Here is a 72,089-nt window from a genome sequence, read left to right as displayed (position 1 = left end):
AATAAAGTTCATTGCTTTATGGTGTTTTTTTTTTTTCAGGGTTAACATGCTCTTTCTAAGGAACACTTCCAAATTTCAAGGTTTTCAAGGATTTCTTAAAAATATATTTTGGTTTCTGGTCTGCTCATTCTCACAGTCGTGTCTGGTTCTTTGTGAGTGTCTGGAATATAGCCCGTCAAGCTCCTCTGTCCATGGGGGTTCTTCAGGCAAGAATACTGGAGTGGGTTGTTAGGCCAGTCTTCCAGTGGCTCTCTCATAGCAGATGGATTGTTTGCTATCTAAACCACCAGGGAAACCTAAAGAACCCTGGAGGGAGTGGCCTGTTGCTTCTCCAGAGCGTCCTCCCAAACCAGAAATCAAACTGGGGTCTCCTGCATTGCATCAGATTCTTAGGCAGCTTACCTCCCAGGGAAGCCCTGGTTTCTGCTAAAAAGTGTCAATTGTCATTCCTTAGTATGTGGACTCACTGATCACATGTCATGATTAAATAGGAGACAACTTTCAGTACGAAGTTTGAAGAAAATTATGCCATAATGATAAAAATACCCAATAAATTATATATACTAAAATTAGGAGAAAAATAAAAATAAACTCAAGGACCATAGCCTGGGAAATGGTCTTCCGTACAGTTTAAAGAGGAGTGTTCTGAAGCTGTAGGGGCAGAGCCAGGACACAGAGAAAATTCTTTAAAGTTGAAAGTACATGAATGAAACATATCTCGTGGGAAAAGGATCCTGTTAACCACAAAATACAGGTCTGACAAGAGTGATGTTAGTGTTTTCCTAGGCGAGAATCTGGAATCATTACACTTCTTAATTATCTTCACTAACTAGGAACACATAACTCCAAAGCACAGAAATGCACAATCTCATTTTCATATCCTGACTTCCCCAGAGGGTACACTGATGAAAGACAACTGCAACAGATTTTTACTTTCCCATTCCAGTGAATACCCAGTGACTCTCCTCCATGGTTAAAGCAGATGTACAATATGTGTTTCCCAGGTCAAAAATAGGCTGTCTAGCATAAAGTTCAAGCAAAACTATATCTAGCCAGAATGTTCACTAATACTTAGTAGGTGAAAAGGCCTTCCCTCAGTATGAAAATCAATTCTGAACATTTTATTTCTGAAGAGAAACTCTTTTCTGTTTCTTTGTTTACAGTCACTTTATTTATTTATATTGTACTTTACAATAGTGCATTGGTTTTGTCAGACACCAACATGAACCCTCCACGGGTGTAGACGTGTTCCCAATCCTAAACCCCCTCCCTCCGCCCTCCCCTTACCATCCCTCTGGGTCAACCCCGTGCAACAGTCCCAAGCATCCTCTCCTACACTGAAGCTAGACTGGCGATTCTTTTCTTATATGACATTATACATGTTTCAATGCCATTCTCGCAAATCATCCCACCCTCTCCCTTTCCCACAGAGTCCAAAAGACTGTTCTATTCATCTGTGTCTCTTTTGCTGTCTCGCATACAGGTTTATCGTTACCATCTTTCTAAATTCCCTATGTTTACAGTCACTTTAAACTGTATTCCATCACTCCAACATTGGATACACAGACTGGGGCCTCTACCTCTGCCACCAACAGTCCCTAGCTTCAGTTCCGTTCAGTTCAGTTCCGTTCAGTCACTCAGTTGTGTCTGACTCTTTGTGACCCCATGAAATGCAGCACGCCAGGCCTCCCTGTCTGTCACCAACTCCCGAAGTTCACTCAGACTCACGTCCATCGAGTCAGCGATGCCATCCAGCCATCTCATCCTCTGTCGTCTCCTTCTCCTCCTGCCCCCCATCCCTCCCAGCATCAGAGTTCTTTTCCAATGAGTCAACTCTTCACATGAGGTGGCCAAACTACTGGAGTTTCCGCTTTAGCATCATTCCTTCCAAAGAAGTCCCAGGGCTGATCTCCTTCAGAATGGACTGGTTGGATCTCCTCGCAGGCCAAGGCACTCTCAAGAGTCTTCTCCAGCACCATAGTTCAAAAGCATCAATTCTTCGGTGCTCAGCTTTCTACACAGTCCAACTCGCATCCATACATGACCGCAGGAAACACCATAGCCTTGACTAGACGGACCTTAGTCGGTAAAGTAATGTTTCTGCTTTTGAACGTGCTATCTAGGTTAGTCATAACTTTTCTTTCAAGGAGTAAGTGTCTTTTAATTTCATGGCTGCAGTCACCATCTGCAGGGATTTTGGAGCCCCAAAAGTAAACTCTGACACTGTTTCCACTGTTTCCCCATCTATTTCCCATGAAGTGATGGGACCAGAAGCCATGATCTTCATTTTCTGAAAGGTGAGCTTTAAGCCAACTTTTTCACTCTCCTCTTTCACTTGCATCAAGAGGCTTTTTAGTTCCTCTTCACTTTCTGCCATAAGGGTGGTGTCATCTGCGTATCGGAGGTTCTTGAAATTTCTCCCGGTAATCTTGATTCCAGCTTGTGTTTCGTCCAGTCTAGCATTTCTCATGATGTACTATGCATAGACGTTAAATAAGCAGGGTGACATTATACAGCCTGATGTACTCCTTTTCCTATTTGGAACCAGTCTGTTTTTCCATGTCCAGTTCTAAATGTTGCTTTCTCAACTGCACATAGATTTCTCAAGAGGCAGGTCAGGCATGGTCACCAATAACAATGAAAACGCAAGTTGTTTCAGAGTTCTCTCATCATACATTAAAGCAGCTGAATATGTATGTTTAACGATGAAATTTGTACCAATATTATTTACCATATTTTTATAGATGTCTTAAACATATGACAATACTCAACTAAAGTGAAAGTGGAGTCGTTCAGTCGTGCCCGACCGACCCTTTGCGACCCCATGGACTGTAGCCTTACAGGCTCCTCCATCTATAGGATTCTCAGGCAGGAATACTGGAATGGGTTGCCATTTCCTTCTTCAGGGGATCTTCCTAACCCAGGATTAGAACCCAGGGCTCCATTTCAAGCAGACATTTTACCCTCTGAGCCACCACGGAAGCCCAATACTCTACTGATGTTGTAATGCATTCTAAAGCACATGAGAAAAATGAAATCAAAAAAGATTAGAAAAATGTTGAAACATCACTAAATGTTTTTACAATGCTTCTGTTCCAGTTTTGCTATCATTTATCGGAGGCTATAATAATAGAACTACATTTTTATTTTTTGTATTTATGATGTTTTTGTCATCATCTTTTATGTATTTGGAGTTATGAATGATGTCAATGTTAAAATGAACATCTTAAAGACATCAGTTAAATCTAGGCTTAAAAACAAGCAAAAAAAAAAAAAAGCACCAGTTTTATTTGAAAAAGTACCAGTTGCAAATCTGAAAGTATAAAATGGTTATATACAAAGAAAGAATCTAGTAATGAAATGTGTATTGGGTAGATGTCTATTTCGTGATGAGTTTGTAGTTTATAGGTCGTTTGTAAAGCTGACAACATATTTCGTAGAAGTGCTGTCATCTCTCTAACGTTTTGTTTAGTTTTACCGAAGATTCCTTGTGGCTAAATTAATACTGTGGAGATACAACTGACACTTACTTTCTTTGGTAAGAATGTAAAATGCACCAGTTGCATAGTATGTTATTTGAGACCTGAAGGTTGTCAGCACTGAGCTGGGGTTGAAGGCAAGGAATCTAACCAAAGGGAATACTTAAATACCAAGCCCCACAGAGGTAAGCCTGTCCTTAGAAGGAAAAGAGAATAGCTTTCTGGAGCTGTGACTAAGCACGTTTAAGGTAATTACTGATCATTATGATCCCGTTGCCATTTCCTTTATTGTTTTGGGTTTGGGTTTAAACACCCTTTTTGTGTTTCCTGTGTGCAGAATATCCTTTAGCATTTGTTGGAGAGCTGGTTTAGCGGTGCTGAGTTCTCTCAGCTTTTGCTTGTCTGTAAAGCTTTTGATTTCTCCTTCGTGTTTGAATGAGATCCTTGCTGGGTACAGTAATCTGGGTTGTAGGTTATTCTCTTTCTTCACTTTAAGTATATCTTGCCATTCCTTCCTGGCCTGAAGAGTTTCTTTGGAAAGATCAGCTGTTACCGTTATGGGAATCCCCTCATGTGTTATTTCCTGTTATTCCCATGCTGCTTTTAATATTTGTTCTCGTGTTTGCTCTTTGTTAATTTGATTAAGATGTGTCTTGGGGTGTTTTGCCTGGGGTTTATCCTGTTTGGGAGTCTCTGGTTTTCTTGGGACTGGGTGATTATTTCCATGCCCACTGTAGGGAGGTTTTCAACTATTGTCGCCTGGAGGATTTTCTCATGGTCTTTCTTTTGGTCTTCTTCTTCTGGGACTCCTATAATTCAAATGTTGGAGCGTTTCATACTGTCCTGGAGGTCTCTGAGATTGTCCTCATTTCTTTTAACTCATTTTTCTTGTTTCCTCTCTGATTCATTTATTTCTACCATTCTATTTCACTAATCCTATCTTCTGCCTCTGTTATTCTACTATTTGTTGCCTCCAGAGTGTTTCTGATCTCATTTATTGAGTCATTCATTATCTGTCCGTGTGGCTGGATCACATGGTCCAGATGTCCTGGTGGGCTTTCCAGTGCAAGTTCAGCAGCTGCAGCTTCCACTGCCTGCAGGGCCACAGGAGACACGCTGAGCTGTGCAGAGGCTGACTGGCACCAGGACCACGCGAGGGCTCTGCACTCCATATGCCACCGCTCCCCTGGCTTCAGGAACCCCCTTGGTCCCCACCTTAAGGGACACTGGTGGGGAGCACATGCCTTTCGTCCCTTCTGTCCCTCAACCAGTCCTGTACATCCGGAGGCCTGTCCAAGTGAACCCCTCATCCTCCTGCTCTGGCTGCAAGACTGGAAAAAAATCAGTTGTTCCAGTATATGCATTTTAGAGCTTCTTCTCTATAGTGGTGAAATGTGTTCCACACAGAGTTAGACAGGACTGAAGCAATCCTGTGCAAATAGTTGCACGATTTTTTTTTTTTTAACCTGTAGCAGCTTTTTTCCAATGAGAGTTAACTGTGAAAGTGGAGCAGCTGCTTGGCTTTGAGGGACACAGGTGGTGTCAAACGGGCAGGGTGCAGGGACACAGACTGACTACACCACAGGAGTTAGGGCCCTATCAGAGCCTTCTTTTTTTTGAGCCCTTGTATCCGGTGATAAGAAGGCGTCTTTGGCCAGTCTTCTCCCTAGTTCCACCTATTCGGCCACTCAGAAGGTGAGCGCGGGGAGGTCCCACAGCACTATTTTTCATACCACTATAAAATATATATTTATATACATATGTCTGCATGTGTGTTCAGTTGCTTCAGTCATGCTTGACTTTCTGTAACCCTATGGACTGTCGCCCACGATTCTTCTCTGTCCATACGATTCTTCAGGCAGGAATACTGCAGTGGGTTGCCATGCCCTCCTCCAGGGGGTCTTCCTGACCCAGAGATGGAACCTGCATCTCTTAGGTCTTCTGCATTGGCAGGAGGGACCTTTACCGCTAGGGACATCATTTACACACAAGCAAAGAAACTATGATATGCTACTGATGAAATGTGATCTGGTATCACAAATGGCCAAATGTAAACTTTAGAATGGCCTTTAATGTCTATGAAACGTGTTAATGGCATGGAAGCTATCAACAAATGTATTATATGGAGAGAAACTGTGTTACAAACCTTTAATTTCAAGGAGCATCGCTGCCCCTGTCAGCATCCAGCTACATACTGGCTGACTTTCTCTCTTGCCTGATAGTTTTAATCCATTCAGATTTGGAAGTCATCAAATGCTTGGAGAAATTGCTTCTCAGCCTTTTGGCTAAGATCAAGTGTAAGTACCTGGGGAGCCAGGAATGAGTGGGCCGAGCTTGAGGTACAGGTAAATGATTGTTTCATAACAGTTACTGTTTATTTCTGCAGCAGGCATGTAGCACTGACAGACACTCCATGTTGTTCTAGAAACCAAAATACAGCAGCCCAATAGCTCTGGAGGGGAAAAATGGCATGTGAGTTGTGGGAGGCTGTGATTTCTGACATCATGGTCAGGAAAGCCTGGCAGAGAAACTGTGGACCGAGGCAGCTCAGGAGTTGGGTGCTGGTAATTGAGACAGCATCCAAGGCAGGGGGAGCAGTAGAAGTCTTGAGAAGTCCCGTCCCTCCCTCCTTGGTACCCTTGGGAGATTGGGTCTGGGAACCCTGCACCTGGAGACACCAAAATTAATGGGTGATCAAGTCCATTACATAAAATGGTACAGTCTTTGCATGTAACATAAGGGGATACTCCCACATGTTTTAAATCATCTCCACATCCGTATAATACCTAATACAATGTTGATGCTGTGGAAGTAGTTTCAAGTACAGTGTAAATGCTCTCCCTCTCTGAGAGAGAGAGAGAGAGAGAGAGAGAGTTGCCAGCATGAGGCAGGTTCAAGTCCTGCTATTAGAAATGGCTGGGATTTAAAGAAAATATTTTGGATCCATGTATAGACTATGGTGCCTTCTGGACTCGGAGAGTGGAGGGAGTGAGAGGCACCCCCAAGGGACAGCTGGGGGCTCTTTTGGACATTTTCTGTCGGTCAGCATTTCTGAGTGAGATTGTAGATCTGTAAGCAAAATGGTGCCTACCAGCTCTCCTGCAGAGTTTAACAGGAGCACGGGGGCCACCATGGGGACTCAAGGCAAAAGTGGTGGCTGGAGAAGGAAGTTTAAAACGGTCATGTCATTTCACTGAGTTTGAGATGTTTCCTTATGTCTAAGGGTGCTAATAGTTATCTCAATGTTTCAGCCAGTGATTCAACCAGGTACTAATTTTGTCTTTTGAAAGAAATATAATCATCACCACTTATCGGCAGAGAGTAAGTTTCAAGACCCCCAGGGGACATCGGTAACCTCACACAGTATCAAACTCTATGTACACAATGGTTCTTCTATACAAACACACCTGTGATGCAGTCTACTGTATAGAGGCACAGTAAGAGATAGCCACTGCCTAAAAATAACAGGAAAGTGAAAGTGAAGTCGCTCAGTCGTGTGCAACTCTTTGCGACCCCATGGAGTGCCGCTTATTACGCTCCTCTGTCCATGGGAGTTCCCAGGCAAGAATTCTGGGCTGGATTGCCATTTCCTTCTTCACAGGATCTTCCTGACCCAGGCATTGAACCTGGCTCTCCCGAATTGTAGGCAGACACTTTACCATCTGAGCCACCAGGGAAGGTGTAATAATAACATGGAACAATTATAACAACATACTTTTATAAAAGTGTTGCGAGTGTAGTCGCTATGTAAAATATACTACTGTACTAATTGAGCGATTTTTTTTCACCCTAACTAAGCACTTACTACGCTCTGTGTCCATACCTTTTGCAGTTGGAGGTTTGACAGCAAAACTAACCCAGATTTATTTTCTCTTCTTCACATTCACCACAGATATTAGCAACCTCAGCATACATTGTTTCTTTCTCTTTTATATCAAATTGAGAACTTGGATCTTTTCACTGAAAGGTAGCACTTAATGGATTTTTCTCTGGCATATGTCAATGGACAGCATCCCTCCACTTACGGTTTGGGGCCATTATTGAGTAAAGTAAGGATAACTTGGTCACAAGCCCTGTGGCATCTCAACAGTCATTGTGGTAACCGAGTGACAGACGCGTGGGATGTTCAGGACTAAGGAACGATTCACATTCTGGGCAGGAGGAAGCAGGATGGTGTGAGATTCCAATCACTCTCCTCAGAATTACCTGCAGCTTAAAATGCATAAGTTGTATATTTCTGGAGTTTTCCATTTAATATTCTCGGTGACCAACTGAGGGTGACCTGAAACCACAGAGACTGACACCTGAGATCAGAGGGGATGACCTTGCCTGGTGATTGCTTTTAGGGGGAGAAAAACACTAGAAGGGGCCACTTGAAGCCACAAGTGGTTGCAAAATGGCCCATCTCTTCCCGTGTGAGGAAGCACAAGCACCACCACAACCCGAGAAAAAGACCGCCGTGTCCAAATCCAGAGGTGAGGACAATGACGATGCTGAGGTCATCTTTGTTGGAGTGGAGCACGTCAAGGAGGATGCTGAAACCTTCTTTGTCAGAGTGATTTCAACTTCAAAGCCAGTCATTTCTAACGTTTTGAACAGAGTGACCAGGGACTCATCTTCAAGAAGAATGAAGGACCACGTGAATCCGGATCCCTCCTGCAGGTGGCAACCTGCAAATCTTAGGACCCCAGCATCAGAGCCAGCTGCCGTATCACCAGTTTCTCAGTGTGTATGGGGAGGAAGAGGCAGTTCTATTATTTCGGAGCCTTCATCTAAACCTGATTAGAAAACGAGCTCGCCGGAAACTGTCCTTCACAATTCAGAATCGTTCTCTCTGCGGCCTCCCTATCTCTCTCGAGCCGTTCTCTCATTAGGAGGCAAGGATGAAAGCCCTCTTAATTCAAAGCGGTGTCCCACTTCAGATGTGAATTTTAACAGTGGGAATCCCAAAAGACCCAAACTCAGCGATGGAATCCCAGGGGGACCTGCCTCCACCATGGCCCCTACAGGTATCCCTCCTGGAAAAACACGGTTATGACCTTGGAAGATTCCCCGACCTCACCGAGCCGTGTGCATGGTGGGGCATCATTTTCACGGACTCGCACCAATGGCCAGGCATGCTTCCGTCTTATGGATCCAGAAGGAACATGCAGTTTGTCAGGCCTGGAGAAAATGGACTTTCTGACTCTTGCACGTCAGAGCAAGACTGTTGATCCCATGAAAGTAAATCTGGGATCAAATTCACTGATGAGAGTAAATGTTATCTGATGGCTTTTACTTTGGAGCATACAAGAGACGGCACCAGAACAGAAGACTCACACAGCCTTCAAATGCCTCAGCTGCTTGAGTCTTCTAAAATATGTCAAGTTTATGACCCACCTGAGGAACTATCTGGAGCTTGAGAGGCAGAAGGGTGACAGCTGGGAAACCCACACTACCTGCCAGCACTGCCACCACCAGTTTCCCACCTCGTTCCAGCTGCAGTGTCGCATGGAAAGTGTCCCTGCTTCCTGGGAGCCCTCCACGGTCTGTAATATCTGTGAATTGTCCTTCAAAACAGATCAGGTTCTCTTACAGTACCTGAAGGACAGTCACAAACCTGGCAAAATGCCCTATGTCTGCCGTGTTTGCACTTACAGATTGTCAGCCTTTGCCAATGTAGAGGCGTATTTTAGAACATGGCATGGAAACATGAACAATTTGTTTGTCTGTTTTGCCTCAAAATGTTCAAATAGGTGACATCCTTTGTAAATCACGCTCGGAGGAACTGCAACAGGAGGGTCTTTCCATGTTGCAAGTGCTGGCTACAAAGTTTGAACGTGAAGGAAAAGACCGAGCACCAAACCAAGAATCATCAGTCATTCAAACAGCCAGAGCACTTGCCAGGGTTGCCTCCTGAAACAGAGGTCATGATCCAAAGTTCAGTTCAGCTGGGACTGAGAGAGACAGCATCCATCATTGTGAGGAACACGGACTCCCAAGTGCCACCCAGAAAACACACAAAAAAGATTGACTACGAGCACAAACTATTCCAGACATGCTGCAGCATGGGATCTGGCTAAAAAATTATGTTCTACCCACCTCCAGAAATTCAGAAAAGCCCCATTGAGGTTCAGCCAGCTGTACATAAAGACCCTGCCTGGCTTTTGTTGTTCAGTTGCTCAGTCGTGTCTGACTCCCTGTGACCCCATGAACTTCTGTATGCCACGCTTCCATGTCCATCATCATCCCCTGAAGCTTGCTCAAACTCATTCCGTTGGGTTGCTGACGCCACCCAATCATCTCATCCTCTGTCATGCCTTCTGCTGCTGCCTTCAATATTTCCCAGGATCAAGGGTTTTGTTTTGTTTTGTTTTCCCAATGAGCTGACTCTTCCCTTCAGGAGGCCAAAGTATTGGAGCTTCAGCATCAGTTTTTCCACTGAAGATTCAGGGTTGATTTCCCTTAGGATTGACTGGTTGGATCTCCTTGCAGTCCAAGGGACTCTCAAGAGTCTTCTCCATTCTCCAGCACCACAGTTTGAAAGGATCCATTCTTCAGCACTCAGCCTTCTTTATGGTGCAGCTCCTCCATCTGTACCTGACTCCTGGAAAAACCATAGCTTTGACTTTATGGACGTTTGTTGGGAAAGTACTGTCTCTTTCTTTTAAAACACTGCCTAACTTTGTCACAACTTTTCTTCCAAGCAGTGAGCATCTTTTAATTTCGTGGCTGCAGTCACCATCTGCAGTGATTTTGGAGCTCAAGAAAATAAATTCTGTCACTGTTTCCATTGTTTCTTCATCTATTTTCCATGAAGTGATGAGACCTTTGCCTGTGTGAACCACAACAAACTGGAAAATTCTTAAAGAGATGGGAATACCAGACCATCTGACCTGCCTCCTGAGAAATCTGTATGCAGGTCAAGAAGCAACACTTAGAACTGGACATGGAACAAGCGACTGGTTCCAAATAGGGAAAGGAGTACGTCAGGATTATATACTGTTGCCCTGCTTATTTAACTTAAACGCAGAGTACATCATGAAAAACACTGGGCCGGATGAAGCACAATCTGGAATCAAGATTGCTGGAGAAACAGCGACAACCTCAGATATGCAGATGATGTCACCCTAAGGGCAGAAAGTGAAGAGCCTCTTGATGGTGGCAAAAGAGGAGAGTGAAAGGCTGGCTTAAAACTCAAATTTCAAAAGACGAAGATCACAGCGTCTGGTCCCATCACTTTATGGCAAAGAAATGGTGAACAACTGAAAATAACAGCACGTTTGATTTTCTTGGACTCCAAAATCACTGAGGATCGTGAATGTAGCCACAAAATCAAAGGAAGCTAGCTCCTTGGAAGAAAGCTATGGCAAACATAGACAGCATTAAAAAAGAAAAAAAAAAAAAAAAAGCTAAGGCATGACTCTGCTGACCAAAATTCTTATAGTCAAAGCTATGGTGGTTCAGACAGTAAGGAATTCACTTGCAATGTGGGAGACCTGGGTTCATTCATGGGAAGGACATCCCTGTAGTCCGGTGGAAATACTCGGTGCTCCCAGATTAGGGCGTCCAAGTTCATTCCTTGGTCCGGGCATTAGATCCCACATACTGCAACTAAAAATACCACATGTGACAATTAAAATTCCTGCTCCCACATGCTACAATGAAGATTGAAGGGTCTTTGTGCTGGAACTAAAAACAAGCACAGCCAAGTAAATGAACAAATATTTGAAAGAAAGAAAGAAAGAGGTATGAGAATTCCCTGTTGCTTCAGTGGTTCGGACTTGATGCTTTCACTGTCAATGGCCAGGGTTCAACACCTGGTTGTGGAACTAAGATCCCACAGCTTCTGTGGCATGACCAAACAAAACCCCAGAAAGATAACTGAGGAGTACAGAACTCCCAAAGTTTGAAAATGAAGCAATGGCACTGCACACAGGCTGAGGATAGAGTAAGGATTGCCAGGAACCCAAAGTGCAAAAGCGGCACCTTTGTAATTCACAAGCCTCTTTAATGTTGTGGTTTAGGCTTCTCCTTCTCCTGCTTCTGAACCTAAATAACTTATTGCTCCTAAGAGGAATTGTTATGGGAAAAACATTATTTGAACTGAATGATAGTGAAAATAGCAAATTTTTGAGACAGAGCTAAAGCAGTTTCATGTGTTAATATGCATCACATTTGAAAAGAAGAAAGGTTGGAAAAACAATGACCTAAGTCAGTGCTATTCACAGACCTTTCTGCAGCAATAGAAAACATTTTCATAATTGTTACATGTATTCCCTCATATGGGCGATCAGCTTTTCACATATATAAATGCTTATGTTTCTTTTCTTTTCTGTGAGGTGTTCTGTTTATATCCTTTATCTGTATACTCAGATGGAGTGTTCATCCGGCAGGGTTTGTTTTCTTTCTTTTTTTTTTTTTTTTTTGCCTTGCGGTGAGGATTAAGGGATCTTAGATCTTCAACCAGGGGTTGACTCTCTGCCCCCTGCAGTGGAAGCACAAATCTCTAATAACCCGATCACTAAGGAATTCTCAGTAAAATATATTTTCTATGTCTGTGTCTAATATGCCACTTTGCAAATGTTAAAATGTAGCCAGTGTGACTGAGGTATTAAATCTTTTTGTGTGTTCAGCGGCTTCAGTCTGTCCAACTCTTTGCGACCCCATCAGTGTAGCACACCAGGCTCCTCTGAACCCACATCTTTTACATCTCCTGTATTGGCAGGCAGGTACTTTACCACTAGCACCAACTGGGAAACCTATTAAATCTTTACTTTAATTAATTTAACATTAAAAGATATGGCTAGAAGGACCAGATCTTCCTTACAAGGGAGTTTCAATTAACTTGTATACTCAGTAATTTGTGTATCTCTTCGATATTTTCCTCAAGATGAGATTCCATGCCCCTCCCTAAATGTAGGCTGTGTTTAGCGGCTTGTTTCCAAGAACAGAATATGTCAGCAGGAAGGAGACAACTTTCTAGCAGACGAACTAGTGGTAGGTCATATTGATAGTATGAATCCTTGATGGGAGATGATGAGAAAGATATTTTGCCTTGGAGGTATAGTTCTACAATTATATAAACCCCAGGGCAATCAGGAGAAACATCCCAAACCCATATAGAGAGTCATTCTGCAAAATACCTGTCCCTGAAGGACTCCTGAAAACTGTCAAAAGTCTTGAAAAACAAGGAAAGTTTAATAAACTGCTATAGACCAGAGTAAGCTAAGGGAGGTATCTGTAGCTTCTTGCTCTATATTCTCACGCAGTTCAGTATTCTATATGGGACTATGAAACTAGGAAAGAACATTTGTGGAAAAACTGGTAAAATTTGAGAAAACCCTGGAACTTAGTTAAAGGTACCCTACTGAAAGATGCTGGAATAATTGTGAAGCATAAAGGAAGTCATTTCACATACACACATTTCAGACATTGCAAGTGTTTTCTCTACACAACACCCACTTCATTTTGACTTCACGGAGATGGAAATCTGAAGTACGGCATACTTAACGGAAATCTTCGAATACAAAGGATCAATAATATTTAGACTGTGTCATCTGACTATAATGCAATAATGAGAAATTGACCAAGAAACGTCTTTGAAAATGCCATTCACTTGGAAAATAGAAATAACTATCTTAACACATATCTCTATGGAATTTTCATGCAAGCATCCTGGAGCAGATTGCCATTATTTTCTCCAGGGAATCCTCCTGACCCGGGATCGAACCCAGGCCTTTTGTGTCTCCTGCATTGGCTGGAAAGCGATTTACCAGTTGAGTGACCAGGGAAGCCCATGTAATATTTAGGCTTGTCTTTAGAAGAGAATATTAGATTATACTCGGACGTGAATGATAATGAACAGTCTATTCACAAAAATTACGGGACACAGTTACAGTTGTACGGAGAAACAATGGAAAGAGTAACAGACTTTATTTTCTTGGGGTCCAAAATGATTGTGGATGGTGAATGCAGCCATGAGCTTAAAAGATATGTGGCCCTTGGAAGAAAAGCTATGACAAGCCTAGACAGCTTAGTAAAAAGCAGAGACATTTCTTTGCTGACAAAGTCCATCTAGTCACAGCTATGGTTTTCCCCACAGTCATGTATGGATGTGACAGCTGGACCGTAAAGAAGGTGGAGTGCCGAAGAACTGATGCTTTTGAACTGTGGTGTTGAAGACACTCGAGAGTCCCTTGGACAGCAAGATTCAACCAGTCAATCCTAAGGGAAATCAACTCTGAATATTCACTGGAAGGACTGATGCTGAATCTGATGATCCAATAGTTTGGCCACCTGATGGGAAAAGCCAACTCATTGGAAACCACCTTGATGCTGGGAACGACTGAGGGCAAGAGAAGAAGTGGGCGGCGATGGATGAGATGTTCGGATGGTATCACCAACTCAATGGACATGAGTTTGAGCAAACTCCAGGAGACAGTGAAGGACAGGAAAGCCTGGTGTGCTGCATGCAGTCCATGGCGTTGCAAAGAGTCCAACATGACTGAGGGACTGAACAACAACAACAAATTAAGGTAAATTTATAGCATTAGATACAAGAGAAATGAGAGTTACAAACAGTTATCTCAAAAAGTTGTAAAGATGAGCAACAGAACAAACTTATAGCGATGTGAAGGAATGAAATTAGTAAAGAATGAAAAATGAATATATTAGAGAAGAAAATAATGTAACAAAACCAAAACTTTATCCTCCCATAGGAGATCTCAACGGTCTACTAGGAGACTTCCAGCAGCACAGGGCATTTAAAAAAGACTCTGTGAAGGGCCAAAAAAGAAATATTTTAGGCTTTGCGAATATGATCATTGGCGATTAAGTTTTCAGCCATAGACAACAACGAAAGAAACTGGCAAGTCCCTGTTCCAAATTTAAGGACTCCGAAAACTGAATTTCACACAATTTCCACGTCAGAAAATAAAAGTCTTTTCGGTTTTCCTCAGCCATTAAAAGCGTAAAGCTCTAAAATTAAAAAGAAGACGAAGAAGAAGAAAAAGTAAAGCTCATTCTCAGCTCACAATAGACTGCAAAAACAGGGGCAGGCTGCCCTGCCTTGATTGAAATGGAATTCCAAGAGGAGGGGAGCCAAGATGCACTGTAAGGTCAAGTTGCTTAAGCAAAGAACTGGCTTAAGGGAGGTCACCCCTGAGGGCTGTGAGTGCCAGATCACCATCACTGGACTCCCCTGGTAGACTCGGAGGCCGTTCTCAGCCCTGTGCCCTGGCGACTGTGCCATCTGTTTTTTCTTTCTTGGCGTTTGGTGAGCTGAGCAATCTTGACCCAATACTCTTGAGATTCAGATTCAGCCTGACCACGCCCACAGGGGGTGCTTTTACGGTGTGGGGGAGGGGGTGGGGCGTCCATCGCGCGCGCATGCGCCCAACTCAACCTCGCGGCCAATCAGATGGCAGGCGCCAACACCTGGCAGCCAATCATCGGAGGCAGCCCGCACGCCTGTAGGGGGAGCTGAGGCGGCGCCCCAGACCTGAGGAGACCTCATCCCCTCAGGCTGGCCTCCTCAGGCTTGATCCGGGAACTGCCTAAGGCAGGTGAGCAGCAGGCAGTTCTGTCTCCTCTGTCAACGGGGGCTGGTAAGGACTGGAGCGTGGTTCAGCCAAAGCGGTGCCTGACGGCTATAGGGAGGGTTTCTCGGGTCCCCACTCGCACGAGGCCTTGCTCGGTGGGGCGGCTGGTGAGGGCCCGCGGGCCCTCAGGAGGGAGCGTGCGGCAGGACCCACAGGCCTCAGGCGCCTTTCGCCCTCTGTCCTCTCTAGTCTGGGCGGGCTCAGCTCTCCAGCAGCTTTCCGGCCCGGGGGGGTGGGTGGGGCACCACCCCCAGCTCTCCTGTGGAACCTAATGATTTAAACACACGCACACAAATCTTCACGGCCCAACCCGGTCCTGCACCCAGGCATAGTCCGGCGAGCCCAGAAAAAAAAAAAAAGAAAAAAAATCGATCTAGTGGCCTCTTCACTGCCCTAGTGCTTTGCTCGTTTTCCTGTTTCCTCGGCCTCTCCTCAGACTCCAGTGCTGCCCCGTCCCTGGGGGCCCCGAGATTCAGGCCTTTGGTTCGGAAGTTGGCAGATGAGGTATTTGTTTGTTTGTTACTGAGAGAAGGGAGGTGGGAGGAAGAAGCTCAGGGCAAAGGAGTTCAATCACTTGGTCTGGTTGAGTGTGAGAATGTTCCCAGAACAGGGGACTCACCCTGGCCGTTTCCTCTGCTTGTCCCCAGGATGTGACCGTGTGCTCCCTGGGAGGTCTCAAGCGCTCAGGATTTCAGTGGGCCCCTGAGGTAAGGTGACAGACATCTTTACAACAAGGGACAAAGGTGTGGCTTTCTTACTTTGTGTTTTTCTCCTTTCATTCGACGGCTGACACGTTGCTGTTGAGAGAGAGTATTCCTGATTGGGGATTACCTGACCCTGATTGCGGGTGTTGACTTCAGGGCCATCATGGTTTCAGGATTGCAGCTTTCTGAGTGAGTGGCAAGCTTAAAAACAGGCAGGGTGACTTGCTTTCGCCTGCCTTCTTGAAAGAAAAAAAGTAAGAGCACCATGGGTCTTAAGCTGTGTAGAGCTGACTCCTACCACTTGGTGAGGCTAAAGTGGGGCAATGCACATATCCTAAGGTTTTAGCTGGCAAAGCAAAGCAATGCAGGTGTGGGGTTCCCTGGTGGCCTGGTGATTAGGATTTTGGGCTTTCACTGCAGTGGTCTGGATTCAGTCTCTGGTCAGGGAACTGGGACCCCACAAGCCAAACGGCATGGCCAAATGAATGAATGAATCCAGTGGTTCATTCAGAGAAAATATCCTGTGATTTAACATGTTCACGTGAGATTACTTGCTCATTTCTGTACCCTTAAGGGCTTTTCTTCATTAAGTAAGTGAACTCCACTGGATGGGGGTGAGGCACCTTCTGAGTTCATTTCATGCAAGTAAACAAGATCATAGGAAGCTCTATGCCCAGCCACTTGTGCCTACAGCTGTGTTGTATACTTATCTTGCTGGCACAGCTTTGAACTTCACAGCATGTTTTGTTTTGGTGACAACATGTGGCTTCATAGGATATTAGTTCCCCAGCCAGGGATCGAACACAGGATCCTGGCAGTGAGAGGGCTGAGTCCTAACCAAACCACTGGACTGCCAGGCAACTCCTGTGTTTCGGTGCTTTGGATAGGGGTGTGTGTGTGTGTGTGTGTGTGTTTTGATTTTTGCTATATTTATAGGAGAACTGTTCTGTGTGTAAGTATGATGTGAATGGTATTAGAACTTGAAATGTTTGTGTTGTACATATGATCTCAAAATGGAATAGTTTGAAAGAACTTACCACTTGTTATTTCTTAGCCTAGGATCTCTCCTGAGGTAGTAGTCAAGCTTTTGTCTGGCTTGGCAACTTCTGAAGACTTAGCTTGTTGAATCTAAGCTCTCTCACTTGTCTGTACTCTTGAAGCCTCAGTTCCTCCTTCTGTGGGCCTCTCCAAGGGGCTTCTCTTGTGGAGGCTGCTGTCTTTACTCAGAATGAGTGATTCAGGAAAGTGCTTGCACCCATGATAAAGTGCAGGGTTTTTTTGAGATGTTACACATCTGCACTTGTGTATTTGCTTAGTCTCACAGGTCTACCCTGTGATAGATTGAGAGAGAACTACACAGGGGTAGGAATATCAGGAGATTGAATTCAGTTGAAGGCTGGTTACCATACCCATTAATCCAGTATGCCAGCCTTTTTTTAATATGATCTCAGCTCTGTCAATGTGAGCAGATTATTTGGCTTGTGTACCCTTCTTGTGTGCTGCTACTGCTGCTAAGCCACTTCAGTCGTGTCTGACTCTGCAGTCTCATGGACAGCCACCCACAAGGCTCCCCCTTTTCTGGGATTCTCCAGGCAAGAACGCTGGAGTGGGTTGCCATTTCCTTCTCCAGTGCATGAGAGTGAAGTCGCGCAGTCGTGTCCAACCCTTCGAAACCCCATGGACTGCGGCCTACCAGGCTCCTCCACCTGTGGGATATTCCAGGCCAGAGTACTGGTGTGGGTTTCCATTGCCTTCTCCAGCTTGTGTGCTCTTGTGGTTTGATGTATTCAATTCTTAATCTGCTCATTTCTAGACCTACTCATTTCGTGATATTCTAGCAAGTCTCCTCTTTGTCCTCCTGGATTAAGGTTTCTGTTTCTCTGGATGGTTCCCATCAGCAAACAGACTGACTATAATGTGACCTGTCGTTAAAAACCCATCTTTTGGTGACACCTCCTGCTTCTGCTGCTTTTATTTCATATTTGCTTGTTATAGAACTCTGCAGAGTTGTTCCTAGACTTTGTTATCTCGAGTTCTCTCATTTTCCCATAAAGCCACTCTTGTCAAGGCCAGAGGAGAATTCAAATGTTTAACTCAGTGGTGAATTTTTAATTGTTATTTTATTTAATTTGTTGGTAGCCTTTATCAGAGTAGTTCATTTCCTCCTCCCTGAAAAAAATGTTTCACTTGGATTACAGAGTGCTTCTCTTTCCTGCTTGTCTTCCACCTACAGTTCTCCCACATACAATGTGTGACCTTTGTGTCTGGCTTTATTCAGATGTCGTATTTTCTTTTTAAATATTTATTTATTTAGCTATGTGGCATGTGGGATCTTAGTTCCCAGCCCAGGGATGGCACCTGTGGAGAGTCTTAAACCCTGGATCGCCAGGAAAGTCCCCTCGTTTGTGTACTTTCAAGATTCATCGTGTTCATGCTTGTATAGCAGTGAATGTTTTTGTTTTATTTTTATGGCTGAATATGGTATATGAATATGGTAAATGGCTTCCATGCAGTCCATTTTGAGCATATACTACAGTTTGTTTATCCATTCGTCAATGAATGGATAATACGTGGATGGTGTACTCTTTGTGGCTATTGCGAGTAATGTTGCTGTGAACACTGATTTTGCATGGACTGAACATTTTCAGTGTTGGTGCATATATACAAAAGAGGGAAATTCCTGGATCATATCTCTACTCTACATTTAATTTTTGAGGTACTGACCAACCACTTTTGCAAGAGTGGTTGTACCATTTTACAGCAATTACTTCAACAATATCATGAAGATTCCTTTTCTCCACATCCTCTGCAGCACCTGTTATTATTCGTCCTTTTGATTGGGTGTGAAGTAGTCTGGTGTGAAGTAGTATCTCAGTGAGACTGATTGACATTTTGCTCAGGGCTTCCCTGGTGGCTCAGAAGGGAAAGTGTCTGCCTGCAAGGTAGGAGACCTGGGATCAATTCCTGGGTGGGGAAGATCGCCTTGAGAAGGAAATCGTAATCCACGCCAGCACTCTTGCCTGGAAAATCCCATGAACGGAGGAGCCTGGTAGACTACAGTCCATTGGGTTGCAAAGAGTCGGAAATGTCTATTCAAATTCTTTTCCTGGTTGTTAAATGCTTTTCTGTTTTTAATTGTTGTAGAAAACATCTAACTTAAATTTTTACCATTTTACCATTTTTGCATTCTAAGTACTTTGCACACTTTCATCAGCCTTTTGGAGAAAGAAATGGCAACCCACTGCAAATCTGATGGAGAAGGGAACGTGGTGAACTTTAGTCCCTGGGGATGCAAAGTTGGGCACAACTGAGTGACTAAGACATATACACACACGTAGTCACAGTGTTGATTTGTTGTTGTTGTCATTGTTTTAGCTGTGTTGTGCAGCTTGAATGACAGTTCCCTGGTTGAGGATCATACCCAGGCCCCTGATAGGACACTGTGGAGTCCTAACCTCTGAACTACCAGAGAATTCCTTATCACATTCTTATGAAGCAGATCTCTACACCTTTACAGCTTGCAAAATCGAAACTCTGTACCCATCACCTGTCCCATTAAACAGCAACTCCTCTTTTCTTGCCCGTTGACCTAGACCATGGACTCCATCGTTCTTTTTTGTTTCCTTTCTATTGCTTGACTGTGTTAGCTATTTCATACAAGTAGAAACTTACAGTATTTGTCTTTTTGTACGACTGTCTTATTGCATTTGGCTTGATGTCTGAAATGATCATGCATGTTGTAGCATGTGACAGAATTTTCTCTATATGGCTAAATAATATTTCATTGTGTGTATATATCACATTTGATGGACATTTCGATGCTTCCACCTCTTAGTTGTTGTGCTTCGTGCTGCTGTGAGCACGGCTCTGCAGATATCCCAAGACCCCATGTTAAATTCTTTTGATTTTATATCCTGAAGTGGAATTGCTGAATCATGTATCAGGTCTAGTTTTTTAGTTTTTTGAGGAGCCTTTAAACTGTTTTCTGTAGCAGGTGCACCATTTTAAAATCTATCTATAACACACAAGGATCCAATTTCTGTATGTGCTTGCCAACAGTTGTCCTTTCCTTTCCTTCATATGTAAACACACACATATGCACATACAATTTTTTCATACACTGTTCCATGATTATCACAAATTATGAATATAGTTCCTTGTGCTATACAGTATGCTCTTATTTCTCTCTTGTATATATTATAGTTTGCATCTGCTAATCACCAGCTCCCAATCTGTGCCTACCCCAACTTTCCCCTTTGGGAATCACATAGTGTGCTCTCTATGTCTGTGAGTCTGTTTCTGTTTCATAGATAAGTTCATTTGTGTCATATTTTAGAGTCCATGTAAGTGATGCCATATGATATTTGTCTTTCTCTCCTTTTTATTATTTTTATTTTTACTTTATTTTATTTGATAACACTGTGTTGGTTTTGCCATACATTGACATGAATCCACCACAGGTGTACATAAGTTCCCAATCCTGACCCCCCTCCCACCTCCCACCCCATATCATCTCTCTGGATCATCCCTGTGCACCAGCCCCAAACATCCTGTATCCTGCTTCAAACATAGACTGGCGACTACCTTACATGATAGTGTACATGTTTCAGTGCTATTCTCCCAAATTATCCCACCCTCTCCCGCTCCCTCAGAGTCCAAAAATCTGTTCTATACATCTGTGTCTCTTCTGCTGTCTCTCGTTCAGTGTTATCATTACCATCTTTCTAAATTCCATATATATGTGTTAGTAGACTGTATTGGTGTATTTCTTTCTGGCTTACTTCACTGTGTATAATCGGCTCCAGTTTCATCCGTCTCATTAGAATTGATTCCTATAAAGTCTGCAAGCAATAAATGCTGGAGAGGGTGTGGAGAAAAGGGAACCCTCTTACACTGTTGGTGGGAATGCAATCTAGTGCAGCCACTATGGAGAACATTGTGGAGATTCCTTAAAAAATGGCAAATAGAACGGCCATATGACCCAGCAATCCCACCGCTAGGCATACACACTGAGGAAACCAGAATTGAAAGAGACACATGTACCCTGGTGTTCATCGCAGCACTGTTTATAATAGCCAGGACATGGAACAACCTAGATGTCCACCAACAGATAAATGGATCAGAAAGCTGTGGTACATATACACAGTGGAGTATTACTCAGCCATTCAAAAGAATATATTGTCTTCCTCTTTCTGACTTCCTAAGTATTCTTTTGAATGCTAGTGTAGATTCAAGTATTTACTCAACAACATTTGTTGCTACAGTGTAAAATGTGGTTGACTTTTAAAATATTTGTCTTCTATTCTGCAAGCTTTATATTAATTCTAATACTTGTGTTTTCTTCAAGATTTTCTATACAAAAGTATGTTATCTCCAATATACTTTGACTTTTTCCTTTCCATTGTGAAGGCTGTTTTTTGTTTTTTCATTGTGGTTTTTTTTTTTTTTTAACTACAGCAACAATTCTCTTTTGTTACCTGATTGCTCTGGTTGTAAAGCTGCCAGTATAATGTTGAGCCAAAGTGTGTAATAGACTTCCTTGTGTTGTTCCCGGTCTTAGAGGGAAAGCTTTCAGTTTTTCATTCTTAAGTATGATGTTAGCTGTGGGTCTTTTTACAGGTGCCCTTTGATTGAGAAAGTTCTCTTCTGTTCTTAAGTATTAAGTGTTCTTTTAACCCTGGTTATGAAAAGGTGCTAGATTCAAGGAAATGCTTTTTCTTCAGGCAGATGTGTTATTTGTTTTATTGTTTTAAAATGGCATAATGTTGATTGACTTTCCTATAATGAACCAACTTTGCATACCTCCCTAAATCCCATGTGATCATGGTATACAGTCTTTTTTATATGCTGTTGGATTTTGTTTGCCAGTATTTTGTTGAGGACTCTTTCACCTGTATTCATAAGGGATATCAGGTGTGTGTGTGTGTGTGTGTGTGTGTGTGTGTGTGTGTGAGTGATATCTCTGTCTGATATTGGTATGAGAGAAAGAATGGCATCACTTTGCATGCTATGTGGGGAAGAGACATGTGGCATAAAGGATGAAGCATTGTTGGATTGAGGTTTAGCGAGGATTAGAGGGAGAAATTTAGGATGTGTCAGTGTGGAATTGGGGTGAGATTATCAAAGAGAGCCCATTCTCCTTTTCCTAGGCCTGTGTTAAGGGCTTGACATTGAATTATGCTGTTTGTTAACTAGGTATAGATAGATTATACTTTGAATTTGCTACCTATTTTCTTTGTTAACATTTATGAAATTAGAATTTGTGGATCGGTTGTAATGTGCATTTAAGATGCATTTTCTTCCATTTTTACTACAAAACAAGATGCCATTGAATAGCTGATGCCTTTTAAAAAAGCTGTTAACCTTAAGTCTAAGAAATAAGCATGTTTGTCTTTAAGATACAGAAACACATTTAAAAGTTACAAATTTGCCCAAGAAGACGCAACGGGTGTGTGGATAAGTTAGAATTCCAACTTAATGTCCTTTGACTCCAAAGTCCATGCTTCTAAACGCTGTAGAACAGTGCTTTTGTAAAAATACTCTCCTTTACATGTGATTTCACCTAATGATCAGTGTGGCGGGTTTTTTTTTTATTTTTCCTCTTTATTTTTTTAAGTAGAAGAGGTTAAAGTGAACATGCGACAAAGCTATGATTCTAGAGCCATGTAGACTTGTAGTCGTAGTTTTTTTAGCTATCATTGAGTCTGGTTGACACTCAGTGTCTTTGTCTGTAAGATAAGGGTGTGTATAAGTACTCTAGAGTTTTGGAGATAATCAAATAGCCCATTTTTCTGTACTTAACTAATCTGTAGTATGTTTACACTTAGGTGGCAGTTTGTATAAAGGAAGCACTGGGACTTGAGGCCGCACCCTCTAAGAATAAAAAAGTATTAAAAATATGGAACTCCCATGTATGTTACGTGAAGAAGAACAAGAGCCAGAAGTACAGAAAAGGGAGGGAGAGACGAAACAAGTAGATGATGCTGATGATGATGAAGTGATCTTGGTGGGAGTGGAACATGGAAATGAAGATGCTGACGTGATCTTTGTTGGGATGAGCTCAGCTTCAAAACCAGTCGTTTCAAACATACTGAACAGAGATACCCCAGGTTCTTATTCAAGGAGAAAAAGGTATGGTCACTTCAGGAGAGGTAACGCTCACAGATTACAGCCTGTTAGTCATGTGACTCCTACATCAGAAGCAAAGACTGTCTTGCCAGTGTCTGACTCTGACTCAAGATCAACAGGTAGTCCTATTATTATTGAACCACCGTCTCAAGATGATTATAAAAATCTTTCACCACAAATAGTGCCTGATGGCTTTTCGAAGGAGTTATGTTCTTCTTTGATTACCTTCACAAGGTCATTGCAGCATCGAGTAGAAACAGCAGTTTCTGCAGGAGATATGAGTAAAAGTCCTCATGTATCAAAGCGAGTTTCCCCTTGTGAAACAAATCGCAGAAATCCCAGAAGGCCTAAACTCAGTGATGGCATTGTAGGGGAACATTCTTTAGGTTTTTCCCCGTCAGGTTTTTTTCATACAGAGACCACTCAGCAAAGCACACCAGACCGTGTCCATACCTCACTAAGCCATGTTCAGAATGGAGAACCTTGTCCAACACCTTTTCCAAAGGACAGTGTTCATTGCAAGTCTGTAAGACCTTTAGGGGAAAGTGGACGGACAAAAACTGATTTTCCAAGTTTGGCAAGTCCAAACAAAATTGGTGATCCCACAGAAGGAAATCTGATTGTGTTACTTCGTGACTTCTACTATGGCGAGCATGGAGGAGTTGGGCCGCCAGAACCGGAGACCCACACGGCGTTTAAATGCCTCAGCTGCTTGAAAGTTCTAAAAAATGTCAAGTTTATGAATCACATGAAGCACCATTTGGAACTTGAGAGGCAGAGAGGTGACAGCTGGAAAACCCACACCACCTGCCAGCACTGCCTCCGCCAGTTTCCTACTCCTTTCCAGCTGCAGTGTCACGTTGAAAGTGTCCACACGGCCCAGGAGCCCTCCGCAGTCTGTCATATCTGTGAGTTGTCCTTTGAGACAGATCAGGTTCTCTTAGAGCACATGAAAGACAATCATAAGCCTGGAGAAATGCCCTATGTATGCCAGGTTTGCAGTTACAGATCATCATTTTTTGCAGATGTGAATGCACATTTCAGAGCATACCATGGTAACACCAAGAATTTACTTTGCCCGTTTTGTCTCAAAATTTTTCAAACTGCAACAGCATACAGACGTCATCATCGAGGGCACTGGGAAAAGAGTTTTCACCAGTGTTGCAAATGTCGGCTACAGTTTTTAACTTCCAGAGAGGAAAGGGAGCACAAGACCCAGTGTCATCAAATGTTTAAGAAGCCTAAGCAGCTAGAAGGATTGTCTCCTGAAACAAAAATTGTTATTCAGGTATCACTGGGACCCCTTCAGCCAGGATTGGTGGAAGTAGCATCCATTACTGTGAACACATCTGACTTTGAAACATCACCCCCCAAATCTAAAAGGAGGAGGTCAAAAAAAGAAAAAAAATAGTTAATTCTGCCTTCAGTAAGTCTGAAGCAAGTATTTCAGTCAAAGTTAAAAACCCCATTAAAAACAAAAAGATCAACTTATAGCATTATTCAATAATATCAAATATAGGGAAACCAATGGGTAATTTATGTGATTTTGTTTTAAATAGAGGAAGTACAGTTTTGTTTGATCTGCATATTGAGATGTTATTTAAAAATATATGATCTGTTTTTCGTGTAATTGTCTTAACATGTAAAAAGGATGTGTGCATGTGTGTGTGAGAGAAAGAGAATGAGAGAAGTGGAGAAAGGAAAAGTAAGAACCTATTTTGGTATTTGATGTTACTTGTAAGTTCGAAAGCTCTCCTATACATATAATCTCTAGAGTGTTTTAGCAACGTAATTTTGAAGTGTTTTCATGCCTTGCAGATCTCAGTATCAGCTATATAGCCAGACTTGAATGTCACTCTCTGAAGTGCCTCTTGGGCTGATCTAAGATAACCTGGCTCTGAAAGCGTGCAGTGGAGGTTGATGGAGAAGCTACGATGTGAGTTTGGACCAGACACGGGATTTAATCAGTGAAGAGCTGTGGCTTCGTGTCCCAGCTGAGGAAGAGGCATACATTTACTGCAGGCACAGAGCCAAGGGAGAAGGAACACTGTCTCAGAGTGCTTTCACCTAGCCCAGGGACATCTGAAGGAAGCCAGCCGTTAAAATGCCTGTGTTTGGTGAGAGACCCTGGCAAGCATGAAGGAGGCCCTGTGTAGCACTGACTGCAGTTGGAGAAGCACAGATAGTTAATAGAATGAGACCTGGTGCCTGTGGACCTCCTGTTGAGTGATCAAAAGGGGAATTTGATTCATTCTGTCCCCTTTCCCATTTGGCTGGCCTGTAGTCACAGTGAGGTCGGCATATCTGTGTCAGACACAGTAGCAAAGCAAGTTAAAATTCCCAAAGGAAAAAGAGCCTTGAAGTCCACTTTGATTTGCGCTGGACCCATAGTTGTAACTGAAAAGGATCAAACAGAGGAAATCTGTTCAGCTTTTGAATTGGGCTAAATTGAGTTCTCTTACCCTTAAGCTACAATGGAGTTGTCCAAGAATCGTAAATATAGTGGATAAAAATAGTCCAGGGTGATTAAAGCCTTTTTGGAACTCTTGCTTCCATTTTCCAGTTACATGTGTCTTACCCGAGTTGACCATGTGAAGATTTCGGTTCTGTATCTTATCTTGCCTTGCACACAAATGTAGTACAGTTAACAGCTAATTCTATGCGTGTGTAATTTCCCATTGTATCAAACTAATTGAGTTTCCGTCTTTCTCGACACAGTCTGATGTGCAAGAATTGTCTCATGTATTTCAGTAATTATCAGGTCATAGAGTTATCCTTTCTCCAATCTATCCAACCATCTAATCTGTGATTATACTTGTGGAAACCTTCTTTCTTGCGGTCTCCAAGGGCTCTTTCACAGACCTGTGAGGTACCCTCTAAGTATTGGTGCCTGAACACCAGCGCACTTGGCTGCCTCTGTAGGTTCTTGGAGTTGACTCTCCTCCTGGAGGTGAATGTCACCCCTTCTCCACTTCTGGCACGGATACCTAGCAATCTCTGTGCACCATTCCAGGAAGCTGGGATCCTGTCTGTAGACCTATGCCAGGAGCAATCTCTCCGTTTCCTCTTCCTTTCTCCTCCTCTTTGTCTCTCCCCACTCTCCCCAGTCCTCAATTTCTTTAAGTCCTCTAAGCTTTCACAAAATGCTGGAAAGAGATCATCACCAAGCGGTTAGCATCCTTCCCAGACCTGAAAAGGAAGGACTACAGATGATGAAGCTATAGTGAATCTGTTGTCTCCATTTTAGGTAATTCGTGAGTATAAATTCAAATTCAAATAAATTGTGTTTATTTATTCAAAGCTTGATTGATTTATTTGCACTTTGAATATTTTACTAGGCCTTTCTGGTTAGTTTACTTGGGCCAAAGCGCTTTGCTAAGTGTCAGCTGAAACCACTTTTAGTTGTATAAAGAGTGTGTGTGTGTTCTGGTCTCAGGTGAAAACTCTCTGTATAAATAAATATGCAGACTATTGCATTTGTATCTGCTTTCTTCGATTTCTGTAGTAAAAAATACGAAATGTTTTAGTTACGTGTTTTTACTGTTGCTTAGTATTATCAACACTGTTGCTGTTAGTTGCTGTGAAGTATGCTCCTAAGGAGAACAAGTTGTATTTATTGCCAAATTAAAAGGTTCCCACAATACGGTCCCTAACTGCTTCCTCTCTTCCATTCTCTGTCTTCTACTGTACTATTTTCCCCACTAATGTACTCTTTTTGACAACACTGGCCTTGGTTTTCCTCCATCAAATTCCATTTCTTCCCGATCCAGACTGCAAGGGCTGTTCTTCTGGAAATACTCTTCCCGTAGGCCTGCATGGCTCCCTTGTTTGAGCTTCACTAATGCTGTTCAAATAACACAATCAAATCTCCAACCCCCTCTCTTTCCTCCTCCTCCTTAAAGGCACTTGAAGTCTCTATCCTCTTCTCCCCTCTCCAGCCTAAATTTCCTAAATTTTCACAAGAAAAAAAAAAAAAAAAGAAAAAGAAAAAAATGAAAAAAGAAGAGATAATAACATCAGGGCTTTGCTTCTTAGAATTAACTTGAGTCAGTTTCTGTGCCTGCAAATCAAAGATAGTTAATAGTGAGCTGAGTTCTTTCAGGAGCTTCCTCTGTTTTTCTTTTGATACCTCTATATTTTGTTCACACAATGACACTTTGTTTTCTTTACAAATTATTGAAGATGTGTCAAGATTATTATTTTGTTACTGCCCTTTGTGAATTTCCTTGTCTGCCTTGCTTGGTCTTTCAGGTAAAATTTATTATTTGATTAATGTTGCCAAAACATTGTAAGTAAAATTAGTATTTGTAGAAATAATGTTTTAAAAATTATTTCTGCTGTCTTTTTACAAATAACATGGCATATTTTTATTTTTTTAAAATAATCGTATTGTGTTGGCCAGTTCTAAACAGTGATGTGTAAGTGGGCTTTCTTGTTCTGAGTACCATCAAAAGCAATGAGTATCTGGCTTAATAAATTTCCGTTTCTGCTTTTAGATCTTGAAGAGAATTGTTTTATTGGATAGTTTACAACATTTGTTGAGACATTTACTGTTCCTTCCTTCTCCTCTCCTTTCTTTTTCTTGCTTTCTTCCCTTGTCTCTCTTCCTCTTTCTTTCCTTCCCTTTCTTTCCCCAGGTTGTTGCTTGACTGGACCTTTCCTGAAACAAAAGGCATTCCACTCAGAGTTGAATGTTATCCTCTCAGAATCCCATTTCGTTCCTCATTTCTAGTATTGGAATTAACCTCCCTGTCCCCTTATTAGATTTGCCACAGTTGTATCAATGTTTCTGATTTTCTTTTTCCAAGAAGCAGCTCTTGTCGTCTTATCCCAACAAGCTTTATTTTTGTTTTCTATTTTTGTTTCAATTCATAGATACTTCCTACATTCTTTAGGATTTTTTTTTCTTTATAACTTTGTATTTTAGAAGTTCCTTCACAATTTTTTTCCTGTAAATATATTAGATTTACAATGTTGAATTTCAGATGTATATCAGAGTGATTTAGTTATGCAGATATGTATCTATTCTTTTGTAGGTTCTTTTCCATGATAGGTTATTACATGATACTGAGGATTTCTTTTTTTTTTTTTTTTCCAGAGATGGTTTAGGGGTTGACCTATCTTTATTTAGCAATTTTGTCTGAATCCCAAATATTTTTATGTATCCATGTTTTTTAATTAAAATTTCATTGTCTAAGATTTTTGGCAAGTTGAATCCAAAGAGTTCACTATTTTCAGGCTGAATGTTTTCATTTATTGTTTACTGAGAATTAAGTTTTCCTTGGAGCTCTGAGGGTATGTGTGTATATACACTGACATGTCTATATACGCATCCTTTTCAGATTACTACATATTTTAAGATATGTAAATGTATTTTCAAAGATATTTTCTGTTTGTATGGTAAAAACATGAAATGTTTTAATTCTAGAAATTTGTTCCCCCAAATGAATATAGTATAAAGAATAAAGATATAAAACTAGATTCCTTTGAGAGTAATCCTTACTAACAGAACTTGGGAATGTTCAAAAAGTATTCATAACACTTACGAAAGGTGGCAAGAAAAACTTTATTCAAGGTAAGAGTACTACAGTGGTGTATTATAACATGGGAGAGAGATTGAGCTTATGTGTGACTCCAGGAGGGGTGCAGCTGGGATTTATAGCTGAGGAACAGGGTGGGCCCATGGGATTGCAGACAGAGATGGGAGACTGAAAAGCAATGGACAACAATAACAGAATGGGTGTCAGTGGATGGAAACTTATTAAAATGAGGACTATAAGGGTGAGGGTGGACTCTGGCTCAACTGAGAGGATCATTGCTGAGGCTAGGCAAGGCTGATAAGATATTCCGGTGAGTGAAATGATATTTGATCGGATACTGAGGGTGGTCAGATCAAGGGTGGGCTATGTTTTCTAAACTGAAGTAGCAGATTCTGGATTAGATTGGACTAGATGGACAGGCAGCCCTGAATAAAGACATTGCCCAAAGTTGGCAGTGCATTAATGAACTAGTGCTGCATAAGCAGTTAGCCAAAACTAGCAGCTTAAAACAATATTATTTCATACTGCTGCTGAAAGTTGGGAATCCAGGAGTAATTCAGCTGAGTGTTGTGGCTCAGTGTCTCATGAGATTGCCATCCTCTGAAGCCTTGAATGCGCTGGTGGATTTCCTTCCAAGATGGCTTACTCACATAGCTGTTGGAACCAGTTTGCTTGCTGGCTGTTGGGAGAAAGCCTCGGTTCTTTCACATGGGCCTCTCTAAAGGGCTACCTGAGTGCTCTCGAGATATGACTAAGCTGGCTTCTAGAGTGAGTGATCCAAGAGGATGATCAAGGAGGCTGCAGTGCCTTTTATGACCTAGTCTCAGACGCTTCATTGTTCGTTTCTACAGTATTCTAACATGAGAAGTGAGCCACTAAGCCCACCACACATGTGAAGGGGTGGAGGAAGGAACCGTGGACATAATTTAAAACCACGTGGTACACACATGGCCAGAAATTGTTCACATGCGTGTATGTCCAAAATGCCTTTTCCTGCCAATGCTTTTAAACAATTTATCTGTTACAGCATTAACTTGAAGTTCAGGACCTTGTCATCTAAGTCAGGTCCAGCTATGGATCAGGGTCCACGTGTACAGTATCTCAAGTGTTCTGTTGCTCAGTTGTGTCGTATTCTTGGCGACCCCATGGGCTGCAGCGCTGCAGGCTTCCCTGTCCATCAACTCCAGGAGCTTGCTCAAACTCAAGTCCATTGAGTCGATGATGCTATCCAACAATCCCATCCTCTGCTGTCCCCTTCTCCTACCTTCATCTTTTTCCGCATCACGGTCTTTTCCAATGAGACGGCTATTCCCATCACATAGCCCAAGTATTGGAGCTTCAGCTTCAGCATCAGTCCTTCGAATGAATATGCAGGAGAGATTTACTTTAGGATTGACTGGTTTGATCTCCTTGCAGTCCAAGAGCCTCTCAAGTCTGCAACACATCAGTTCAAATTATAGAAGTGTAGTTCCTCTAGAGCTGAGGATGTGTGAACGAAAGAGATGAGTTAATCTGCTCCCTTTCACAGCCAACATACAGTGGTGGTTCAGGCATAGATAACCTTCATAGACACTCCTGTTCCAGAAAGGGGAGGGGAGATGGGAGTCAATAGTAGCAGTTCTGAAATCCCATGGGTTCTTGCGGGCAGTCCTTTGATTAGTATTTAAGGCCTGGACACTTCCTAGGCTTCAGTCTCTGATTTTTTCATTCTACCCGCTGACATGATGCCATTGCATGAAAGGTGGCTAGTATATGGTTACATGAAACAGTCTCCCTAGCCTGCTTCCTGCTTGTAGAAGGTAGAAGTCCAGAGCTCCTATTTTGTACTATTGCTGGTCCTTTCAGTCCGAGCTGAACTTAAATATGTTATCTTAAAACCTTGGTGTGTCTCCTGTTACTCTTACTGGTGTTCAAGGCAAAGCACCCCACTCCAAAGCGACAATCACACATGTCTTCATAATAAGGCTTACTCTGTCTTGGTTTTCTGCTGAGATAGCTGAGGGATAACACCCTGAACCTTGGTAGAAGTCTTATTGTGTGACTGAAAGGATCTCTGAGTGACACCCCTAAACTCTTTGGAGGGTATTGGCCTGACTAAATAATGCCATGAGGCATCCCCTTCCAGCTTTCTGAGGCTTAACAAAGAATTTTACAGTCATACTCGTCTTTAGAACACCTTTGTTTATAAAAAATAATATGAAGAAGAACGGCCTATCGGTGGTGTAAAATGTTATATTTAGACCACCTAATCTCAATGCCCTGGATATGATCTTGCTTGAGAGTCATTAATTTATCATCTTCCATCATCTTAAAAGACTGGAAAATTCCCAAATCAGCAAATTTTGTCCCCTGTTTTAATAATCTTTATGTTAAACATTAAAAAAAAAAAAATCCCTTCATGTTTTACTACAGGCAGCAAGAAGAAACCGGGAAGCACTTTTGGCTGTTTGGATGGAAATCCTCTTAGATAACTCAATTAATTAAGTACAGTTGTCCTCCCAGCTCATTAGGTACATTTTCTGCTTTTCATAAACTGCAGATGTAGTGGACTTTAATCTTCACACTCCCCAGGCTCTCTCCTCCTGCCTCTCCTTTCTGCCAAGTATCCTAGGTGCACGACTGTGATTCCGCCTAGAACGTGTTTGCTCAGTGAGCAAACGGGAAGCGATCCCCTGGCTTCAGTGCTTCTGCTGGCCAGAGACTCTGTACCGTTCCCTAAGAACTTCATGGTTTCGCTGTCCAACTTCTATCACCTGGCTAGGTCAGTTGCAGTAGCTCATACACACAAGCGAACTGGCAGGGATTTCTACACGCACATGTGCAGAAACATACATGTGTACACGGTAACATCGCTGAGGGGAAACCTGTCCATATGCAGAAGTACAAGCTTTCTTTTCCAGGAACATTAATTTTGGTAAGCACTCAAATTTCTGCACGCATATGTGCACAAACATGCACGTGTACTCAGTAACATCCCTGAGAGGAAACTTGTCCATATGCAGAAGTACAAGCTTTCTTTTCCAGGAACATTAATTTTGGTAAGCACTCAAATTTCTGTGTGCACATGTGCACAAATATATGCGTGTACACAGTAAGATCGCTGAGGGGAAACCTGTCCATATGCAGAAGTACACGCTTTCTTTTCCAGGAACTTGAGTTTTGGTAAGCACTAATATTTCTGCACGCATATGTGCAGAAACACACTCGTGCACACAGTAACATCCCTGAGAGGAAGCTTCTCCATATCCGGAAGTACAAGCTTTCTTTTCAAGGAACATGAATTTTGGTAAGCAGTCAAATTTCTACGTGCACATGTGCACAAATATATGCGTGTACACAGTAACATCGCTGAGAGGAAACCTGTCCATATGCAGAAGTATAAGCTTTCTTTCCCAGGACCTTGAATTTTGGTAAGCACTAAAATTTCTACGTGCACATGTACACAAATATATGCGTGTACACAGTAACATCGCTGAGAGGAAACTTGTCTATATGCTGAAGTACAAGCTTTCTTTTTCAGGAACATGAATGAGACCTGGTGACTAGGACCTCCTGTTGAGTGATCAAAAGGGGAATTTGATTCATTCCGTCCCCTTTCCCATTTGGTGTCCCTGAACAATGGAGATCAACGTGGCAAAAGGTGGGTTTTTTCCCTACTCCCCTAGCATCTGGCCAGCAACAGCCTGTCCTGGTGATGCTGTGCATGGCTGGGACGTTGCAGCCACCAGTGGCCACACCAGGCGAAGATGCCACCCTCTTCAGAGTGGAGGCAGGAGAGGACAGCGAGGCCCAGGTGGACGGAGTCGTGGCAGGGATCAGACGGGGTTTCCAGCTGCTTGCAGAGGACATCACTGAGGATGTGGAGGTTGTGCCAGATGAATAACAGAAACAGGGTCCTCCCTGGAGCTGGAGGAGAAGACATTGGAGGAGCAGTGCCAGGAAAGGCCTGGAGGCCCGAGTGAGCTCCCGGCACTAGATGAGATGCTGGCACTGGCGACCTTGTAAGTGGAACTTAGCTCTAAGCCTGAGAAAACCTGCAGGGCCTTCGTTTGGTTCATGTGCAAGAGTCATGAGAGGAGGAAGCGTGGCTTGGCTCAGAAGAGTGCCAACATCCAGGGCATCCCTGGCTTCTGGGCCAACGTGGTATCCTTTCTGCTACTCGTTGTGGTCCAGTGCTCAGGAGGAGGGGAGGTGCAGAGGCAGGAGCAGGAGGAGGGGTGGAGGCGAGGGGGCAGAATGGTGGACCCTGAAGGAAGTGTGGTACTGGGCAATTGGCAGGCTCCAAAGGCACAGCTGAGTAGAGTCCGGGCAGGGCCACACCTGTAAGTGTCGCAGCCATGACTCTGTGTGTCTCCTTCAGGCCTGCATCTGAGGAGGATTAGCCTCTGAGTCAGAAATGACCAGAGACAGTACATCAGAGCCACCTTAGCTGACAGTTATTGTTGTAAAGGTGAATGATTCCGAAAATAACAGATGTGGAAGTCACACACACGCGTGCGCGCGCACACACACACACATACACAAACCCACAGAACATATGTAGACATACTTACTGATCCCCGTTATCTCACTGAGTGAGCAAGTTCTGAGTGGAATCACAGTGGTCCAGCAAGGATTCCTGGCAGAAAGGAGAGGCAGGAATAAAGTGCCTGGGGGTGACCAGTGAGAGTGCAGAAGATCTGAGGCACAGAACAGGTTGCAATCCCAGACACAGAAGCCACGGTGGGTGACCCCACAGCCCTTTGAACACCCTGATACAAGGGCCTTTCCATCCTTCCCAAGTGCCAGGCATACTTTGCCTGACCTTACCATGAGCATGAGCAACCCTTGCCTATTTTGTGTGGTTTCAGTGATGGACCAGAACTGCAGCATAAGCACCTGCTACCTGCAGTCTTCCAGTCTGAATCATCACTCTTTGTACTCTTTGCAGAACACATATATTGGCTCTCAGGACTATAGGCTGGATGGCTTATCTTGATCCTCTTGCTGCTCCCAGCCCCACAGGCTTGGGTGACCGGGCAGGCTTGAATGTGTTCTCACATGGAGAACAGAACCGCTTTGAAAGGGCCTCGATAGGGTAAACTGGCAGCCATGCATGTTTCTGGCACCAGTGTGTCATGGAACTTAATGGGGAGCTGTCCTTACCATCTCCCTGGCAGGTATTCAAATAATGTTCAGGGAGTGCCCTCAGGCCCCAGGCCATGCCCCATTTCTCCATCTGTGCAAAGTGTGGCCAAGCTACCTGAGGCCTTTGCACTATTCACGTCTGTCCAGCGATGGAGGGAGGGTCACTCCGCACCTTCTGCAGTTCAGCAGTGACCGCACACTGTGGACTTTCAAGTTTGAGAAAGCACTCTCCGAACGTGTGGACTAACAAAGTCTGATCTCCCATGGGTGCAACTCACTAAGGAGGAGCAGGGCTTGCCTTCTCATATAAACTTCTCGTATGAGCACTGGTGTGCAGAGAGTGACAGACAGCAAGAGCACCACTTAGAGAGATGGAGACAAACAGACACCAGCCCTTGGTACACACATGGAAGGGTTGCCCAAAACAGTGCTATGCCAGAAGCAGAGATGAAGAGACACAGAGCCAGCTCTGTACCCTAAGGCTCTGGTGTCCCTGAACAGTGGAGATCAACTGTAGCCAACAGTGTGGTTTTTCCCTTCTCCCCTAGCATCCGGACAACAGGTTCTGTGTCCCATGGAGAAAAAGTATCCAGGCACGTGGAGTCCCTGTTTATCCTTTGAATCCTCAGGGAAATTTCTCAGTTATTGAGGGTCCTGAGGGACACAGGAGTAAGCTGTTCAGACTGTGAAGCAGGAACCCATCGTTGGGATTTCCAGAGTCCGGACAATGACAGCGCCTGGAGTATCAGCAGATGCAAAACCCATTATTCCCTGGAGCGGTATATGCCATGTGGGTGCGCTGTAGCCCAGGAACTGTGGAAGACTTCCTACGTTTGAGGGGCGTGTCCAGAAGGGTGCCACCCACCACTCTCTCAGCCATTGGACTAGATTTGGGCCAGCAGCCTATCCGTGGCTCACGGCCTAGGGATCCGCCTATTCGGCTGATTTCCCCAGGGCCTGTTCACCCTGTCCCATGCTGTCTGCCACCCCTTTCTTCAGCCTCAGGCCACCGGACACACACCAGCCCCCGCTTCCCTACCATCCCCCTCACTCCCCGCCCCCAAAGAGCTAGTGGGTCCCACAGGATTACTGAAACCTGAGCCGCATTTGCACACCACTTGCTGTGCTATTATGTCCCATCCCTTGGCATCTGCCCCAGCCTGGGGTCACGACCAGGGCCAAGAGGCGTGTGAAAGGCCGTCAGAGGAATGCAGGAGCATCCTGAGACCCCAGACCTTCCTAGTTGTGAGCTCCGGTTTCAGGGCGCTGGGGTTGGTGGCCTGCCATCCTCAGGCTTTTTGAGGCTGGGACCTTACAGCCACAAGTTGTCATTCCAGGCAAAGGAGCCACGCTATGCAGGGTGGAGGCGGTGGACGACGGTGAGCCCCTGGTGGACGGAGACGTGGTGGGGATTGGGTGGTGGTTCCAGCTGCTTGCGGAAGACGTCATGGAGGAGGTGGAGGTTGTGGCAGATGAGGAGCAACAATAGGGGTTCTTCCAGGAGCTGAGAAGACGGTGGAGGAGCAGAGCCAGGGAAGGCCCGGGAGCACTACTGAGCTTCCAGGGCAAGATGAGCTGCAGGCACTGGCTGCCCTGCTGGTGGAACTGAGCTCTGAGCATAAGAAGAACTGCAGGGCCTACTTCCAGTTCATGTGCAAGAATCATCAGAGGAGGAAGCCTGACTTGGCTTGGAGGATCGCCATCACCTGGGGCATCCCTTGCTTCTGGGCTGTAGCTGTATCCTTTCTGCTGCTCTTTGAAGTCTGCTGCTCAGGAAGAGGAGGCGGCGCAGGAACCTTTTCCCTGCTCCCTATCCTGACAGGTGCTGTTGCGGAGCCATCCATCGTCCCACTGCAAGTTGATATTTTCCTTTCAGGACCCCCCTACTTCTTGAACTCAGTGACCACTAAGTAGAATTACCTTGACATCACTTGTGAAATGTGGTTCCTGGGGTGGTGAGTGTGGGTGTGCAAGGTTGTGGAGTGTCGACCTGTGGGATCCACACCCATCTCCCGTCTCTCTGTAGGGCATAGGGCACGTTGTTCCACTCCTGTCCACTGGTTCTGGGACTTTGAACGGGGAGCATCCAGCTGCAGCGTGGACACCAGGAGCCTTAAATTTCTCGGCTGGTTGTCAGGTCACAACTGCTCAGAGTCGAACAGGATTGCTGAGGTGTGGTTGCTTTGGGCCTGAACACAGTTAGCAATTCACTTTGGGATTCTTGGCTGCTGGCTCACCTTGCTCGGATTGCCAGTGGATTGTCGGCCAAGATGTGTGGGATGATCGCCTGAAGTAGTACCTTGGGCAGGAAGGTTCTTCCATGAGAGTAACTGACAGAAACATGTGTGGAGATGGGGTCTGAAGGTGGGCCCTGAAGGGACACTCGTGTGATACTACAGGGACACTGTCCTTTCCCAAATGGGGATGCTCAGACTCATGCAAACTGGCTGTGGAGCCTGAGTTTGGGTCGTGCTTGTAGCAGGTGACCTCCTGAGACTGTTTATTTGGGGACTTGGTGTGTCCGTGAGTGAAGCAAGTCTCCATCAAATCAGCTGAGGTGGCAGCACCAGAGTCCAGGTGATACTACTAGAGGCAGTGTGTATTAAGTATCTTTGTCAGAATCATCCTTTGTGGGTCCTTTCATCCCCTGGCCTCCTGTTGCTCACTGAGTTTGAGATTGCCTGGGCACTTCACTCCCGCCCCTTACCCAGGGAAGGCCTATCATTGAAAAGCTGTCCTCTCCGGGGTCCCAGTGCACCTGTGTGCTGACTTTGGGATCTTCTGTGAATTTCCACATTCACCACTCAGTGTCTCACAACCACCAAACATGCTGCGCTGGAAGCGGCTTCAGGCTGCCTTGGGAACATATGGAAGAGTTCGTGGAAAAGGTGAACAGGGAGCCCCAAGGGCAGGACATGGTGCCTACTGTCGCCATCTCCGACATTGCTGGCCTCGGTCGTCTTCACCTCCTGAAACACCTATGCTCGTTGTTTGCATCTGTGTCCCCGTGCTGAGCATGTGTGTGTGTATACACTCGTGTGCTTATTTATGCTGGCTGTGATTGTGTGTGTGTGTGTGTGTGTGTGTGTGTGTGTGTGTGTGTGTCCGGCCCAGGGCAGAGGTAGAGATGAAGGTGGCAGGAGAGGAGATGCTGAGCAACCAAAAGAGGAGTCCTGAGGCGACCAGGCTGAAGGTGGTTTGTCGCCTTATCTCTGCATTGACCCTGCCCAGGATGGGAACAAGGAAAGGATGGCCAGTGATAACTCCAGACTGTGGCTCCAGATATCTGCAATTAGACAGATACAAAACACACTCGTCAGTTCTACCGTGTTGTTGTGTGTGCTTGGATCAGGAAGAGGGTTTCATGGTCTAAGGATTCACACAGAGCAAATCACGTGGGGTGGGGCTTTGAAACCACTGCCTGTGGAGCCCTCCGTGTGTGGGGCCATGGGCTGGCCTCTGGAAATGAGGGACGTGGCTATGGCAAGATCTGGGATGGTGAGGCTAAGGTCCTGCCGAGATGGGCAGAGAGCTGAAGGAGAAAGAGTCATAGACTGCCTGCTGCACTGGAGATTGTTCCACACACATGTGAAAAGGAGAACTGGGAAGGTCCTGGGCCAGTGCTGCCCCGGATCCGCCCAGCAGCCAGCACACGCCCTCCCTGAGGGTGGCACACACTGGCACGATATGACACAAAACATGAGATGCGCTAAAGTATGCTGTATCTGCCAAACCACAGGCATCCTAGGAGAGACATGGTCTGTAAGCAAGGCATGCCTCCAGGCACTTCCAGCCTGCCTCCCTGGCAGTGCCCAAAGGCGAGGAATGTGCAAGTGGGTTTCCCTGTGTGACCCTATCCGGGATATGCCTGTGAGGGAGGGAACAGAGAAAAGACAAGGGCGGTGGGTAAACTGCATGTCCTAAGGGACCTCAGGGGAGTGGAGACAGAGAAGCCCCTGGGGCAGTTCAGGGCCTGCTGGTCTTCAGGGTCCAGACTCTAGGCAGTAGCGGTCCTGCCAAAGATACCCCATGGTCTGTGCTGAAAGTTCTGATATGAATTCCTCCTTTTCGTTGGGGTCTTGCCCCTGGCTATGGGGGCCTGAGTGTCAAAGGTGCACGTCTGCACCTGAAGGAGGATTTTGGTAGTCTTGCTGGAGCAGAATCTCTGATTGCGTTGTAGGGGATCTGCACCCAGGTGACACAGAGGGATGCTGCCTTCCAGGTGACCGTCTTGGATATCCCTGGGCCCAACCGCGCACTGGTTTCCTTGGCACGGGTGCTGTGTAGGGAAGCAGGGATGCGTGACTGTAGGGAGTCCTACCTGGGCCTAATGAGAGCAACTGAAAGAGAGCCTTGGCATTTAGCAAATCACTCAGGCATGGGTGGCTCAAGCCCTCTTGGTCCATTTGAGATAGTAACGCTGCTTTCTGTCCAACGGAGGCATTAGCTCTGGGCCCAGAACCTGCAGGTTCCCCAGGGCATCATCTGTTGGGGGACTCCCATGTGCACGGGTAGTGTTAAACAGAAAGGAAGACGTGTAGGGATGCCACCTTACTTTGATGGCCTCCGGTTCCATTCTTGGTATCGGAAGAGACCCTGTATCCATATGTACCTTCTTCACAACCTTGGATCAGAACCAGGCCTGTCACAGTCTCCGGGGGCTTTTGGAGGCTCAGGCGTTTCTGGCCTTTTCCTGCCACATGGAGAGAGCACATCGGGGTACAGGTAGATGGTGCACACAGAACGCACCACAGATAGGAAGAACAGGGGGCCTCATTCAGAATGCTGGGGGCTGTAACGGGTGGTAGGCTACCAAGAGGGGCACAACATTGACACGGAATGACCTAGACAGGTGCACACCGAGAAAGCAGTTCTTCAAGTCAGCTGAGCTCAGAGGTCCTTGTTTTCTGGTCCCCTGAAGGAATGCACAGGCAATGGATCAGGCCAACGTGACTGGTACTGTGAAGCTGTCCAAGGTGATGGGAGAATGCAGAAGGCAGGCACACGTTATACAGCTGTTCATGGCAAGAACTTCCAACGCTGCCTGCTGCTCTGCAGGCCAGTCCCTATCAATAGCAAATGCCAAGATTTTGGAACCTTTGAGGATAAGGCACACAGTTAGAAGTGTAACATGACATAATCGATGAGCAAGTGAAAAAACAAGGACAGAAATGTGGATGCTTACCAACATTCATGTTCCTGGAAAAGAAAACTTGTACTTCGGAATATGGACAAGTTTCCTCTCAGCGATCTTACTGTGTGCATGCATATATTTGTGCACATGTGCACATAGAAATTTGAGTGCTTACCAAAACTAATGTTCCTGGAAAAGAAGGCTTGTACTTCTGCATATGGACAAGTTTCCTCTCAGGGATGTTACTGAGTACACGTGCATGTTTGTGCACGTGTGCGTCCAGAATTTTGAGTGCTTACCAAAATTCAAGTTCCTGGAAAGGAAAGCTTTACTTCTGCATATGGACAGGTTTCCCCTCAGCGATGTTACTGTGTACACATGTATGTTTCTGCACATGTGCGTGTAGAAATCCCTGCCAGTTCACTTGTGAGTATGAACTACTGCAACTGACCTAGCCAGGTGATAGAAGTTGGACAGCGAAACCATGAAGTTCTTAGGGAACGGTACAGAGTCTCTGGCCAGCAGAAGCACTGAAGCCAGGGAATCGCTCCCCGTTTGCTCACTGAGCAAACATGTTCTAAGTGGAATCACAGTCGTGCACCTAGGATGCTTGGCAGAAAGGAGAGGCAGGAGGAAAGAGCCTGGGGAGTGTGAAGATGAAAGTCCACTACATCTGCAGTTTATGAAAAGTAGAAAATGCACCTAATGAGCTGGGAGGACAAACTGTACTTAATTGAGTTATCTAAGAGGATTTCCATCCAAACAGCCAAAAGTGCTTCCAGGTTTTGTTTTTTTTTTTTTGCTGCTTGTAGTAAAACATGAAGGGAATTTTTTTTTTTAATGTTTAAGATACAGATTATTAAAACAGGGGACAAAACTTGCTGATTTGGGAAGTTTCCAGTCTTTTAAGATGACATTAATAAAATAATAAATTTTACCGGAAAGAACAAGCAAGGCAGACAAGGGAATTCACAAAGGGCAGTAACAAAATAGTAATCTTGACACATCTTCAATATATTTGTAAAGAAAACAAAGTGTCATTGTGTGAACAAAATATAGAGGTATCAAAAGAAAAACAGAGGAAGCTCCTGAAAGAACTCAACTCACTATTAACTATCTTTGATTTGCAGGCACAGAAACTGACTCAAGTTAATTCTAAGAAGCAAAGCCCTGATGTTATTATCTCTTCTTTTTTCCTTTTTTCTTTTTCTTTTTTTGTGAAAACTTAGGAAATTTAGGCTGGAAAGGGGAGAAGAGGATAGAGACTTCAAGTGCCTTTAAGGAGGAGGAGGAAAGAGAGGGGGTTGGAGATTTGATTGTGTTATTTGAACAGCATTGGTGAAGCTCAAACAAGGGAGGTAGCAAGCCATGCAGGCCTGCGGGAAGAGCATTTCCAGAAGAACAGCACTTGCAGTCTTGGGATCGGGAAGAAATGGAATTTGATGGGGGAAAACCAAGGCCAGTGTTGTCAAAAAGAGTACATTAGTGGGGAAAAGAGTAGAGTAGAAGACAGAGAATGGAAGAGAGGAGCAGTCAGGGACCATATTGGGGGAACCTTTTAATTTGGCAATAAATACAACTTGTAGTCCTTAGGAGCATACTTCACAGCAACTAACAGCAACAGTGTTGATAATACTAAGCAACAATAAAAGCACGTAACTAAAACATTTCGTATTTTTTACTATAGAAATCGAAGAAAGGAGATACAAATGCAATAGTCTGCATATTTATTTATACAGAGAGTTTTCACCTGAGACCAGAACACACACACACACTTTACACAACTAAAAGTGGTTTCAGCTGACACTTAGCAAAGTGCTTTGGCCAAATAAACTAACGAGAAAGGCCTAGTAAAGAATTCAAAGTGCAAATATATCAATCATGCTCTGAGTAAATAAACACAATTTATTTGAATTTTAATTTACACTCACGAAATTACCTAAAATGGAGACAACAGATTCACTGCAGCTTCATCATCTGTAGTCCTTCCTCTTCAGTTCTGAGAAGGATGCTAACCGCTTGGTGGTGATCTCTTTCCAGCATTTTGTGAAAGCTTAGAGGACTAAAAGAAACTGAGGCCTGGGGAGAGTGGGGAGAGACAAAGAGGAGGAGAAAGGAAGAGGAAACGGAGAGATTGCTCCTGGCATAGGTCTACAGACAGGATCCCAGCTCCTGGAATGGTGCACAGAGATTGCTAGGTATCCGTGCCAGAAGTGGAGAAGGGGTGACATTCACCTCCAGGAGGAGACTCAACTCCAAGGACCTACAGAGGCAGCCAAGTGCGCTGATGTTCAGGAACCAATACTTAGAGGGTACCCCACAGGTCTGTGAAAGAGCCCTTGGAGACCGCAAGAAAGAAGGTTTCCACAAGTATAATCACAGATTAGATGGTTGGATAGATTAGAGGAAGGATAACTCTATGACCTGATAATTACTGAAATACATGAGACAATTCTTGCACATCAGACTGTGTCAAGAAAGACGGAAACTCAATTAGTTTGATACAATGGGAAATTACACACGCAAAGAATTAGCTGTTAACTGTACTACATTTGTGTGCAAGGCAAGATAAGATACAGAACCGAAATCTTCACATGGTCAACTCGGGTAAGACACATGTAACTGGAAAATGGAAGCAAGAGTTCCAAAAAGGCTTTAATCACCCTGGACTATTTTTATCCACTATATTGACGATTCTTGGACAACTCCACTGTAGCTTAAGGGTAAGAGAACTCAATTTAGCCCAATTCAAAAGCTGAACAGATTTCCTCTGTTTGATCCTTTTCAGCTACAACTATGGGTCCAGCGCAAATCAAAGTGGACGTCAAGGCTCTTTTTCCTTTGGGAATTGTAACTTGCTTTGCTACTGTGTCTGACACAGATATGCCGACCTCACTGTGACTACAGGCCAGCCAAATGGGAAAGGGGACAGAATGAATCAAATTCCCCTTTTGATCACTCAACAGGAGGTCCACAGGCACCAGGTCTCATTAACAATCTCTGCTTCTCCAACTGCAGTCAGTGCTACACAGGGCCTGCTTCATGCTTGCCAGGGTCTCTCACCAAACACAGGCATTTTAACGGCTGGCTTCCTTGAGATGTCCCTGGGCTAGGTGAAAGCACTCTGAGACAGTGTTCCTTCTCCCTTGGCTCTGTGCCTGCAGTGAATGTATGCCTCTTCCTCAGCTGGGACAAGAAGCCACAGCTCTTCACTGATTAAATCCCGTGTCTGGTCCAAACTCACATCGTAGCTTCTCCATCAACCTCCACTGCACGCTTTCAGAGCCAGGTTATCTTAGATCAGCCCAAGAGGCACTTCAGAGAGTGACATTCAAATCTGGCTATATAGCTGATACTGAGACCTTCAAGGCATGAAAACACTTCAAAATTACGTTGCTAAAACATTCTACAGATTATATGTATAGGAGAGCTTTCGAACTTACAAGTAACATCAAATACCAAAATAGGTTCTTACTTTTCCTTTCTCCACTTCTCTCATTCTCTCTCACACACACATGCACACATCCTTTTTACATGTTAAGACAATTACACGAAAAACAGATCATAGATTTTTAAATAGCATCTCAATATGAAGATCACACAAAACTGTACTTCCTCTATTTAAAACAAAATCACATAAATTACCCATCGGTTTCCCTATATTTGATATTATTGAATAATGCTATAAGTTGATCTTTTTGTTTTTAATGGGGTTTTTAACTTTGACTGAAATACTTGCTTCAGACTTACTGAAGGCAGAATTAACTATTATTTTTCTTTTTTTGACCTCCTCCTTTTAGATTTGGGGGGTGATGATTCAAAATCAGATGTGTTCACAGTAATGGATGCAAATTCCACCAATCCTGGCTGAAGGGGTTCCAGTGATACCTGAATAACAATTTTTGTTTCAGGAGACAATCCTTCTAGCTGCTTAGGCTTCTTAAACATTTGATGACACTGGGTCTTGTGCTCCCTCTCCTCTTTGGAAGTTAAAAACTGTAGCCGACATTTGGAACACTGGTGAAAACTCTTTTCCCAGTGCCCTCGATGATGACGTCTGTATGCTGTTGCAGTTTGAAAAATTTTGAGACAAAACGGGCAAAGTAAATTCTTGGTGTTACCATGGTATGCTCTGAAATGTGCATCCACATCTGCAAAAAATGATGATCTGTAACTGCAAACCTGGCATACATAGGGCATTTCACCAGGCTTATGATTGTCTTTCATGTGCTCTAAGAGAACCTGATCTGTCTCAAAGGACAACTCACAGATGTGACAGACTGCGGAGGGCTCCTGGGCCGTGTGGACACTTTCAATGTGACACTGCAGCTGGAAGAGAGTAGGAAACTGGCGGAGGCAGTGCTGGCAGGTGGTGTGGGTTTTCCAGCTGTCACCTCTCTGCCTCTCAAGTTCCAAATGGTGCTTCACGTGATTCATAAACTTGACATTTTTTAGAACTTTCAAGCAGCTGAGGCATTTAAATGCCGTGTGGGTCTTCGGTTCTGGCTGCCCAACTCCTCCATGCTCGCCATAGTAGAAGTCACGAAGTAACACAATCAGATTTCCTTCTGTGGGATCACCAATTTTGTTTGGACTTACCAAACTTGGAAAATCAGTTTTTGTCCGTCCATTTTCCCCTAAAGGTCTTACAGGCTTGCAATGAACACTGTCCTTTGGAAAAGGTGTTGGACAAGGTTCTCCATTCTGAACATGGCTTAGTGAGGTATGGACACGGTCTGGTGTGCTTTGCTGAGTGGTCTCTGTATGAAAAAAACGTGACGGGGAGAAACCTAAAGAATGTTCCCCTACAATGCCATCACTGAGTTTAGGCCTTCTGGGATTTCTGCGATTTGTTTCACAAGGGGAAACTCGCTTTGATACATGAGGACTTTTATTCATATCTCCTGCAGAAACTGCTGTTTCTACTGGATGCTGCAAGGAACTTGTGAAGGTAATCAAAGAAGAACATAACTCCTTCGAAAAGCCATCAGGCACTATTTGTGGTGAAAGATTTTTATAATCAGCTTGAGACGGAGGTTCAATAATAATAGGACTACCTGTTGATCTTGAGTCAGAGTCAGACACTGGCAAGACAGTCTTTGCTTCTGATGTAGGAGTCACATGACTAACAGGCTGTAATCTGTGAGCGTTACCTCTCCTGAAGTGACCACACCTTTTTCTCCTTGAATAAGAACCTGGGGTATCTCTGTTCAGTATGTTTGAAACGACTGGTTTTGAAGCTGAGCTCATCCCAACAAAGATCACGTCAGCATCTTCATTTCCATGTTCCACTCCAACCAAGATCACTTCATCATCATCATCATCATCATCTACTTGTTTGGGCTCTCCCTCCCTTTTCCGTACTTCTGGCTCTTGTTCTTCTTCACGTAACATACGTGGGAGTTCCATATTTTTAATACTTTTTTATTCTTAGAGGGTGCGGCCACAAGTCCCAGTGCTTCTTTTATACAAACTGCCACCTAAGTGTAAACATACTACAGATTAGTTAAGTACAGAAAAATGGGCTATTTGATTATCTCCAAAACTCTAGAGTACTTATACACACCCTTATCTTACAGACAAAGACACTGAGTGTCTACCAGACTCAATGACAGCTGAAAAAACTACGACTACAAGTCTACATGGCTCTAGAATCATAGCTTTGTCGCATGTTCACTTTAACCTCTTCTACTTAAAAAAATAAAGAGGGGGAAAAAAAACAAAACGCCACACTGATCATTACGTGAAATCACATGTAAAGGAGAGTATTTTTACAAAAGCATTGTTTGTTTCGAAGCATGGACTTTGGAGTCAAAGGAGATTAAGTTGGAATTCTAACTTAACCACACACCAGTTGCGTCTTCTTTGGCAAATTTGTAACTTTTAAATGTGTTTTTGTATCTTAAAGACAAACATGCTTATTTCTTAGACTTAAGGTTAACAGCTTTTTTAAAAGGCGTCAGCTATTCAATGGCATCTTGTTTTGTAGTAAAAATGGAAGAAAATGGATCTTAAATGCACATTACAACTGATCCATAAATTCTAATTTCATAAATGTTAACAAACAAAATAGGTAGCAAATTCAAAGTATAATCTATCTATACCTAGTTAACAAACAGCATAATTCAATGTCAAGCACTTAATTCAGGCCTAGGAAACTGAGAATGAGCTCTCTGATAATCTCACCCCAATTCCACACAGATATATCCTAAATTTCTCCCTCTAATCCTGGCTAAACTTCAATCCAACAATGCTTCATCTTTATGCCACACGTCTCTTCCCCACATAGCAGGCAAAATGATGCCAGTCTTTCTCTCATACCAATATCAGACAGAGACATCACACACACACACACACACACACACACACACACAAACACACACAGACCTGATATCCCTTATGGATACAGGTGAAAGAGTCCTCAACAAAATACTGGCAAACAAAATCCAACAGCATATAAAAAAGACTGTACACTATGATCACATGCGATTTAGGGAGGTATGCAAAGTTGGTTCATTATAGGAAAGTCAATCAACATTATGCCATTTTAAAACAATAAAACAAATAACACATCTGCCTGAAGAAAAGGCATTTCCCTGAATCTAGCGCCTTTTCATAACCGGGGTTAAAAGAACACTTAATAATTAAGAACAGAAGAGAACTTTCTCAATCAAAGGCCACCTGTAAAATGACCCACAGCTAACATCATACTTAAGAATGAAAAACTGAAAGCTTTCCCTCTAAGACTGGGAACAACACAAGGAAGTCTATTACACACTTTGGCTCAACATTATACTGGCAGTTCTATAACCAGAGCAATCAGGTAACAAAAGAGAATTGTTGCTGTAGTTTCAAAAAAAAAAAAAAACGAAAAAACACAAAACAATAAAAAACAAAAAACAGCCTTCAGAATGGAAAGGAAGAAGTCAAAGTATATTAGAGATAAGATAATTTAGTATAGAAAATGTTGAAGAAACACAAGTATTAGAACTAATATAAAGCTTGCAGAATAGAAGACAAATATTTTAAAAGTCAACCACATTTTATACAGTAGCAACAAATGTTGTTAAGTAAATACTTGAATCTACACTAGCATTCAAAAGAATACTTAGGAAGTCAGAAAGAGAAAGACAATATATTCTTTTGAATGGCTGAGTAATACTCCACTGTGTATATGTACCACAGCTTTCTGATCCATTTATCTGTTGATGGACATCTAGGTTGTTCCATGTCCTGGCTATTATAAACAGTGTTCTCCATAGTGGATGTACTAGACTGCATTCCCACCAACAGTGTAAGAGGGTTCCCTTTTCTCCACACCCTCTCCAGCATTATTGCTTGCAGACTTTATAGGAATCAATTCTAATTAGATGGATGAAACTGGAGCCAATTATACACAGTGAAGTGAGCCAGAAAAAAAACACCAACACAGTATACTAACACATATATATGGAATTTAGAAAGATGGTAATGATAACCCTGTATGAGAGACAGCAGAAGAGACACAGATGTATAGAACAGATTTTTGGACTCTGAGGGAGCGGGAGAGGGTGGGATAATACGGGAGAATGGCACTGAAATATGTACACTATCATGTAAGATAGTCGCCAGTCTATGTTCGATGCAGGATACAGGATGCTTGGCGCTGGTGCACAGGGATGATCCAGAGAGATGATATGGGGTGGGCGGTGGGAGGGGGGTGAGGAATGGGAACTCATGTACACCTGTGGCGGATTCATGTGAATGTATGGCAAAACCAACACAGTGTTGTAAAATAAAACATAGTAAAAATAAAAATTAAAAAAAAGAGAGAGAAAGACAAATATCGTATGGTATCACTTATATGGACTCTAAAATATGCCACAAATAAGCTGATCTATGAAAGAGAAACAGACTCACAGACATAGAGAGCAGACTATGTGATTCCCAAGAGGGAAAGGTACGGCAGGCACAGATTGGGAGCTGGTGATTAGCAGATGCAAAGCATAATACATACAATAGACAAACAAGAGCGTACTGTATAGCACAAGGAACTATATTCATAATTTGAGATAAACAATCATGGAAAAGGGTATGAAAGAAATTGTGTGTGCATATGTGTGTGTTTACATATGAAGGAAAGGAAAGGGCAACTGTTGGCAAGCACGTACAGAAACTGGATCCTTGTGTGTTACGGATAGATTTTAAAATGGTGCAACTGCTACCGAAAACAGTTTAAAGGCTCCTCGAAAAATTAAAGAACTAGGGCTGACACATGATTCAGCAATTCCACTTCAGGATATAAAATCAAAAGAAGTTAACATGGGGTCTTGGGATATCTGCAGAGCCGTGCTCACAGCAGCACGAAGCACAACAACTAAGAGGTGGAAGCATCGAAATGTCCATCAAATGTGATATATACACAAAATGAAATATTATTTAGCCATATAGAGAAAATTCTGTCACATGCTACAACATGCATGATCATTTCAGACATCAAGCCAAATGCAATAAGCCAGTCGTACCAAAAGACAAATACTGTAAGTTTCTACTTGTATGAAATAGCTAACACAGTCAAGCAATAGAAAGGAAACAAAAAAGAATGATGGAGTCCATGGTCTAGGTCAACGGGCAAGAAAAGAAGACTTGCTGTTTAATGGGACAAGTGATGGGTACAGAGTTTCGATTTTGCAAGCTGTAAAGATGTAGAGATCTGCTTCATAACAATGTAATAAGGAATTCCCTGGTAGTTCAGAGGTTAGGACTCCACAGTGTCCTATCAGGGGCCTGGGTATGATCCTCAACCAGGGAACTGTCATTCAAGCTGCACAACACAGCTAAAACAATGACAACAACAACAAATCAACACTGTGACTATGTGTGTGTATATGTCTTAGTCACTCAGTTGTGCCCAACTTTGCATCCCCATGGACTAAAGTTCACCACGTTCCCTTCTCCATCAGATTTGCAGTGGGTTACCATTTCTTTCTCCAAAAGGCTGATGAAAGTGTGCAAAATACTTAGCATGCAAAAATGGTTAAAATGGTAAAAATTTAAGTTAGATGTTTTCTACAACAATTAAAAACAGATAAGCATTTAACAACCAGGAAAAGAATTTGAATAGACATTTCCGACTCTTTGCAATCCCATGGACTGTAGCCTACCAGGCTCCTCCGTTCATGGGTTTTCCAGGCAAGAGTGCTGGAGTGGATTACCATTTCCTTCTCAAGGCGATCTTCCCCACCCAGGAATTGATGCCAGGTCTCCTACCTTGCAGGCAGACATTTGAATATTTGAAATTCACCTGTGGCCTTGACAAGAGTGGCTTTATAGGAAAATGAGAGAACTTGAGATAACAAAGTCTAGGAACAACTCTGCAGAGGTCTGTAACAAGCAATATGAAATAAAAGCAGCAGAAGCAGGATGTGTCACCAAAAGATGGATTTGTAACGACAGGTCACATTATAGTCAGTCAGTTTGCTGATGGGAACCATCCAGAGAAACAGAAACCTTAATCCAGGGCAAAGAGGAGACTTGCTAGAACTTCAAGAAATGAGTAGGTCTAGAACTGAGTAGATCAAAATTGAGTACATCAGGCCAGAGAGCACACAAGCTGGAGAAGGCAATGGAAACCCAAACCAGTACTCTTGCCTGCAATACCCCACAGACGGAGGAGCCTGGTAGGCCGCAGTCCATGTGGTTTCGAAGGGTCGGACACGACTGAGCGACTTCACTCTCATGCACTGGAGAAGGAAATGGCAACCCACTCCAGCGTTCTTGCCTGGAGAATCCCAGATAAGGGAGAGCCTTGTGTGTGGCTGTCCATGAGACTGCAGAGTCGGACACGACTGAAGTGGCTTAGCAGCAGTAGCAGCACACAAGAAGGGTACACAAGCCAAATAATTTGCTCACATTGACAGAGCTGAGATCATATAAAAAAAAGTCTGGCATAGTGGATTAATGGGTATGGTAACCAGCCTTCAAGTGAATTCAATCTCCTAATATTCCCACCCCTGTGTAGTTCTCTCTCAATCTATCACAGGGTAGACCTGTGAGACTAAGCAAATACACAAGTGAAGATGTGTAACATCTCAAAAAAGACTCTGCACTTTATCATGGGTGCAAGCGCTTTCCTGAATCACTCATTCTGAGAAAAGACAGCAGCCTCCACAAGAGAAGCCCCTTGGAGAGGCCCACAGAAGGAGGAACTGAGGCTTCAAGAGTACACACAAGTGAGAGAGCTTAGATTCAACAAGCTAAGTCTTCAGAGGTTGCCAAGCCAGACAAAAGCTTGACTACTAACTACCTCAGGAGAGATCCTAGGCCAAGAGATAACAAGTGGTAAGTTCTTTCAAACTATTCCATTTTGAGATCATAGGTACAACACAAACAGTTCAAGTTTTAATACCATTCACATCATACTTACACACAGAACAGTTGTCCCATAAATATAGCTAAAATCAAAACACACACACACACACACACACACACACACACACACTCACCCAATCCAAAGCACCGAAACACAGGAGTTGCCTAGCAGCCCAGTGGTTTGGTTAGGACTCAGCCCTCTCACTGTCAGGATCCTGTGTTCGATCCCTGGCTGGGGAACTAATGTCCTATGAAGCCACATGTTGTGACCAAAACAAAACATGCTGTGAAGTCAAAGCTGTGCCAGCAAGATAAGTATACAGCACAGCTGTAGGCACAAGTGGCTGGGCACAGAGCTTCCTATGATCTTGTTTACTCGCATGAAATGAACTCAGATGGTGCCTGACCCCCATCCAGTGGAGCTGACTTACTTAATGAAGAAAAGCCCTTAAGGGTACAGAAATGAGAAAGCAATCTCACGTCAACATGTTAAATCACAGGATATTTTCTCTGAATGTACCACTGGATTCATTCATTCATTTGGCCATGCCGTTTGGCTTGTGGGGTCCCAGTTCCCTGAGAAGAGATTGAATCCAGACCACTGTAGTGAAAGCCCAGAATCCTAATCACCAGGCCACCAGGGAACCCCACACCTGCATTGCTTTGCTTTGCCAGCTAAAACCTTAGGATATGTGCATTGCCCCATTTTAGCCTCACCAAGTGGTAGGAGTCAGCTCTACACAGCTTAAGACCCATGGTGTTCTTACTTTTTTCTTTCAAGAAGGCAGGCGAAAGCAAGTCACTCTGCCTGTTTTTAAGCTTGCCACTCAGAAAGCTGCAAACCTGAAACCATGATGGCCCTGAAGTCAGCACCCGCAATCAGGGTCAGGTAATCCCCAATCAGGAATACTCTCTCTCAACAGCAACGTGTCAGCCGACGAATGAAAGGAGAAAAACGCAAAGTAAGAAAGCCACACCTTTGTCCCTGTTGTAAAGATGTCTGTCACCTTACCTCAGGGGCCCACTGAAATCCTGAGCGCTTGAGACCTCCCAGGCAGCACACGGTCACATCCTGGGGACAAGCAGAGGAAATGGCCAGGGTGAGTCCCCTGTTCTGGGAACATTCTATCCCCCCAGGCCCTACCTGGTCCTACCCTACGGATGCTGACCAGGCGTCTCACACTCAACCAGACCAAGTGATTGAACTCCTTTGCCCTGAGCTTCTTCCTCCCACCTCCCTTCTCTCAGTAACAAACAAACAAATACCTCATCTGCCAACTTACCGAACCAAAGGCCTGAATCTCGGGGCCCCCAGGGACGGGGCAGCCCTGGAGTCTGAGGAGAGGCAGAGGAAACAGGAAAACGACTAAAGCACCAGGGCAGTGAAGAGGCTGCTAGATAGATGTTTTTTTTGGTTTTGGTTTTTGTTTTTTTTCTGCTCCTGCCTGACTGTGCCTGGGTGCAGAACCGGGTTGGGCCGTGAAGATTTGTGCATCTGTGTTTAAATACATTAGGTTCCACAGGAGAGCTGGGGGTGGTGCCAGGGGCCAGGGGCCTAAGAGGCCCTTTCCGCGAGCTGGCTTGTCCCGCCCCTGGGCAGGAAAGCTGCTGGAGAGCAGAGCCCGCCCAGACTAGAGAGGGGAGAGGGCGAAAGGAGCCTGAAGCCTGTGGATCCTGCCGCAAGCTCTCACCGCCCTCACCAGCCGCCCCTCGGAGCAAGGCCTCGTGCGAGTGGGGACCCGAGAAACCCTCCCTTTAGCCGTCAGGCACTGCTTTGGCTGAACCACGCTCCAGTCCTTACTGGTCCCCATTGAGGGAGGAGACAGAACTGCTGGCAGCTCACCTGCCCTAGGCAGTGTCAAGATTAACCCCGAGGAGTCGAGCCTGCGGGGACGAGGCCTCCTCAGGTCTGGAGCGCCGCCTCAGCTCCCCCTACAGGCCTGCTGGCTGCCACCGATGATTGGCTGCCAGGTGTCGGCGCCTGCCATCGGATTGGCCGCGAGGCCGAGTTCGGCGCATGCGCGCGCGATGAGCCCGCCCCACACCCCCTCCCCCCATAAAAGCAGCCGCTGTAGGCCTGGTCAGGCTGAATCTGAATGTCAAGGATCTTGGGTCAAGATTGCTCAGCTCACCAAATGCGAAGAAAGAAAAAACAGATGGCACAGTCGCCAGGGCTCAGGGCTGAGAACGGCCTCCGAGTCTACCAGGGGAGTCCAGTGATGGTGTCCGGCACTCACAGCCCTCAGGGGTGACCTCCCTTAAGCCAGTTCTTTGCTTAAGGAACTTGTCCTTACAGTGGATCTTGGCGCCCCTCCTCTTGGAATTCCATTTCAATCAAGGCAGGGCAGCCTGCCCCTGTTTTTGCACTGTCTATTGTGAGCTGAGAATGAGCTTTACTTTTTCTTCTTCTTCTTCTTTTTAATTTTAGAGCTTTACACTTTTAATGGCTGAGGAAAACCGAAAAGACTTTTCTTTTCTGACGTGAAAATTGTGTGTAATTCAGTTTTCGGAGTCCTTAAAGGTGGAAGAGGGACTTGCCAGCTTCTTTGGTTATCCTCTATGCCTGAAAACTTAATTAATTGCCAATGGACATATTCGCAAAGCCTAACATATTTCTTTTTTGGCCCTTTACAGAGTGTTTTTTAAATGCTCTGTTCTGCTGGAAGTCTCCTGGTAGTCATATGGGAGAATAAAGTTTTGGTTTTGTTACAATATTTCTTTTCTTTTTTTTTTTAATACCTTTTCTTTATTTTCCTCAACTCATGTTATTTCCCCCCCCCCGGTGTTTTTTTTTTTAAATGTTAATATCTTTAATTCTTACATGCGTTCCCAAACATGACCCCCCCTCCCACCTCCCTCCCCTCAACATCTCTCTGGGTCATCCCCATGCACCAGCCCCAAGCATGCTGCACCCTACGTCAGACATGGACTGGTGATTCAATTCTTACATGATAGTACACATGTTAGAATTCCCATTCTCCCAAATCATCCCACCCTCTCCCTCTCCCTCTGAGTCCAAAAGTCCGTTATACACATCTGTGTCTTTTTTCCTGTCTTGCATACAGGGTCGTCATTGCCATCTTCCTAAATTCCATATATATGTGTTAGTATACTGTATTGGTGTTTTTCTTTCTGGCTTACTTCACTCTGTATAATTGGCTCCAGTTTCATCCATCTCATCAGAACTGACTCAAATGAATTTTTTTTAACGGCTAGTAATACTCCATTGTGTATATGTACCACAGCTTTCTTATCCATTCATCTGCTGATGGACATCTAGGTTGTTTCCATGTCCTGGCTATTATAAACAGAGCTGCGATGAACATTGGGGTACATGTGTCTATTTCAATTCTGGTTTCCTCAGTGTGGATGCCCAGCAGTGGGATTGCTGGGTCATAAGGTAGTTCTATTGGCAATTTCTTAAGGAATCTCCACACTGTTCTCCATAGTGGCTGTACTAGTTTGCATTCCCACCAACAGTGTAGGAGGGTTCCCTTTTTTCCACTTCTCCATTATATTCATTTTTCATTCTTTACTAATTTCATTCCTTCATATCACTATAAGTTTCCTTTAATGGAAGCAATGAAATAACATCAAAGAAAATACCTCTGTTGGTAGTTTTAACAGGTAACATGTTAGAAGGTATATGCTCAACTACAAATATGTTGTATATATACAGTAAATACCACTTTAAGTAGCTTCAGAACTTGTATCTGGTTTCAAGTCACTAGGAAGGTTTGTTGAACATCCAATATTCTAACCTGCAGCTGTTCTCAACTTCAAAAAGATACAACTTTTTCAATAATTTGTTATCTCAAGTTTAAACTCCGTTTTAGCCACATATATGAACATGCTTTCTAGGTCACATGATTGAATCTGACCCATTGCCAAAAAGTGAAAATTTTGGAATACCTTTCTCAAAAGAGAGATGTTGTTTTCTTCTTCCAGAAAGACTGGTAGTGCAGCCGATCTTTGAACAGTTTGTCGGTTTTTGTTAACTCCATAAAGATTAAGCTGTCGAATTAACCTCTTCATGCTCTTGGTTTCAAATTTTCTGAAAGGCTCCTTTCTTTCCAAGACTTCTTTCCTGAAGAGTTCTTCATTGATCACTCTACATGTGCCTGTCTCATCCCACCAAATAGACTCAAACTGATCACTTTCCACTATACTCCAAAGTTTTTGTGGAAATGTGAGTGAAAGAAAATCATTCACATCATCTGTTTCAGAGACAGAATACGTGTAGTGTGGCCTTTTGATCACCAGTTCCTCAGACAAAGCCTGAAAAGCATATTCTTCAATCATAGATCTCAAAACTGAGTCCCCAGTTGTATAATCATACCAGTAAGATCGAATGGAGGTTTCTGAACCAGTGGACTCACCTTTAGGAGGTCCATCTTGAATTTCTGAAGAAATATGTGCCATCTCAGGGAAATCTTTCTTCAGATAATGTTCTCATTTGTCTGCTTTTACACAATGCAACTTCACATGATGTTTGGCTGGCCTACAGAGAGAAACTCTCTGGACAATCACAGAGATCCCCCCAGTCAAACAGCTGTGACATCACAAAATCACTGGTCTCCTAGCAATCGAAGGTTAGTTGTGACATGACAAAGTCACTGGTCTCCTAGCAACTGAAGGGTAATGTTCAACCAAGTGTTTACTTCAGCATCAACTTAAAATACAGACTGCTGGCAGAAATAGTAACCAAAACCATGAAGCATGCAAAAATCTCATTAGACAATTTGGCCTTTTTTTTGGGGGGGGGTCGGGGGGGGGTTCCTGTGTTTGGGATGGTCTTTCTCTTTCTGGCAGTTTGTGGTTCCTCTTTATTGTGGAGGTTCCTCCCTGTGGCTGGGGGTGGACGAGGGGCTTGTCAGGTTTCCTGGTTAGGGAAGCTTGTGTCAGTGTTCCGGTGGGTGGAGCTGGATCTCTTCTCTCCGGAGGGCAATGAAGTGTCCAGTAGTGAGGTTTGAGATGTCTATGGGTTTGCTGTTTGGGCAACCTGTGTATTGAAGCTCCAGGTTCTGTTCCTGTGTTGCTGGAGAATTGGCATGGTATGTCTTCCTGTGGAACTTGTTGGCTCTTGGTCGTGCTTGGTTTCAATGCAGGTGTGGAGCTTTTTTAGAAGATTTCCTTTTTTTTTTAATAAATTTATTATTTTAATTGTAGGTTAATTACTTTACATTATTGTAATGATTTTGCCGTACATTAACATATGTCCGCCACAGGTGTACACACGTTCCCTTTCCTGAACCCCTTCCCTTCTGCCAACCCGTACCATCCCTCTGGGTCGTCCCAGTGCACCAGCCCCAAGCATCCAGTATCATGCATTGAACCTGGGCTGGAGACCCATTTCATATATGATATTATACATGTTTCAATGCCATTCTCCCAAAACATCCCACCCTCTCACTCTCCCACAGAGTGCAAAAGACTGTTCTATACATCGGTGTCTCTTTTGCTATCTCGCATACAGGGTTATCGAAAACTCACATCAATAAATCTACTTTATTTCTGAAATAAAAGTGATTTATCATCCTTCTATGCACACATTCTTAATATTCAGTACTGTTACCCTAGCAGACTTGGTCTACTTGCTTCTGTGCAAACAAATTTATGAATTGACTGTGGGTTTCAATGTGGGGGGGGGGGAAGTGCTTATTGTAGGACGAAGCAAGGTGTCTTAGCAGCTGGTGCTTCAAAGACACAAATCCCCAAATACTTTCAGGGGGACTATTTTAATGGCTGAGTGAGGGTGGAACATGGGGTCTGTGATCAATATTGGGACATTCTACTAATGGCCTATTAGTGAGGATATTGGGAGTCCACATCATTGACCGTCTAGTTCCAACTATGCACTTACATTTCAGCCTGGTTTGGGCTTTAGCATCTCTAAAATTGTTCACAGGATATTGCTCCGAATGTCAGCGATGGTCCTTGCTGCTGCTGCTGCTAATTCGCTTCAGTCGTGTCCGACTCTGTGCGATCCCAAAGATGGCAGCCCACCAGGCTCCCCCATCCCTGGGATTCTCCAGGCAGAACACTGGAGTGGGTTGCCATTTCCTTCTCCACGCTGGCCCTTGAGGAGGGACTAAAGACCCTTGAGTTTGATTAATGGCTAAATCATTATTATTGTCTATCACTTGATTGTTTTCCTTAGTTTCTGTCTTTTCTAGCTTCTCTGATTAAAATTCCTTTTGAACATGAGGAGGTCTACAATCTCCTACCTCTCTCTCTCGATTTCCAGGCTTTTCAATCTTAAGAAGGGACTGCTTAGTACAATAAAAGAAAACAAGTCTTGGACTTAGAACTCGATCATAAATATGACAGAAAATCTCAGTGCAGGTTCCGTTTCTTTTTCAGGTTTCCCAGCTCTTGGAGTGATTGAGTCAGCAACAACTTTGGCTCTTTCCTGTTGAGATGGAGCATGGAGGTGGAAATAATTCTAAAATCTAGGCTTGCTATCAACAGTTTATGATATGAAAACATATCTCTATTTTATATATATTATATATATATATGTCTATGTTAGTATTTTGTCATTAAACTGGACAAACATTTGAAAATTGGTCTATATTTATGAAAAGGAGAGAGGTGAGTGATATAAAAGAGTCCTCATATGTTACATGCAGCCAAGGAAACAGATTTTGAAGTATTTCAAGTTACATAATATTCAACAATCGAGTAGAATTTGAATCATTCTACATTTGGGTTTTATTGTTTTCCCATTTCTATTACACCTAACATGAATTAAAAGCCAATGTTTATTACAATTCTCTTTCCAAAAGCTATGACTTGCACGTAATCTAGATGCACATCAGCAGATGAAAATATAAGGAAGTTGTGCTATATATTCAAATATAATATTACTTAGCTACAGAAAACCACATATTTGTGTCACTTTTGGTAAGGCAGTTCAACCTGCAGCCTATTATTCAGAGCAAAAAAAAAAGTTAGAAAGAGAAAGGCAAATATTGTTTATTAATGTGTACAAATGGGATTTAGGAAGACAGTAACAATGATTCTGCATGAAGGCCAGTAAAAAAGATCCACATATAAAGAACAGACTCTGAGACTCAATGGGAGAGTTCAAGGATGGGATGATTGGAGAAATTAGCATTGAAACAGGTACACTACCATACATAAAAGAGATGACCAGTGCAAGTTCAATGCATGAAAGATGCATCCAGCTCTGGTGCTGTGGATGAACCCAGAAGCGTGGGGTAATAAGGGAGGTTTGAGTTGTGTTCAGGATAGGGGCATGCATGTATCCATGCAGCTGATTCATGTTGATGTATATGTCAAAAACCATCACAGTAATACACAGTAACTCTATTCCAATTAAAATAAATCATTTTTTAAAAGAAATATGAAGAAATACAAAAAGAATGCATTCAGAAATAGCAGGGACATGCTCCAGAATACAACCTCAACAGTTGTTTCATATCTCTTCCAGAAAGCGGGCTTAGGAGGGGCAGAACATGTGTGCTGGTATAAAAGCTGAAAGTCGAAGAAGGTAAGCTTGAGATTGCAACTGTGCAGTTGCAGCATGACCTCAGTATCATAGTCTAAATAGTGAAAGATGCATGCGGCACAATGCAAGCTTAGTAGATCGGCATGACTACTGTGGAGCTTAGGCTGAGTAGGAGTTCAATGCATGCACTTGAGCATCCTTTCAGGAGTGACGGTACGTATGTTTCAGAGTGACGATAGAGAGATGCAGCGAAAGTGCTCTAAAATGGTGGACAAATACTTGTAAGAAGGAAGGTTCAGAGTGGAAGCTCAGTATTTGCTATAGACTTAGACTTAAGTTGAAGACAGTAGGGAAGACCACTCGATGATTCAGGTTTGACCTAAATCAGATGCCTTATGATGGTACAGTGGACATGAGAAAATATTTAAGGGATTAGGCATAATATAGTGTTTGAAGAACTACATTTGGAGGTTCATGACATTGTAGAGGAGGCAGTGATGAAGACCATCCCCAAGAACATGAATGCAAAAAGGCAAAATGGTTGTCTGAGGAGGCCTTACAAATAACTGAGAAAGGAATAGAAACAAAAGGCAAAGGAGAAAAGGGAAGATATACCCATATGAATAGAGTGCACCAAAGAATAGCAAAGAGCGATAAGAAAGCCTTCCTCGGTGATGAGTGCAAAAAATAGAGGAAAGCAACAGAATGGGAAAGAGTAGAGATCTCTTCAAGAAAATTAGAGATACCAAGGGAACGTTTCATGCAAAGATGGATACAGTAAAGGACAGAGATTGTATGGACTGAACAGAAGCAGAAGATATTAAGAAGAGGTAGCAAAAATCTATACCGCAAAGATTGAAGAACTAGGCAGAAAAGAGCTCCATGATCCAGATAATCATCATGATCTAATCACTCACCTAGAGCCAAACATCCTGGAATGTGAGGTCAAGCGGGCCGCAAGAAGCATCAATAGAAACAAAGCTAGCGGAGATAGAGAACTCCACTTGAGTGATTTCAAATCCTAATAGATAGTGAGTGCTATGAAAGTGCTGAACTCAATATGCAAGCAAATTTGGAAAACTCAGCAGTGGCTACAAGACTGGAAAAAATCAGTTGTTCCAGTATATGCATTTTAGAGCTTCTTCTCTGTAGTGGCGAAATGTGTTCCACACAGAGTTAGACAGGACTGAAGCAATCCTGTGCAAATAGTTGCACGATTTTTTTTTTTTTTTTTAACCAGTAGCAGCTTTTTTCCAATGAGAGTTAACTGTGAAAGTGGAGCAACTGTTTGGCTTTGAGGGACGCAGGTGGTGTCAAACGGGCAGGGTGCAGGGACACAGACTGACTACACCACAGGAGTTAGGGCCCTATCAGAGCCTTTTTTTTTTTTTCTTTTTTGAGCCCTTGTATCCGGTAATAAGAAGGCGTCTTTGGCCAGTCTTCTCCCTAGTTCCACCTATTCAGCCACTCAGAAGGCTTCCTTGCCTGGGATCCTTCTCTGTCGTTCAATGGGTCAGCACATAGAGCGAATTTCCTGGCTGGGGTCCTCCTGTGTAAATCAGTGCATCCAACACTTAAAGGAGCATCCTGAGTGGGATTCTACTCTAGTATGGTGCATCAGGCACTTAAAGGAGGACCCTGCGTGGTGTCCTGCTCTGCATTTCAGTGTGTTCAGCATTTGATGGGTCAGCCTCACTATTGTACTAACTGGTGATGCTAGGATGTGGGAGAGAGAGGCTATGGTGATTGCTCCACCCCCGACATGTGACTCGGTGTTATTGCCTTGCTTTCATGGCTGCCTGGCTTTCCTCCACAGGCATACCCTACGACAATGTCCTCCTTCAAACCCCTTCTCTCCATCTCTCCCCACGAAACAGCAGCCCTCCCCATGAATTGCCCCAAAGTCCCTAAACTGCAGCTGCCAGCCACGGGGCCTTTCAGGGGATGGATGTCCTTGTACGGGGTATGTACAGCTGCAGCAAGGACCCTCTGCTTCTCATTGCACCCAGCTTTCCACAGATCAGCTGTTTCACTCTCAGCTTGAAATGTCTATTCTACACTTCAGACGATTGACCCAATGTGGGATTGGACATCAGCTTCAGTTCCTTCCCCCACTCAGGGCAGATCCAGTCCTACTAACATTCCTGATTTTTCACCCAGATCTTTCCCCCGACTGAGTTTTGCGTGGTTCTATATATTCTTTGCCACTTGTCAGGTACTCCTGTCTACTTTCCGGTAACATTCTAAATACTCTCCTGTGTCTGAAGGTGTATGCCTGCTGTATCCATGGAGAGATGTACTGCACATCCACTTATAGCTCCACCATCTTGTTCTCTCATCTCACGAGAGTTTTAGAGCACAGAATCCACCGTGGTAGTAGGTGTGGCTATAAAATGTGAGTTCAGATATACTCTTGAGGGCAAGCTCAGTGATTTTAGCACAGCTGATCTAAAGCGTGGATTTAGTGTTGGCCAGACATATGCTTCAAATGTTAAGAAAATTATGTATGGTGTGCCAATTCTAGAGCACAAGGTCAGTGTTTGTGTACCATTTCCTGTAGAATGCAAGTTCACTTGTGGAAAGAGGTATGCTCCGCAATGCAACTGAGCAGTTTTAGACATCTTGTGGTAGAGTACATGCTCAATAGTGGCAGGAACTGTGCTCTAGTGTGCATTCAGCAGTGGCTGCACGCATGTTGCCAGTGCCAATGGGATGGCTTCAGACAGCCTGCTCTAAAGTGCAAGCACACTAGTGGCAGAACGTGTGCTCTGGATTGCGAGCTAAGCTGTTTCAGTACTTCCAGGCTAGAGCAGGGACGCAGAAGTGAGGCATAGAGGCTCCAAAGTGTCACACCCGCTCTAGAGCACAGATTTAGTAGTGGGGGGGAGAATCCGCAAAAGCATCATCTCAGGAGATGAAGCACGTGTTCTCGAAAGCCAAGATTCAGGATTTGAAGCATGCCTGCTCTAGATCATGGGTCTGTATTAAGAGGGGTATGCCTAAAGTGTGTTTCACTGTTGAGAGGCATGCTGAAGAGCTAAGTTCAGCAGATGCAGCATGCCTGCTCTACATGTGCTTCAGAGTGTTGTCTCAGGAGTTTCAGTGCCCTTGCTCAAGAGTGCAGACTGCAGAGGGACATGTTCTCTTGAAAGCTGGGTTTTTAATTTTGGTTGCATATCCAGAGATCCAATTCAGAAAATGTGATATACCTGCTCTGCCACACAAGCTCAGTAGAGGGAAGACAAGCCCTCAACAGTGCAAGCGCAAGGGTTGTGGCATATGTGTATGGTGACGCACAATCAATTGAGGCAGGACATATGAAGTATACACCAGGTCTGTAGTGGTGGCACGTCATCCACAGATATACAGGTACACTACTCACAGCTTGCACAGTCTAGAGTGCTGGGTGACTAGCAGCAAAATGTCTGGTATAAAACGTCACTGGGGTAATTGTTACACACACCTTCTCGAGCAATACCTCAAGGAAGTTAATATAACACTTCAGAATTCAAGGTCACTAGTGGTCACACAGTTGATCTAGAATGACGGTTCACTCGTGGAGATGATATGTGTTTTAGAAAGTAGCCTACTGGAGTAGGTGCTCCAGAGTGCAGGAAGAAGCGTGGGGAACATATGCAACAGAGGGCAAGCCAAGTCATTGGCAATTTTCAGCTGCAGAGTGTAGGCTCACAGGTTTAAGCACCCAGGCCATCGAACAAGATTAGGAGTAGTGGAACTCATGCTCTGTAACGCAGTCTCAGCAGTGATAAAGGAGTGTACCAGGGTGCAATATCAGTAGCTGAAGCATGAATATTTGGGGGCCTGGGCTTACAAGTGGCAAGACACAGGCTTCCGAGTCTGAAATTAGTAATGGCCACACATATGCTCTAGACCACATGCTCACTAGCTGTGCCATGCCTGCTTAGTGTAAGGACTCAGAAGTGACAAGTGTGCTGTAGTGCTAGGATTTATACTGCTGGGATGCATGATTCAGTGTGCAGTTGTGTAGTTCAGGCATTCTTACTCTACAGCACAGTCTCCGTAGTGTCAGAACATTGGCTCTTGAAGGCACACGCAGTCACGATGGAAGATATGCTTCTGAGTAAAACTCAGTAGTGCAAAACCCATGATGAAATGCGCTCACTCTGTATTCATGAGATCTGTACCCCCAGCTGCACGTTCAGTTACTTTGGCATGTGTGCAACTAGAGCATGTTCTCAGCAGAGCCCGGATGCCTGCACTTGAGCTCATGCTCAGGAGAGGCGTACCATGTCTTCCAGTGTTTAAAATCACTCTGTCTACAGGAGTTCTGGCTCGGTTGTGTCCAGAAGGAAACTTCAGAGTGCAAGTTCAGTAACTATTTAGGCACACCTGAACTACAGTGCAGGTTGAGTAGTGGCCTGACTTACCTATAAAGCAACAAGCTAATGATTGTGATGTTCATGCTTCAGAGTGAAAGTTCAGCCGGTGATGAACTCTTGTTCTGGAAGGCAATTTCAGTAGTGCAGGGATGCCGAATCCAGAGCGTAATACACCAAAAGTGTATGTGAGTTTACAACAGACATGTTTTAGGGACAGGCTCAGTAGTGGTAGGCCATATCCTAAAGAACCCGGGTTTAGGAGTGATGGGATGTATGCTCTACTGTGCAGCCTCAGTGACAGCAATGCACTTGTTCTAAAGCTTGTTAATAGTCTCAATGGTGGCAGAAAGGGTGATCCAGATTGGAAACTAAGTGGCTCCTGCGAGCGTTCTCTAGATGGCGGCCTCAGTATCAACAAGCGCGTATTCCAGAGGGCAAGCTCAGTGTTTGTAGCATGCGTGGTTTGACATAAGAGAAGGAAATGGCAACTCACCCCAATATTCTTGCCTGGAGAATCCCGTGGACAGAGGGGCGTCGTGGGCTACTGTCCATAGGTTCGCATGGAGTCGGATAAGACTAAAGCGACTTAGTATGCATGCATGCATTGGAGAAGGAAGTGGCAACGCACTCCAGTATTCTTGCCCCAAGAATCCCAGGGACAGGGGAGCCTGGTGGGCTGCTATCTATGCGGTCAGACAGAGTCGGACACGACTGAAGTGACTTAGCAGCAGCAGCAGCAGCAGTGGTTTCAAATCAGGGGTCAGTAACTGTGAAAAGTTTCTTGCATTTTCAGTCGTTGCCGCATGCCAGGTCCGGAGTGCAGACGCACGTGGTTGTGATCCTTATGCTCTAGAGTTGTAATGTATGTGCCAGAGTGCAAGCTAAGTAGTGCACCTGTCCTAATTCAATTCTTAGTAAAAGCAGAATGCAAACTCGTGATTTCAACCTCAGTAGTTGCTGCATGCATCATCAGAAGTAGTGGTGCATACACTCATTTGATCTCTGGTTCCTCTGACTTGTCCAAAACCAGCTTGAACATCTGGAAGTTTATGGTTCGTGTATTGCTGAAGCTTGGCTTGGATATTTTTGTGCATTACTCTACTAGCGTGTGAGAAGAGTGCAATTGTGCAGTAGTTTGAGCATTCTTTGGCATTGCCTTTGTTTGGGATTGAAATGAAGACTGACCTTTCCCAGTCCTGAGCCGCTGCTTAGTTTTTTAAATTTGCTGACATATTGAGTGAAGCACTTCCGCAGCATAATCGTTTAGGATTTCAAATAGCTCAACTGGAATTCTATCACTTCCACTCACTTTGTTCATAGTGATGCTTCTTAAGGCCCACTTGACTTCACATTCCAAGTATCTGGATGTAGGTGAGTGATCACATCGTCATGATTATTTGGGTTGTGAAGATCTTTGATGTACAGTTCTTCTGTGTGTTCTTTGCCACCTCATCTTAATATCTATTGCTTCTGTTAGGTCCATACCATTTATGTCCTTAATAGTGCCCATCTTTGCATGAAATGCCCCCTTGGTATCTCCGGTTTTCTTGAAGAAATCTGTAGTCTTCCCCATTGCATTGCTTTGCTTTATTGCTTTGCTTTATTTCTTGGCACTGATCACCGAGGAAGGATTTCTTCTCTCTCCTTGGAACTCTGTGTTCAAATAGGTATATCTTTCCTTCTCTCCTTTGCCTTCATTTCTCTTCATTTCACAGCTAATTGTAAGGCCTCCTCAGGTAGCCATTTTGCCTTTTTGCATTTCTTTTTTCTTGGGAATGGTTTTGATCCCTGTCTCCTTTACAATGTCATGAACCTCCGTCCATAGTTCATCAGGCATTCTACCAGATCTAGTCCCTTACATTTATTTCTCACTTACACTGTGTAATCATAAGGGATTTGAGATAGGTCATTCCTGAATGGTTTAGCGGTTTGTTCCTGCTTTCTTCAATTTAAGTCTGAATTTGGCAATACAGATTTCATGATCTGAGCTGCAGTCAGCCTCTAGTCTTGTTTTATGCTCTCTAGGAAGAGTAAGCGTCTTTTAATTTCATGGCTTCAGTCAGTATCTTCAGTGATTTTGGAGCCCCCCCTACCCCCAAAAAACAGTCTGCCACCATTTCCACTGTTTTCCCATCTACTTGTCATGCAGTGATGCGACAGGATGCCATCTCAGGTTTCCTAATGTAGAGCTTTAAGCCCACTTCTTCACTTTCCTCTTTCACTTTCATCAAGAGACTCTTCAGTCTCTCTTTAGTTTCTGCCATAAGGGGGGGGGGGTGTCATCTACATATCTGAAGTTTTTGACATTTCTCCTGGCAGTCTTGATTCCCGTTTGCATTTCTTCCAGCCACACATTTCTCTGCATAGAAGTTAAATAAGCAGGGTGACAATATATACCCTTGAGGTGCTGCTTTTCCTATTTGGAACCAGTCTGTTATTCAATGTCCAGTTCTAACTGTTGCTTCCTGAACTGTATACAGGCTTCTTAAGAGGCAGATCTGGTGGTGTGGTACTACCGTCTCTTTCAGAATTTTCCACAGTTTATTTTGATCCGTACACTCAAAGGCTTTGGCATACTCAGTAAAGCAGAACTAGATGTTTTTCTGGAACTTGCTTGCTTTTTTGCGAAGATCCAGCAGATGTTGGGAATTTTATCTTTGGTTCCTCTGTATTTTCTAAAACAAGATTGAATATCTGGAAGTTCATGGTTCACATATTGCTGAAGCCTGGCTTGGAAAATTTTGAGCATTTCTTTGTTAGCATGTGAGATGAGTAAAATTGCATGGTAGTTTGAGCATTCGTTGGCATTGCCTTTTTTGAGACTGGAATGACAACTGACCATTTCCAACTGAGCCACAGCTGAGATTTTCAAATTTCTTGTCTTATTGAGTACATCACTTTCACAGCATCGTCTTCGAGGATTTGAAGTAGCTCATCTGGAATCGAAGCCGTAATAGAGCCTTCTAAGTCCCTAATGGACACTGCATGGACTCTCAGAACAAGTGAGATCATAGCCATCCTCTTTAACAACAACAACAAAAAGTTCTCTCAACAAGAAAACTTACACAAGCCACTGGTCCCACCACATTCACTTGGAGGAGACCACCCAATTAATAGCAATGATGGCCCTCCGGTGTGCAGAAAATAGACCTCGAAGACAGTCATCGAAACAACATGAAAAGGCAGAGACATATCCAGCAGATGAAGGAATACAATGAAAATCAACAAACCAGTGAAAGAGGAGGAGGTAGGAAGTCTACAGGAAAAACAGTTCAGCACAAAAATAGTCAATGTCTTGGAAACAAATGGATCGACAGATAAATAGACTTCAGGCATGGATTGAGAAGATGAAAGGGGTGTTTTAAATGGACCTGGAAGAAATCATGAGTAGTCAATCAATAATGAGCGATGACATAACTGAGATAGAAATCACTCTGGACAACAGGAACAGTACTGTAACTGAGGCAGAAGAAAGACTAAGTGAGCTGGAAGTTCGGATATGGGAAATAAATGAAGCAGAGCAGGAAAAAAAAAAGCAAGAGAGAAATGAAGACAATCACAGAGACCTATGGGACAATGTTATATGCCCCCATATTTAAATCATAGGTTTCTCAGAGAAAGAAGACAAAAGGAAAGGGCATGAGAAAATATTTGAGGAGGAAATAGTTAAAAACTTCCCTGAAATGGGAAAAAGAACAGACAACTAAAATGAAAAATCCCAGTGTGTCCCATAGGGGGAAAACCAAGACACAACATGTCAAAAGACACATTAATCAAACAAACAAACAAACAAACAAACAAACTAATATACACAATGAACAAATATTCAAGGTAACAAAGGAATGACAACAAATAACATAGAAGGGAATCCCCATAAGGATAACAGCTGATCTTACAATAGAAACTCTTCAGCTTAGAAGGGAATGGCAGGATGTACCTAAATTGCTGAAAGGCAAAAGCCTAAAGCCAAAATTACTCTATCCAACAAGGATAGTATTCTCATTCAAAAGAAAAAACAAGAGCTTTACAGACAAACAAAAGCAGTTAGTGTTCAGAACCACCAAACCAGCACTTCAGCAAATGCTGAAGGATCTTCTCTAGATAGGAAACAGAAAAGCTTATAAAAACAAAGCCACAAAATATATAGTAAATGGTAAGAAGATCATACTTATCAACAACTACCTTAAACAGAAATGGGCTAAATGCTCCAATGAAAAGGCAAAGACTGGGTGAATGCATACAAGAATATACTGTCTGCAAGAAAACCATCTCATACCTAGGGACACATACAGCCTGAAAGTGATGGCCAGGAAAAAGCTATCGATGAGAAAAGAGACAAAGGAGGTAGGAAGGGAGCTCCATCCCGGGAAGGGAATCCCGTTCCGGGAAGGGAATCTTAAGAAGAGGGGTTTCCAAACACCAAGAAACATTCTCCCTGCCGAGTCTGTGGCGAGCTTTGGAAGCAGAGAGGGCAACGTAGCAGGAAGGAAACATAAATATATAATTAAAACCAACAGATTACAAGCCCAACAGTAACTCCCCCAGCAGAAAAGCAGCACAGACGCCTGCATCCGACACTAGCAAGTGGGGGCAGGGCAGGGAGGCGCAGGAGGTGCGGGCTGCAGTGCTTTTTAAGAATCAGGCAGGAACGCCCCGCACATAACCACAACGAATGAACCTGCACTAGCAAACCAGACTGTGGGATAGCTACCATGTGAAAAGCCCGAACATGAAACACCACCAGAACCACGCACAGAACAAAGGATGGAACAGAAATAGCCAGTTACAGACCATTCCCCGCCGGTGACTGGCAGCCAGAACCGTATGGGCTGGAAGGGGGTGATCACAGCCCGGGAGAGACTTTACCTACAAAACTGCAAGCAGGCTTCTTTGCTAAGGCTTCTGGGGGTTCTGGACAGTCACCATCCACCTCACAAGGGGCACCAGTGGTACATCCAGAAAACTAGCAGCGGACACGGGAAAGGCGATAAGTCACCGTGACCGCGCTCACCACCCACCTGAGCTACTCGGACGTCAGAAGGACACAAAAGGCAGTCCCAACCGAATCTGTGCCTCTGAGGGCTTACCTGAGCACCGAACCTGAGTTCGGCTTAGACCTGGGAGGTGCGTGCAGCCTAGGGCCGGCCTCAGACCCTGGAGCAACGTAGAGCATGAGCGGTGTGCATCGTGAGCAGGGGCAGGCCCAGTGGGTCTGAGACGCTGAAAGCACACGCAGGTGTTATTTGTTTGCAGCATCCCTCCCTCCCCACAGCGCAACTGAACAAGGGAGCCAAAAAAAATAAAAATAAAAAGTGTCCACCATGCCCCCCCCCCTTAAGAGGACGGAAATCAGACACTGAAGAGACCAGCAAACAGAAGAAATTTAATGGAGGGAACCGCCTTGGAAATAACCCCACACTGCCCACAACACCAGAGAAAGGGCCAGAAATATCGTTACTATTTTTATGACCATTTCTTTTTCTTTTTTTCTTTTTCGCTGATGTGGTTGTGTGGTAGTTTTTTCTTCTTTTCTTTTTCTTCTTCTTTTTTTAACTTTTAGAAATATTTAAGTCCTCTATTTATCCTTTAATTTTTATTCTTATAACCTACTCTTACTTAAAAAGAAACCTATTTTTTAAAGCAAACACTGTATATAGTCTTTGTGTGGTTGTTGTTGTTGTTTTAATAGTTCTTGTGGCTTTTTTTTCTTCTTCTTCTTTTCCTTAATATTGCATTTTTTAACATCCAACCTCTATTCTAGATTTTTAATTTTTGCTTTTTGGTATTTGTTGTCAATTTTGTACATTTAAAAATCCAAACTTCACTACCCAATTTTACCTGAGAGCGAGATTACTGGCTTGACCACTCTCTCCTCCTTTGGACTCTCCTTTTTCTCCACCAGGTGGCCTCTGTCTCTTCCCTCCCCCTTCTCTTCTCTACCCAATTCTGTGAATCTCCGTGTTCCAGATGGTGGAGAACACTTCAGGAACTGGTCACTGGCTGGATCTGTCTCTCTGCTTTTCATTTCCCTCTTTTATCCTCCTGGCCACCTCTGTCTACTTCCTCCCTCTCCTCTTCCCGTATAACTCCGTGAATACCTCTGAGTGTTCCAGACGGTGGAGCACACATAAGGATGTGATTGCTGGCTAGCTTGCTCTCTCCTCTTTTTTTTTTTTTCTCTCTCTCTCCTCTTTTGATCCCACCTCATCTCATTCCAGTCACCTCTAACTACCCCTCCCTCTTCTCTCCTCCATGTAACTCAGTGAACCTCTCCGGTTGCCCCTCACTGTGGGTAAACCTTTCATCTTTAACCTAGATATCTTATCATTGGTGCTGTATAGGTGGAGAAGTCTTGAGGCTACTGTAAAAATAAAACTGAAAACCAGAAGCAGGAGGCTTAATTCCAAACCCTGAGAACATCAGACAAGTCCTGACTCCAGGAACATTAATTGATAGCAGCTCATCAAATGCCTCCATACCTACACTGAAACCAAGCACCACCCAAGGGCCAACAAGTTCCAGAGTCAGACACACCATGCAAATTCTCCAGCGACACAGGAACACAGCCCTGAGCTTCAATATACAGGCAGCTCAAAGTTACTCCAAAACCATTGGCGTCTCATAACACATTACTGGTCACTCCATTGCACTCCAGAGAGAAGAAATCCAGCCTCACCCACCAGAACTCCAACACAAGCCTCCCGAACCAAGAAATCTTGACAAGCCACTGATACAACCCCACCCACAGTGGAGAAACTCCATAATGAAGAGAACTCCACAAATTCCCAGAATATAGAAAGGCCACCCCAAACGCAGCAATAGAACCAAGATGAAGAGACAGAGGGATACTCAGCAGGTAAAGAACAGGAGAAATGCCCACCAAATCAAACAAAAGAGGAAGAGATAGGGAATCTACCTGAGAAAGGATTCCAGATATTGATACTGAAAAGGATCCAAAATCTTGAAATCAAAATGGAATCACAGATAAATAGCCTGGAGACAAGGATTGAGAAGATGCAAGAAAGTTTTAACAAGGACCTAGAAGAATAAAAACGAGTCAATAGATAATGAATGACTCAATAAATGAGATCAGAAACACTCTGGAGGCAACAAATAGTAGAATAACAGAGGCAGAAGATATGATTAGTGAAATAGAATGGTAGAAATAAATGAATCAGAGAGGAAACAAGAAAAATGAGTTAAAAGAAATGAGGACAATCTCAGAGACCTCCAGGACAATATGAAACGCTCCAACATTTGAATTATAGGAGTCCCAGAAGAAGAAGACCAAAAGAAAGACCATGAGAAAATCCTCCAGGCGACAATAGTTGAAAACCTCCCTACAGTGGGCATGGAAATAATCACCCAGTCCCAAGAAAACCAGAGACTCCCAAACAGGATAAACCCCAGGCAAAACACCCCAAGACACATCTTAATCAAATTAACAAAGAGCAAACACGAGAACAAATATTAAAAGCAGCATGGGAAAAACAGGAAACAACACATGAGGGGATTCCCATAACGGTAACAGCTGATCTTTCCAAAGAAACTCTTCAGGCCAGGAAGGAATGGCAAGATATACTTAAAGTGAAGAAAGAGAATAACCTACAACCCAGATTACTGTACCCAGCAAGGATCTCATTCAAACACGAAGGAGAAATCAAAAGCTTTACAGACAAGCAAAAGCTGAGAGAACTCAGCACCGCTAAACCAGCTCTCCAACAAATGCTAAAGGATATTCTGCACACAGGAAACACAAAAAGGGTGTTTAAACCCAAACCCAAAACAATAAAGGAAATGGCAACGGGATCATAATGATCAGTAATTACCTTAAACGTGCTTAGTCACAGCTCCAGAAAGCTATTCTCTTTTCCTTCTAAGGACAGGCTTACCTCTGTGGGGCTTGGTATTTAAGTATTCCCTTTGGTTAGATTCCTTGCCTTCAACCCCAGCTCAGTGCTGACAACCTTCAGGTCTCAAATAACATACTATGCAACTGGTGCATTTTACATTCTTACCAAAGAAAGTAAGTGTCAGTTGTATCTCCACAGTATTAATTTAGCCACAAGGAATCTTCGGTAAAACTAAACAAAACGTTAGAGAGATGACAGCACTTCTACGAAATATGTTGTCAGCTTTACAAACGACCTATAAACTACAAAGTCATCACGAAATAGACATCTACCCAATACACGTTTCATTACTAGATTCTTTCTTTGTATATAACCATTTTATAGTTTCAGATTTGCAACTGGTACTTTTTCAAATAAAACTGGTGCTTTTTTTTTTGCTTGTTTTTAAGCCTAGATTTAACTGATGTCTTTAAGATGTTCATTTTAACATTGACATCATTCATAACTCCAAATACATAAAAGATGATGACAAAAACATCATAAATACAAAAAATAAAAATGTAGTTCTATTATTATAGCCTCCGATAAATGCTAGCAAAACTGGAACAGAAACATTGTAAAAACATTTAGTGATGTTTCAACATTTTTCTAACCTTTTTTGATTTCATCTTTCTCATGTGCTTTAGAATGCATTACAACATCAGTAGAGTATTGGGCTTCCGTGGTGGCTCAGAGGGTAAAATGTCTGCTTGAAATGGAGCCCTGGGTTCTAATCCTGGGTTAGGAAGATCCCCTGAAGAAGGAAATGGCAACCCATTCCAGTATTCCTGCCTGAGAATCCTATAGATGGAGGAGCCTGTAAGGCTACAGTCCATGGGGTCGCAAAGGGTCGGTCGGGCACGACTGAACGGCTCCACTTTCACTTTAGTCGAGTATTGTCATATGTTTAAGACATCTATAAAAATATGGTAAATAATACTGGTACAAATTTCATCATTAAACATACATATTCAGCTGTTTTAATGCATGATGAGAGAACTCTGAAACAACTTGCGTTTTCATTGTTATTGGTGACCATGCCTGACGTGCCTCTTGAGAAATCTATGTGCAGTTGAGAAAGCAACATTTAGAACTGGACATGGAAAAACAGACTGGTTCCAAATAGGAAAAGTAGTACATCAGGCTGTATAATGTCACCCTGCTTATTTAACGTTTATGCATAGTACATCATGAGAAATGCTAGACTGGACGAAACACAAGCTGGAATCAAGATTACCGGGAGAAATTTCAAGAACCTCCGATACGCAGATGACACCACCCTTATGGCAGAAAGTGAAGAGGAACTAAAAAGCCTCTTGATGCAAGTGAAAGAGGAGAGTGAAAAAGTTGGCTTAAAGCTCACCTTTCAGAAAATGAAGATCATGGCTTCTGGTCCCATCACTTCATGGGAAATAGATGGGGAAACAGTGGAAACAGTGTCAGAGTTTACTTTTGGGGCTCCAAAATCCCTGCAGATGGTGACTGCAGCCATGAAATTAAAAGACACTTACTCCTTGAAAGAAAAGTTATGACTAACCTAGATAGCACGTTCAAAAGCAGAAACATTACTTTACCGACTAAGGTCCGTCTAGTCAAGGCTATGGTGTTTCCTGCGGTCATGTATGGATGCGAGTTGGACTGTGTAGAAAGCTGAGCACCGAAGAATTGATGCTTTTGAACTTTGGTGCTGGAGAAGACTCTTGAGAGTGCCTTGGACTGCGAGGAGATCCAACCAGTCCATTCTGAAGGAGATCAGCCCTGGGACTTCTTTGGAAGGAATGATGCTAAAGCGGAAACTCCAGTAGTTTGGCCACCTCATGTGAAGAGTTGACTCATTGGAAAAGAACTCTGATGCTGGGAGGGATTGGGGGCAGGAGGAGAAGGAGACGACAGAGGATGAGATGGCTGGATGGCATCGCTGACTCGATGGACGTGAGTCTGAGTGAACTTCGGGAGTTGGTGACGGACAGGGAGGCCTGGCGTGCTGCATTTCATGGGGTCACAAAGAGTCAGACACAACTGAGTGACTGAACGGAACTGAACTGAACGGAACTGAAGCTAGGGACTGTTGGTGGCAGAGGTAGAGGCCCCAGTCTGTGTATCCAATGTTGGAGTGATGGAATACAGTTAAAGTGACTGTAAACATAGGGAATTTAGAAAGATGGTAACGATAAACCTGTATGCGAGACAGCAAAAGAGACACAGATGAATAGAACAGTCTTTTGGACTCTGTGGGAAAGGGAGAGGGTGGGATGATTTGCGAGAATGGCATTGAAACATGTATAATGTCATATAAGAAAAGAATCGCCAGTCTAGCTTCAGTGTAGGAGAGGATGCTTGGGACTGTTGCACGGGGTTGACCCAGAGGGATGGTAAGGGGAGGGCGGAGGGAGGGGGTTTAGGCTTGGGAACACGTCTACACCCGTGGAGGGTTCATGTTGGTGTCTGACAAAACCAATGCACTATTGTAAAGTACAATATAAATAAATAAAGTGACTGTAAACAAAGAAACAGAAAAGAGTTTCTCTTCAGAAATAAAATGTTCAGAATTGATTTTCATACTGAGGGAAGGCCTTTTCACCTACTAAGTATTAGTGAACATTCTGGCTAGATATAGTTTTGCTTGAACTTTATGTTAGACAGCCTATTTTTGACCTGGGAAACACATATTGTACATCTGCTTTAACCATGGAGGAGAGTCACTGGGTATTCACTGGAATGGGAAAGTAAAAATCTGTTGCAGTTGTCTTTCATCAGTGTACCCTCTGGGGAAGTCAGGATATGAAAATGAGATTGTGCATTTCTGTGCTTTGGAGTTATGTGTTCCTAGTTAGTGAAGATAATTAAGAAGTGTAATGATTCCAGATTCTCGCCTAGGAAAACACTAACATCACTCTTGTCAGACCTGTATTTTGTGGTTAACAGGATCCTTTTCCCACGAGATATGTTTCATTCATGTACTTTCAACTTTAAAGAATTTTCTCTGTGTCCTGGCTCTGCCCCTACAGCTTCAGAACACTCCTCTTTAAACTGTACGGAAGACCATTTCCCAGGCTATGGTCCTTGAGTTTATTTTTATTTTTCTCCTAATTTTAGTATATATAATTTATTGGGTATTTTTATCATTATGGCATAATTTTCTTCAAACTTCGTACTGAAAGTTGTCTCCTATTTAATCATGACATATGATCAGTGATTCCACATACTAAGGAATGACAATTGGCACTTTTTAGCAGAAACCAGGGCTTCCCTGGGAGGTAAGCTGCCTAAGAATCTGATGCAATGCAGGAGACCCCAGTTTGATTTCTGGTTTGGGAG

General features: G+C 43.6%; 1 protein-coding gene across 1 annotated transcript; it reads right to left on the bottom strand.

Moving 5' to 3' along the window:
* Nucleotides 1–42,477: 42,477 nt before the first annotated feature.
* On the bottom strand, nucleotides 42,478–44,073 carry LOC132659040 (zinc finger protein 280B-like; the record flags this gene model as incomplete). Its single annotated transcript, XM_060408540.1, has 1 exon — nucleotides 42,478–44,073. A coding segment is annotated over one exon (1,596 nt), but the record flags the coding sequence as incomplete, so codon positions are not given.
* Between the last annotated feature and the right edge of the window lie 28,016 nt (nucleotides 44,074–72,089).

Source organism: Ovis aries, chromosome Y, assembly GCF_016772045.2.
Source record: "Ovis aries strain OAR_USU_Benz2616 breed Rambouillet chromosome Y, ARS-UI_Ramb_v3.0, whole genome shotgun sequence".
NCBI classification, from domain to species: Eukaryota; Metazoa; Chordata; class Mammalia; order Artiodactyla; family Bovidae; genus Ovis; species Ovis aries.
Note: the sequence above shows the minus strand (reverse complement) of the source record. Positions and strands in the feature narration are given on the sequence as shown.